The 72,089-nt window shown below is 35.8% G+C and overlaps 1 long non-coding RNA gene across 1 annotated transcript; it reads right to left on the reverse strand.

Annotated features, from left to right (window-relative positions):
- Positions 1 to 4,903: 4,903 nt before the first annotated feature.
- LOC111720433 lies at positions 4,904 to 59,707 on the reverse strand. Its single transcript, XR_004229366.1, has 3 exons — positions 59,620 to 59,707; positions 36,093 to 36,269; positions 4,904 to 6,058 (listed from the first exon to the last, which is right to left on the reverse strand). It is a non-coding gene; the product is annotated as an uncharacterized LOC111720433 (long non-coding RNA).
- Positions 59,708 to 72,089: the final 12,382 nt, after the last annotated feature.

Below are 72,089 nucleotides of genomic sequence, written 5' to 3' on the forward strand. Positions count from 1 at the left end.
GGAGAGGGACCTCTATGATATCCAAGTTAAGGGGAGTATCTCAAGAATCTTTGCTTAGCTTGGTGTTTTTAAGTAACATGACTTTGGAAGCTGCATTGATAGCCAAGTTAACAAATATGCTGATGACATAAAACTAGGGGAGATAGTTAACAATGTTGGATGATAGATTTAAGAAAATCTTGGCTGGGTAGCACAGTGGCCCAAATAAAACAAGATGAAATTTAGTAAGGATAAATATAAGCTCTTATACTTGGATTTAGAAAATCAATTTCCTAAGTATTTTTCATATATCCATGAGGAAGAAATAGCATAATAGCAGTTAGGCTGAGGTTATGTGTGAACACAAATACTATTTCAAAGTATTTTTGATTTATTCATGGGGGAAAAGGCAGCATGATGGCAGTTACACCAAGAAGAGGCATCAATGCAGGTACTAAATTAAAATCTTCTGATGGTGAGATTAGCTACTTATATGATATATAAGATCAAGAGTTTAGTCTACTGGATCACATCAGAGAGTTATCTGCTAAGCAATAATCTAAGGACTGTGGTAGAAAAATAAAATGATATTCTTACTCTCTGGAAGTTGCTCTCTGGGGATATCAGATATATGAAAGAGATCATAGTTTAAAAGCTTCCTATCATCTACAATATGGCAAATGAATTTAAGCTATACATATAAATGCAGAGGAAACACTGGGAGAAAGGAATATTTGGAGAATAAATGAATCACAAAGGAGACCTCAGAGATCATCTAGTTCAACCTGTTCCTGAAAAAGACTGCCTCCCATAACATCTCTGCCAAGTGATCATCTAAACTTAATTTGATCTGTCTACATTAAAGTAGATCTGAAGAAAACTATCTTGGACATGAGAATTTTTTCTTTCTGGAAGGGCATCAAGAAAACAATGCACACAGGATAAAGAATGAATGTTGTCTGCAGTTCTTTATAAATAAAAATATTGCCTCCTTTATTTATTATTTCAGCAAGTATTTAAGTACTAAAGAAGATACCAAGATAAATGTTCCTTGCCAGAGGCAGAGGGTAATGAAAATAAGTACTGGATAGTTAGGACAGTGAGTTCTATGTCCTCCATTTTCCCAGAATGAAAAACATTGCATATGTCAAGTTTTGAAATATCTATTGATTAGTTATTTAAAATAATTCTTCATTTCAAGGGATGACTCTAGAAGGGGATGTTAGGCAATATAAAAAGGGATGACTCTGGGATGGAAAATTAGTCTAGATTATGTAGAAAAAGATATATATATTTTTTAAAGCACAGTAAAAATATATACATATATATGTGGCTCTGTATACACACACATATACACATAATTTGAGTATCAACTCTTTTACTTGCTATGGGACATGAAACAAATCACTTCATTCCTTTGGACAACAGTTTCTTTATCTGAAAATTGATGGAGTTAGATTAGATGATTAGCAAGGTAACTTCAAACTCTAATATTCTGGAATTCTCTTTTCTGCCAGTATACAACTAATTAGTAAACAAACAGAATATATTTGTTTAATTATTCATTTATTCATAGTTTTGATGAGGGAATCAGGAGAAATGTCTGCCTCTTAAGAATTTGCCAACAACAGCCCTTTTTGTAGTGGCTAGAAACTGGAAACTGAATGGATGTCCATCAATTGAAGAATGGCTGAATAAATTGTGGTATATGAATATTATGGAATATTACTGTTCTGTAAGAAATGACCAACAGGATGATTTCAGAAAGGCCTGGAGAGACTTACACGAACTGATGCTGAGTGAAATGAGCAGGACCAGGAGATCATTATATACTTCAACAACAATACTATGATGACCAGTTCTGATGGACCTGCCATCCTCAGCAAGGAGATCAACCAAATCATTTCCAGTGGAGCAGGAATGAACTGAACCAGCTACGCCCAGAGAAAGAACTCTGGGAGATGACTAAAAACCATTACATTGAATTCCCAATCCCTATATTTATGCCCACCTGCATTTTTGATTTCCTTCACAAGCTAATTGTACAATATTTCAGAGTCTGATTCTTTTTATACAGCAAAATAATGTTTTGGTCATGTATACTTATTATGTATCTAATTTATATTTTAATGTATTTAACATCTACTGGTCATCCTGCCATCTAGGGGAGGGGGTGGGGGATAAGAGGTGAAAAATTGGAACAAGAGGTTTGGCAATTGTTAACGCTATAAAGTTATCCATGCATATAACCTGTAAATAAAAGGCTATTAAATAAAAAAAAAAAAAGAATTTGCCAACAAGAAGTGACAGAAGAAAAAGAAAAGGTTGGGGAAGACTTACAGCAAAGAAGGGATTTTAGTTTAGACTTAAAGCTAGGGAAGCCAATAGGTGGAGATGAGAAGGGAGAACTTTCCAATGGTGGGAACAAAGAAAATCTCTAGAGCAGAGAGATAGATTGTCTTGTCCTTAGAATGTCTAGGAAGCCAATATCATTATCTGACTGACCTTGAAGCATATTCAACAATAAAAACTACAGGTGGAAAAGAGCCTCTTTAATTAAATGGTATTCAGCACAAACCCAAAGGGCCAATACAGAACAAATCAGCCCAAGGGCAATGGAAGTATATACTAAGCACACTCTGGAATTGTTTTCCTTTAGAACAAAGGTTCTTAACCTGGGGTCTGTGAAATTATTATGATAACTGTATTTCAATGTAATTAGTTTCCTTTGTAATTCTATGTATTTTATTTTATACATTAAAAATATCATGCTGAGAAGGGGCTTGTACATCCCACCAGATAGACAAAGGGATCTAGGACACATGAAAAAGGTTAAGAATCCATGAATTATAAACAACATATGTTGTACTTTGTTTACTCTAGTGAAACACTCAAGTGAAGTGGGCATCACTTTAGGTTTTGTTTATTTCTACTCTGTTATTTATGGGGTAAATTATTCAGGACATTTGCTTCCTTTTCTTTTTCCTTTGTATTCCTTACCTTTTAGCCATTTATAGACTCATTTTCCATTTTCACAGAGGGTAGGAAGGATATGGAAAAGGAACTAAACTTGTAATAAGTTGAAAGTTCTAATAAAAAATTAATGGTGAAAGAAAATTAATGGTGAAAATGGATTTTATCTATAGCTGGCATTATCCAGATGTTCTCTAACCATAACAAAGAAAATACCACATGAGATGGGAAAAAATGTATTTTCTTTAAATATCTTAACTTTTTTTAAACAAAAGAACTGGCTCCACTCATTAGAAATCTTTAAGAATAGAAATAGACCATTTTCAACTTTTCAATAAACAAAAATGCAAATTTATCTGTTACTTAATGATTTTTTAATGATTCAATGATATCCCTGATCTCATATGTATGGGCATTCCCTCCAAAGGTACAAAGTAGCACCCAAACATATCCCTTTATCCCATACAATTCTTTTCAACATTTTTTCATAAATCTTCTTTAAAAGAAAAATTCAATATACTGAAGACTTCTGGTTTTTCAGAACTATCAATGCAATACTTGTGCATCTCATACCTTATACCTAGATAAGGTCAAAATGGGTACATTATTTATATATGAATATAATATAATATAATTATTATATATAATATTACCCTAAAAACCCTAAAAATTATAATATATATATATATAATATTACAATATAATATAAATAAATAAAGCAAATTAGAAGAGCAAGAAATAATTTATCTGTTTGTCAGATCTTTGGAAAAGGGAGTTTATAATCAAACAAGAAATAGCATTATGAAATGGAAAATGGATAATTTTGATTACATTAAATCAAAAAATTTTTGCACAAACTTCATCTATTAACCTTCATTCTTGATACATAACTGGTCAACCTCCTTTTCCATTGTATATATTCTTCATGCTTTTAAGCTACTTGTCATATACAAGCTAGAAATATGATACAATTCCCTTAATCCACTATCAAGCAAGCAAGCATTTAACAAGATAAATGAAATAATTCCTGCTCTCAAGGAGCTTACATTCTACTGGAAGAAGACACTATGTATATTTATAAATATCTACAAATTGTGATATTATATTATACACATAAATATATGCATATAAATGGAAAGAGGGGAAAAAGAGAGAGAGTAAAGAAAGACTAATTCACATGTCCAATTATCATCTATGCAATATTTTTCTATTTTGGTTTTCTGTGCACGAATCTCTAAGTTGACCTCTTTGGTATAGCCTCGAAGTGGTTCCAGAGCTTAGTGGAATCTACACACTGTCTTCTACAAACAGAAACATCTAAAAAACTTGTAAACAGAAAATCCACCTTCTATTTGGCCTTTGCACAGGACATCCTCTATGATAATGGCCAGAACAACCTTTCTGCTTCATTCTTTGCTTGAGGCTGAAACTCGACAGACTTAATTTAAAAAAGTTATCTCTTTGGTAACATATGAAAAACACTTTGTTTGAGAAGCTGAATTTTGATCTGTTGGAGTCAAATGTCTTTTTTTCCCCCCTTTTCTGATAATTAACAAACAGTAGATTCAGTGAGACCTCACATTGTTCAGTCAATTGTGATTGGGACTATGTGGTCTTTTGTAGAAAACTATCCATGAAAGCCTATCTATTCCTTTTTTATCTTCTCATTAAAGATAATTGTAAAGATCTGAAACTGAGCACTTAAGGCTAATTGCCAATTGGACAATACTCTGTTAGCATATGCTTTAAAAAATGGCCCTTTCCACTATTCTGTGATGGTTCAATTTTTTGGTGTATACAGAGAATTGGAGGAGGGATTAGAGGGTGGAGTAAGAGAAGCCAGAGTCACTTGAGCGTTGGAAGTAGAAAAGGAAGGTCAAGGAGATCCTGTGTCCATTCCCTTCACTTCTACTCCTAAAGGCCAAGAATAAAGACCAAGGACTTTTGCTTATCCTGGCTCCAGCTGATTCTAAAGTATCCAGGGTGATAACTCAATCTTCACAATAACCTTACATATGTATAAGATATTGTCATGAAAATTTTGCAGAGCTGAGAATATTGCACACATTGATAGTTCTCAATGTCTTCAACTTAGAATCTTGAAGTTTTAGATTGTGATGATTTTTTCCACTGAGTTGTGACAAGTTCATAATTTCCTCATATGTAAAATTGGGACAATAAAAGTCATGCTATCTGCTTCATACAATTATTAAAAGCATTAAAATGAGAAAGCATATAAAGCAATTCATAAATGAGTATTATGTAAGCCATTTACACTTATCGTATGTTATTTTTCTGATTTCTATTGACTATAAGTATGTTTTACTAGCAACTCCTTTCCTCCCCCTACTTATCATCCCCTCCCCAAATATTATATGTTAAATAATGCTGGACCCATAAAAACGACCAAGCACCTTTGTGTGATTAGGATCCCATTATCCCTTTATAAATATGCAGTGGTTACTTCTGTCCCAGTGGCATTCAGAACTGCAGTAAAGAGGTAAAGATTAGTTAAACTCCTCTCCAGGAAGGTGTCTAAAGATTTAGTGGCTTATATTCTATCCTACAGAATTTAGGCAGCCTGAGACTATTAATAAATTCATTAGCTTCTGACCCTGAGATCATCTCCCTTTAACTTTCTTTCAGAGGGAAAAAAAAACCCACTGTCTTCTGTTTATCTGTTTAGCAACTCCAGAATTCTCTCATATTTATAGTCTGGGAAAAATATATTTAAATTTAATTTAAATTCTATATCTCCAAGTAAAAATTTTTTAAAAAGACCCTTTCTGGACTTATACCTTTTCTTATGCAAGTAGATACTGCATAGGAATTAATGAGGTCATCAATGGCTATCCCTAAGGTATGGAAAGGCTAATTGTTGCTTTAGCCCCCATCTTTTTCAATGTCATCCCTACATCCCCATTCTCCATTTCTTCCTAGTTAATAATAAGTATTAATAGTAACACAGATATATAATATAAATAGAACATAACATAAATAATGAATAAAAATAATAAATGGCTAATAAAACTGTCAGTAATTTAAATTTTTTTAAAAAATAAGCTCCTTCTTTCTCTTCTCATCCTTCTCCTTCAATCCATTCCTACTGAGAAAGAAAAGAAAACAAAATCCTTATTACAAATATGTATAGTTATACAAAACAAATTCCTGCACTAATTATATCAAAAAAAAAATTTTTTTAAGAGTTGGTAGCCTGTTTCCTCATGAGTCCTCTGGAATTATGGATGGTCATTGTTTTGATTAGAGTTGTTAAGTCTTTCAAAGTTGTTTGGCTTTGCAATATTATTGTTGTATAAATTGTTTTCCTGCTTCTGAATAGCTATTATTAGATAAATATAATAATTGTAGAACTCAAATTTGCTTATTTATCTCTTTGTATCCTCACTACAATCAAGTAAGATAAGAATTATTATCCCCATTTTACAGATGAGGGGAGTGAGGCACTTTAAAAGAGTTAAGTGATTTTCCCAGAGCCATTGTCATAAAGTGTTTGTGTTATGATTCAAATCCAAGTATTGCAGACTTCCAGTCCAGTACTTAATCCATTACCCCAAATTATTTAATTGGCTGGTGCTAAAAACAAAAACAAAACAAAAAAAAAATGTGATTATCATTTGCATAGCTCCAGCCCTTCCTCCTTCCACTAAGGCAAAAAATGAAATGGTTCCCTACAACAACAACAAAGTCTCAGATGTTTTAAAAAATTTTCTAATCTGTTTTTTTCACCTAGATAAAAATGCTAGGCTTGTATAAATAATGGGGGAAGTGAAACACAGGTGATCTTTTCCCATCCTCTCCCATCAAGGGCTATATGTCTGGTACATTCTCTTAAAAACCCACGTCCTTTCACCAGCCAACCAGGGTCAGTTGGTGGTTTCCCCCTGAATTTCCCTCCTATCTTCTGAAAAATAACTCTCAAATCTTACCTCTGCCACAAAAAACCCAAAACAAACCAAAACAAAAAATGCTTGTTCAAAATATAAATAGTTCAATCTGAAAAATTTTGTCCTTTAAAGTTACTGTCTACCGTTAAAAGAAAATGAATCGCTGGTAATGAATAATGAGAAATACTATAATTTCCTTCACCTCCACCCATCCTTTCAAAAGTTATTATCTTATATAGTTCAATTTGGACTTATCTGGAAGAGTTGGAAAGATATTAAATCTTTTTAAATCCATTATAGCTTACTTTAAAAGGCAGATAAACCTGATGAGGTCTAAATTTAGGGTTGTCAAGGAACCAAATGATGAGATTAGATTCAAGGGACCAAATGAGGACATTAGGGTTCCTGTTGGTCAGGGAATTAGATGATAAGGTTAGTAGCAGGTTCAGGATTCAGGGAACCAAATGAAGAGGTTTGGCTCCCCCAAGCCCCTTAGGATTCAGTGCATGGGTAGGGAGTTTTGGGAATCCCCCTTATGACAGCTCAGAGATCCTTTGTAAAGGAATTTAAGAACCTGAAAAGCTAGACTAATTTAAAAAAAGTTTATTATAGGCATTGGGAAGTCAGCCTTTGCTATTCATGAATAGAAAGGCTGAATTCCTCAGTGGCATAGTCCCAGCAGGGAAGTAAAGTTCTAGTAGAGAAAACTCGACAGAGAAATATAAAGTCTCATTAGGAAAATAGGTGAGAATAAAGAGAGGGGAACGCTGGAAGAGAATATCATGCCAGCGGGCAGAGGTTTCCTTGGCATGGCCTGGCATGTTAGGTCCTCTGCAAAGAGATGGTGTAAAATTGGCTTGTTTATAATAGAAACTTTGGCTACAAGCCAGGCCTGCTTCATGGGGGCTGGGTTTTCAGCTTGAACTGGAATTGAATAGAAAATCTTCAATTGAATAGGGTGTTTCTCCATTCAATAGGATTGGTATCTCCAGCTCCAACTCAACCAGCCCCACCCAGACAACAGAATGAAGCTGCTTGTCCTCAGGTGGGCGGGGTCCCCACAGTGGCAGGATTCAAGGAGAATTTGTCCTTTAAGGAGGTTTAGAGTTTCGGGGTCCCTTCAAACATAGTATATATATTTTTTAAGGCTGCTGCAATTTTTAAATCTAGAAAATATGGAGACTTTGAAAAGAAACAAACAAACAAAAAAATCACTGTTACTTTCTCTTCTGAATTAAAAAATACCTTCCTCTCCCTTCCTCCCTTCCCTTCCCTTTCTCAGTCCTTGCCCTTTAAAGGTTTCAGTTACATTTTCAAATACATTCTATATCCTAAAGGCTGACATATGCTAAACTTCAGAAACTGGCCTTGGATTGGGAAAACATTTAAGTTCTCATAAACATGCAATCACTAGTTACTTTTAGGATGATGAATTCTATTGATTGGTTCCAATCAAACTTGTGACCTGATAGTGGTATTAGATATTGGCAATAATACATCTTCTCATTAAATTTTCATTGGATAGAATGATGGAAGAATCGTGCTCCGCCTCTGTACTAGCTGGCTGGCTCACTATCCCCGATGATGCCATTCTGCTGTGGCCCTTTATTGGATCAGGGTGATTAGTTTTCCAGCACTCGCTGCCGTAGTTGAATCAAATTTCTTTTTCAAGCATACTGAGCTTACAAATAGTCATGTGCTTTTGGTTTGATGATGGCATCGAGGAGTTACTAGAAGATGCAGTATAGTGAAGTCATTTCCCATTAGCCACACGCCTTGTAATTCTGAGGCAATGTGCTACAGCTGTGATTACAGCCTCTAAGGCATTTCTCTGGAGAGTCAAAACTCATATAAATCAAGAGAGTCTCATGTGTTTCTATCTACCAATTTGGCAAGGACCATGAGTACATTGGTAAATCAAATCCAAATGCTAAAAAAGACATTCATTTTTAAATCTTACCATATCTATCCACTGGCTAAAATATATTATGGGCCCAGATTTGTAGTGGATAAAAAAGAAATATAAAACTCTTGATTCTTGTGTATGATCATCTCAAAAAAATCTAACTGGGAAGACATGTCCGGAATGAGCAAAGAACAGGTAATGCAATATTGAACACTGTAAGGAAATGTAGAACCACTCTAAGGTAAAGTATGGGCATGCAATGTAGCTGACATTCACATAAAGTTACTTCTGTACAGTGTTAGATAATAATTGAAAAATATAGAAGAGCCTAGATGAAAGACCTCATATTCTGAATTATATGAAAAGTTCAATGACAGAATAGTGAGAAGCAACATTATGGTGAGCACCATGATCTTCATGAAAGATGTTGGATATAGACTGAGCAAGCAAAGAAAGTATCTGAGTGGAGAATTAGGGGGACAGTGTAAAAATTCTGGGCTCTTTTCTAAGGCTTGACTCTATTTCTAAATCTTTGGTTTGCTCTAGACGAGCTTGGCTGTCCCTTATAACATCTTCTGTTAGAAAGGATGGGAAAAAGCCTCACTCAGGACAGATCCATTGACTTTCTCATCTTTGTTGACTTCTGGATATTGCAAGCACATACAGACCAATTGCTGGGCCCAGCAGGGACTGAGATGTTGACTCTCTCTTCACAATGAAAATCATATATAGAACAGCTGTTTATTTTTCTCCACACAAAAGACAAATAAGCAGTTCATAGGACTTAGCAATAACTGAATGAATAAATGAAAAAGCATTTGTTAAGTGCTCACATGTGAAAAACATCAGGCTAAATACTGATGATGCAAATATATATATATACACACACAAAAATACACATGTATATATGTATATATATGACAGCTCCTATTCTCAAAAGCTTCATGTTGCAGTGGGGGAGACAAGATATGTTTTCAGCTGTAAACCAGAAGGAACCAAGACCAAAGGGAAGCCAGTAGTTTGGTGGCTCTGGACCTGCAGGAAACTTTTAACAGGTAAACACTGACTCAATCCAGCCACAGTCTATTGAAACAAACTATACACTAATCAAGAGACTCAAACTTGGGTCAGAAATTTTCAAAGGTCAAACCAGGAGGCAGTGAAGGAACCTGGATCACACCTCTTTGAAAGCACTGAAAATGTGTAGGCTCCAGAGTGAGCTATGAAAGTTGCAAAAGGCCAGGCCAGATATACTCCACCCTAGAAATGAGCAGAGCTCAACACTTAACATAAAATTTAAAATCAAGAAATGGCTAGAAGAATGAGAAGGGAAAAAAAAAAAAAAAAACAACCTTAATTTTCTCAACTAGAAAATGGGGATAATACATCTACCTCACAAAGTTGTTGTAAGGATCAAATGGGTAACAGCTGTAAAATTGTGAATAATGTGAAAGCATTTAGCACAGTGCCTGGGACATAGAAAGCTTTATGGAAATGCTTATCTCTTCCTTCCCTGTGAGGACTCCACACAGTAAAAAGCAGGACTGATAGTGTGGTGGTTGGGGGTGAGTAGGTAGTTGCCACTCTCCAGGACTTTTGTCTGTTGCCATCTGTCTGTTGCCTGCCTGTTGTTCCTTGTAGTGATAAGGAAGGCAGGTCTCTTCTCCATGATTTTTCCTTTCAATGATGTCAATAGGGGCCAGGTTGGAAGTAGGTCTGGTGATTTGAAAGGAAGTTATTTTGAAGCCTCTCCAGGTGAGGGGGAGGATTGTGGTTACCACAATGGTGGGACTTACCTGGCACATTACTACCATATCTCCTAAAAGACTGGGATTTAAAACATCAGAACATGAGACATTTTGTGGAATTGCTAAATCAGCATTAAATCTCTGACATAGCTCTGCACTATACAAACGAATCTCTCCGGGTCCAAATTAGTGGTCTCCCCCGTCAAGTACTAGGCTACTCTCAAAGTGTATTGGAACTAAGAGGGGACCCAGGAATCCTTAGGCTTGTAAACTCATGTGGAGTTGCTAGAAACATCTACTTATAGATTTCTGTTCAGTCATCTATGGTCAGAAAATAAACATAAAGCAAAAGAAATGACTACAGCTTTGTAATACATTCTCCAGCTCACTTAGGGAAAAACATGGGTTGTTGGCTGCCATGTATGAAAAGATTTGTATTTCTGTCAGGATGGGATAAAGAATGACTGCACTTCCCCTTGCTCTTTACTGGAAATTCAGGGAGAGAGAGTTACTTGACACATATTCTAGAAAAAGAGAAGGAGTGCAGGAACTGTGCCCCCTATAAAAGTCTACTAAATGGGTAGCTCTTCCTAGCTTAGTGCTCAATCTTCTCTTGACTGTAGACATCCATTAGACACAGTCACTAGACCAAGAATTGTTTTCTCCTTCCCAAATATCATTACATTTAGCATTGAACCATATGTGCCCAGAAGTTACCAGGACAGCAGAGTTTTGTTCAGTTGTTTTTCAGTATTGTCCAACTCTTCATGATCCTATTTTGGATTTTTTTTTGGGGGAAGAAGAGATGCTGGAATGATTTGTCATTTCTTTCTTCAGATCATTTTACAGAGGAGGAAACTGAGGCAAACAGGATTAAATGACTTGCCCAAAGTCGCAAAACTAGTAAATATCTGAGACCAGATTTGAATTTAAGATGAGTCTTCTTGACTCCAAGCCTGGTGGTCTATCTACTGCACCATCTCAATGCTCAATGAAAGCACAAGTAAAACTCCCTAAAGGTCCATCCCCATACTTATTCCATGGCTGCATACTCCAACACAACTTCCAATGGTTGGAATGCAAAATCCATCCAACTTCTTGGGTTAAGATGGCCAGTCTTTAAATTTTTGCATCTCTAATCACTGGCTTCCCAACTAAAACCAAATCTCCTATAAGAAATCTTTCTCAACTCCTCTTGATTTTGATGCCTTAAGTATTTCCTTTTTAGCATATGTTTTATGTAATATGTAATTTATTTATGTAATATGTATTTATATATCAATATGTAATATAATAGGTATTTAATATATTCTTTATTCATAATATGTATATGTATATATATACATAATTTGCTTCATATATGTTTGTTTGCATATTGTCTCCCCTAGTACATTATGAGCTCCCTGAGGGCAAGGATTATCTTTTGCCTCTTTTCATATCTTTTGTGCTTAGCACAGTGCCTGGCACTTAGGAAGTATTTAAATAAATGTCTATTGAGTAACTGGCAAGTGGATAATATTTTTTTATTCTCATAACCAGAAGCAGGGAGGTTTAGGCCTGGATAAATTATATTGTGTGGACTCATGTTTCCCCAACACTTTTATGGAGGTAGTCTTAGGGCAGGAATGTAGTTATTGTGTGGACTTAATGTTTCCCCAACACTTTTATGGAGGTAGACTTAGGGCAGGAATGCGATGTAATAAGAAGGCAGTATGTAGTGGAATGTCAGAGATGCTGAGTTCAAGCTGAAGCTGTCTGACCTTGGCCAAGTTCTGCCACTTATTGGGTCTAAGTTATTTAGAATCATGAAATGCTAGTACTGGGAAAAGACCATAGAAATTCTTCCATTTTGTATTTGTGTAACCTTTGACCCAAGAGCATCCAAGGAGTTGACTCCATCTTTAAACTTTTAGGTTGTTGCCTTCATCTAGTTTAAATCTGAAAATTTTCCAAGATAAAACTTTTGCTACAGTTATTTCTTAAGTGTCCCTGAATTTTGCAAAGCACTGGATATAATATAAAATTATTGGTTATGGATAGTTCTTATGCCACCTTGCCAAAAATGCATGAGATACTGAAGACTCATAGGAGTACATGGAAAAAAATCTTCCCCAGCAGGGAATTGTATTTGGGTATATCATCAAGGCAACCCTCTGCCATTTTGACAAGTCTCTCTTGCCCACAGATACCTACATTATCTCTCAAGGCTGGTAGTACCACTGCTCTATGACTTTGATCACCTTCCCCTAGTGAAGATGTTTTGAACTTAAGGAACAAACAACCCCCTTCTTATTGGATTGTTCTGTTTAATAACTCTTTGATTCTGATTTCCAAATAGAACACCATAGAGGAACCACATGGACTGTATTCTTTTTTCTCTGAGAAACAGGATACATTAATACAAATTTCTGTAGAAGGTCAAAGCCTTTCAAAGCCAGGAACTCTACAACTTGGAGTTACCCCACAAGGCAACCCTCAAAATGGCAAACTAGACAAGATTCCAGGATTCATGCTGCCTAAGGTATTCAAAATCTCCTCTTCTCTAAGAGGGTGTTAGGATCTAGGAACAGTATGTTTTAAGTACTTGTCTCTCACTACCATGTAATTCTGTTTTAAGTCATCACTACTTGGTAATAGGGTGTAGGAGGTGGGAAGGAGAAAAAAAATCCCTCTCCATTCCTTGCTGTACCTTGGAAAAAAGAAGAGGAAAAAAAGAAATAGTTTCAAGAGCTGAAAACCAGAGTTAAATAGACCCCATGAAAAGGGACAATTGATTTTTCATTTAGTTAATCACCAGGATTTCCTATGTCAATTTAATTTTAATGGGGGAATTCATCTATTTTATAAGACACTTGATTGTAATAATCTGTAATTTCATCAGGTTGATTGGGGGAATACTTCACTTTGAACAAGGGACCCACTGAACCATCCTTCTCACTACAAATGATTAAACTGATATTCAGAAAAGTTAAATGACTTGCCCAAGAATTTTTAAATGATCTTGATGGTTACATAGGTATTGACAAACTCATATCTCCTAACTCCTTGTGTAGGCTCTTTCCAACATACCAAATTTCAGCTTTGTAGAACCCATAAAATTCTTGGCAGCCCAATCTCTCAAATTGGTTGTGATGCCCTGATTTTGGAATTTTAAAAAGTGGATTCAAGTCCTACCTCTATCTTACTAGCTCCTAACTTGGACCTCTATTATTAGGAGGTTGAGTTTGACGGAATGGTTGATTTTTATAGTTCTGAACTGCAGTGTGCTAAGCCAATTGAGTATTAGGTACATGGTGAACCCTCAAGGCAGGGGACAATGGAGAGGGCACCAGGATGTTTAAAAAAGGGCAAAGTGGCTCAGGCAACAGCTCCCATGACGCTCAATAGTGGGATTAGTCAATAAATGATTGAACAAAGTGAAGAAAGGAGAGGAAGGAAGGAGAGGAAGGAAGGAGAGGAAGGAGAGGAAGGAGAGGAAGGAGAAGAAGGAGAAGAAGGAAGGAAGGAAGGAAAGAAGGAAGGAAGGAAGGAAGGAAAGAAGGAAGGAAGGAAGGAAGGAGAGAGGGAGAAAAGGATGGGGGAAGGAAAGGAAGGAGGGGGAAGGAGAAAAGGGATGGGGAAAGGAGGGAGGGAAAGAGGGGGGAGAGAAATAGATAGGGGAAAGAAGGACGGAGAAAAGGAAACAAAGGAGACAGAAAAAGAAAGAAAATTTGTATCCCATCTACCTTGTTAGGATTGAATATGTAAGGTATTACATAAATGCTAGGTATTGTTAATAAAATGAATATCAAGATAAGCTTTAAAAGGAAAAGATCTCAATGGAGGTCTGTCTGAGAGGAAAAGTAGTAAAGTGAACTGACAATCCACCTACTTTATCTTAACATCCCTACGATAGTGATGTATTAAAGAAAGAATATATATGGAAAGAGTTTTGCTATTCCTGGCCTCACACCCACCCACACATACCCTTTTTTCTTTTAGCAACAATTAGCAAAGCCTCTTCTCCATTCCCTTTCCTTTACCCTATTAAGGTGAAGTTTTGAGATTGATAAAGTATTAGTTTTCTAAGAACTTCTCAAAGTAGAGAGTGGGGGAGATGGATAATATATCCTTGAATTTTGGCATCCTCTGGATGGCTCTAAGCAGCCCTCAAATATATTGTTGCACATGCCCAGAAGGTATAAATTTTAGGAAATCTTAATATTCTACATTATGCATTGTAAGGGAGAATTCCTGCTCTACCAGTCTTTGCTATTAAGGGTATGTAGGCCCTACATAAGAGCAGTCCCAAGATGTCATCTCTATATCTAGGTTTTCTCTTTAATCAAGAAGAGTTGATGCAATTCATTCTTGGTGACCCGCATACCAGAGTAATGAGCTTATGACTGACAAAAGCACCTGATGCCAAGAAAGGGAAATCTTTCTAGCTATGTATTCATCTCCATGGTGCTTATCACCATAGTACCCTATTGTATATTCTTGATTCCATGACAGTTAAATTATAAACAAGAGGAAGTGACTTATCACTTGCATGTGCTCTATTATATACTTTAACTCCTTTGGAAGCAAAGGAAAGAACACTGGATTTGAACCTGGATTTGAATCCTCATATTGACATTTAAACCTAGGTGAAAAGTCATTCTGCTCCTTGTTTCTGCTTTCTCACCTATATAGTCATGAGATTTTAAGTCTTTTGACTTTGACCCCATTGAGCCTAAATTTTCTCAGCAAAAAATAGATATGAAAAGACAGATAGCTAGATTCCTCTAGACACATATACATATGTTTCTATCCCAGATGAGAAGAAAAGGGAATAAGTGTTTATTAATTGACTACCATATGCCAGGCACTGTTGAGCTCTTTACAAATATCTCATTTGATTATGTGGTGTGTGTGTGTGTGTGTGTGTGTGTGTGTGTGTGTGTGTATGTATGTATCTGGGGTGGGGCATCATCTACATGCAATTCAGAAGTCCCAAAGAGATTTTTGATCATTGAATATTTATATTTATGTTCATCACTGGGTTTTGCAGAGTTTATCACAAAGACAACTTTAAGAAGCATTAGACTGGAAAACCAAGAAAACTTGCTAATTTTTATAACTTGGCTGTAACTATCATACTTATTGATTATAAATGATGAATAAGATTATAATCCCCGATGGAGATAATTTTCACATTTATAGCTATTAATTCCCACCAATGATGTTTTCCATTTTATAGATAAGGTACAAAACTTTTAAGTTAAAACACTCTTGTTTTAGGGCCATCTCTGCTATGCTTAGGCAAATAACTGATTAATTCCTTAGTTTCCCAAGAGCTCAATTGTTGATTAGAAATGGGACTGTTTGGGTTTGTTAATGTTCTATCAGATTCTTTAAGTGACAGTCACCATAGAATCATATTGATAAAGGGGACTTTGAGGGTAATAGTGCTGGGGATTAAAAAGAACACTGAACATTTATTTCTTCAAAGCATAGCTTAAATAACCAACTAGATACATAAAGCCTTTCCTGATTCCTCTTCTCTCCCACAATTGTTAGTGCCCTCCTTCCTAAGAGATCTTGCAATTTACTTGTATTTATTTTATTCTGTATGTATTTATAAATTTATTTGTTGTCTTCCCCATTAGTAAGTTCCTAGGTAGTAGGAATTTTTTTTCATTCTTTATATTTGTATTTCCTGTGCCAAGCACACTACTTGGTACATGGTAGGCCCTTAATAAGTATTTGTGCCAGTGCTTCTCTAGATCAGTTTCCTCATCTGGATTAAATGAGGTGTGTATATAAAGTGACATGCAAATGTTGAAGCACTATATAAACATCAGCTTTATGATCTATAAAATGAAGGAGTTGAAATAAATGTTATAAAACATAATTCCATCTCTGAATTCTAGGATGGGTCTACTCCATTCTTGTCCCACTGCCTCTATTTCTTCCTTCCCCCTGCCCCCATTCCACCCTGGCCACCCCAATCAATCAACAATAATGTAGGCAGGGACTATTTGTAAATCATAGAAAAGAATCTCTTTAATTTAAAAACTTTTGGAGATGAAGTTCCTCACTACCTCATATTCCAGATTTTAGTAACTTTAATTTTAACTTTCAGAAGCTCTTATTTCCTTATTCTTATCTTCCCTGATTTTATCTTGAACTGGGATAGAAAAACACTAGGTTACCGTCTTCAATATAATAGCTACTCATAGGATTCTATAAAAGGATAGTCTATTCCGTGTCAAGTTTACTTTTCCCTGAAACTCTTCAGGTTTAGCTAACCTTGATCCTTTAGTCTTATAGGGACTAAAAAATTAAAACATTCTCTAAGTAAGTTCATCCATTTACTCAATTCCAATATTTTAAGTTCAAACCTGATTGTCCTTGACAACCTTCTAAGCACAGGAGCATATGTGATATACAAAAACAATGGTCCTTAAGTAAGATGATTACTTGAGCCCACAGTTCAGTAAAACACCATTTTTCTTCTGCAATACTTCAAGTGTAATGATGGAGACTTAATGATAGGAAAGAGTCCTCAAGTCACAGGGAAATTTTGGGTATGCAGACCTGAGTCCTATAATAAAGATAACACAAGATGGTAGTATATCTGAGGAGGTTTTGCATCACTCCTGTACAGCGTAGGCTAAAGGCGATTCAAATGAACACATCAATTTATGTTTTCCATCTTCCAAACCCCAAAAGATTGGTGGAAATAAAATGGTCTTAAAGCAAGTCCTCACATCAGCACCATAAGTAATAGTATCTTTGTTCTGAGTTGGCTTTTTTCAAAAAGAGATTTCCATTTTGATGGAAAGCATTTTTCCTGATTAGTAGTATGACACTGACACATTTAGTAAGTATATTTCACTTCCCTGCTCACTGAAACAGCGTGGGAGGAAACAAACAAAATGTGGGTTTCTGCTAAAGACCTGATTAACAAGTAGTTCAATGACTTCCTATTTCAAATACTATAAGTCTAGGCTTCTGTGCAGACACCCAGGCAGGGAAGTGAAATTGATTTTAAGCCTCTGAAAACTCTGGCCTCACCCTAACATTCTCTCCCATAAGCCATTTCTCCTACACTTATCTGAATGTATCCAATCCCTCAGCACTTCCTCTGCTTTGACTGATCTCCTTTACCTGGAATGCCTCTCTTCTCTACCTATACAAATTCTGCAAGATTCAATTCAAGTTCCACTTTCCCCAGAGTCGTTCTCTGTCATTTTCATTCTTACTACTATTCTATTTCAATGTGGGAGGATTTTGTGTACTGCAACTTACTTGCAAATCATGCCATCACCTTCCTGATGTCATGATCCTCTTCTAGAATAAAGGACAATTTTGAGAGTGGCAGCTACTCCACTGTGGACTCAAAATTGCCAATTCCTCTTAGGCAATGCAATTTCTTCCTCCCTTCTTTCTTCTTCCATCCCTCCCTCCCTTTTTTCGTCCCTTCCTTTCTTCCTTTTTCCCTTTCTTCCTTCCTTCCTCCCTTCTTCTCTTCTTCCCTCTGTCCACAGAGAGTACATTCTTACCTGCAAGTGCTCTGCCCAAAGAAATATAAACTTTGATCACTGAAACTTTGCAAGCTATCTTGGGATTCACAGGCTAGGTTTTTTTCTTAAGGACCATGCCTTAAAAACCCGAATGACTTGGACTTTTCATTGATTGGCCAACAAGCCTCACTTTGCCATTATTTGGGCCCAGTATAAATAGCAATTGTCTCTGTTTTGGCCAGAAACCTGGAAGATCTTCCCTTCCCAAGTTGATTTTTCTTTTTTGACTAGGAAAAAGAGGCTATTCTTTTGCCTGGACTAGAGTAATGTAGCCTCCTGATAAGCCCCCCTCTCCCCCTAATCAAGCCATCTTTTATCCCAAATGCTTTGATAAATTTTCTTAAAGCACAGTTTTCATCTTGTTAGCCTTCAGCTTTCAGTCAATAATGATTTATTAAACACTTCTTATGTGCCCAATAACTCTAATAAGATCTGGGGATACAAAGATTTGTTCCCATGCCCAAATTGCTCATATTATAATGAGGTAACAACATATAAATTCAAGAATAAATGGAAGGCCATTTCATCTTATCAAATAAAAAGGAGTGTGGGGATGAGAAAGTCTTCTTCAGCAAGTGAGATTTAAACTGAATTTTGAAGAAAGTCAGGAAAGCTAAGAAATAGAGGTGAGGAGGGAGAACATTCCAGGTGTGAAGGGTAATCAACAGAAAAGGCCCAGAATTGGGAGATTGAGTGTTGTGGCCAAGGAACAGTAAATAGGACATATAGTTGGTTTATAAAGTTTGGGGTGTGTATGTGTGTATGTGTGTGTGTGTGTGTGTGTGTGGACACATATATGTATGTATATGTATACACACGGATATAATGAAGGCAGAAATGACCAAATTTGACAAAAGGTTGGTATGAGTGAGGAGTCAAGGATAATATCAAGGCTTAATTACTCCAGAGAATAGTAGTGGTCTTGGCAGTAATAGGAGAGTTGAGAAGAGGGAGGAGTTGGGGAAAGGGAGGAATACAATCATTATTCACTCAGTCAATAAGCAATTATATAGTCTCCTATCTGCCAGGCACTTTGGTAGGTGCTAGGGGTACAGAGAAGAAAAAAGGTGGTTCCTGGCTTCAAATTGTTTGCCCTCTGAGGAGACAATATATAAACTATTGTGAACAAACTATATACAAGATAAAAATAAAATAAGAGGGAAGTACTAGAATTGTTTAAAATATTAACATTTTCACTGTTGCTTTCTTCTTCTCCCTCAATTTTTAAACATTTTTATTTCAGTTCCAAATTCTGTCCCTCTCTCCCTCCCTCCTCATACCCTCCCTTAAGTGATAAGAAAACAGATATGTTATATATGTGGAATTATGTAAAATATTTCTATATTAGTCATTTTGTACAAAATTTGAATAAAAGAAAAAATGAAAGAAAATGAAAACTAGCATGCTTCAGTCTGTATTCAATCAATATCAATTCTTTCTTTGAAGGCAGATAGTATGCTTCATCATTATCCCTTGGGATTTTCTTGGACCATTGTATTACTGAGAATAGCTAATTTATTCACAGTTCTTCAACAAACAACATTGCTATTACTGTGTACAACATTCTCCTGGTTCTGTTCACTTCATTATGGATCAGTTCATTTAAGTCTATCCAGGTTTTTCTGAAATCATCCTGTTTGTTATTTCTTATAGCACAATAATATTCCATTACAATTACATGCCACAACTTGTTTAGCCATTCCCAGGTTTATAGGAATCCCTGGGATTTTCATTTCTTAGCCACCACAAAAAAAAAAGAGCTGCTATATAAATATTTTTGTTCAAATAGGTACTTTTCCCTTTTTTGGATGTCTTTGGGATACAGATTTAGCAGTGGTATTGTTGGATCAATGGGTTTGCAGAGTTTTATAACCCTTTGGGCAGTTCCAAATTGCTCTACAGAATGGTTGGATCAGTTCATAATCATCAATAGAAAAGGCACTATGTAATTAAGAGGAACTGGGAAAATCTCTCTGTAGAAGATGGGATTTTAGTTGGGATTTGAAGGAATATAGGGAATCGAGGAGGCTGAGATAAGAGAGCATTCCATATATGGCAGATAGGCAGTGAAAATGCAGAATCAGGAGATGGAGTGTTTTGTTGGATGAATAGCAAAAAAGATCAATGTCACTGGGGAGAAGGGTAGGATATATAATAAGACCAGAAAGATAGGGGCAGGGCTGGGTATGAAGGCTTTGAATGCCTAACAGAGGATTTTGTATTTGATCCTGGAGATAATAGGATGCCACTGAATTTTTCTGAGTAGGAAAGTGACATGCTCAAGACCTACACTTTAGGAAAATCATGTTAGTTACATGGATGACAGATTAGAGTGGGGAAAGACTTGGGGCAGATAGCCCAACTAGCAGGCAAATGCAAAAATACCTCAGCTTGAGGAGATGAGAGTTTGCACCAGAGTAGTGGCCATATCAGAGGAAAAAAGGAAGTATATTTAGAAGATATTGCAAAGGTGATATCTATTGACCTTGGCAGCAAAAAGGACTTGGTCGTGGGCAATAAGTAGTCAAGGATAACATCTAGGTTAGAAGTCTGGGGAACTGGAAAGATGATGGTATCCTCAATAGTGATAAGGAAGTTTGGAGTAGGGAGGGCTTAGGGGAAAAGATAATGAATTCAGTTTGGGATATGCTGAGTTTAAGATGTCTGTCTACAGGCATCTAGTTCTAGATGTCTGTCTACAGGCATCTAGTTCCAGATGTCTGAAAGGTAGTTGAAAATATTAGACCAGATAAATGTTAGGAGAGATGAGGGATAAAAAAATATATTTAAGAATCATCTGATGAGATTACTAAGTGAAGTATAGTAGAGGGAGAAGAGGGCCCAGGATAGAACCATATGGGACCCCCATGGCTAGTGGGTATAACCAGATGAATATTTCATCCAATTCATCAATGGAGACTAAGAGGATCAATTAGATAAAGAGGAGAAGCAGAAGAGAGTAAATTAAAAAAAATAGAGAAAAGAGACTATTAAAACAATGATGAAGAGTGTCAAAAGTTATAGAGAAGTCAAAAAGGATAAGAATTAAGGAAAAACTGGGAGTTGTTTTGGGACAAACTAAGTTTGAGATGCTTAAAGGATAGCCAATTCAAGATTTCCAAAAAGGCAAATGGCAACATGGGACTATGGTTCAAGAGAGAGGCTAATTATATAAATCTGTGAATTATCTACATAGCTATGATAATTGAGCCCATGGGAATTGTGAAATCACCAAAGGACAGAATAGAGGCAGAAGAGGAAAGAACCTAAGATAGGATAAGCAAAATCAGCAGGTGGCCTGGATAAAGATACCACTCAAAGGGACAATTTTCTACTGTCAAAGCCCAAACTTTTCATCTTATAATTCAAGGCCCTCCATATTGTAGCCCCAACTTGTTTTCAAATGCTGCTTCATGCTTTTTTTTTCTTCCTACTTTCATTTATATTATATCCTTTATCTCTTATCTAAAAGCCATGCATCCTTTACAATCCTGTTCAAATAACAGCTCTTTAATGAAACTTCCCTGATATCATCATGAGATCTTGCTCCTTCTCTTTTTCTTTCCCTTTCTTCCCCCTTCTTTCCCTCCTCTCCATTCTTTAAAAGGAACAGTTTATACATATATTACAGTACTTATCATATTCTGTCTTGCATTATAAGTTACCTGTGCCCTAGAAACCCAAACTCCAAAAGCTTATGTGAAGGAGGTTCTCCAAACCATAGTCCCTGGTTCATTTTTGCCTTATACAAGTTTTCTTTGGGACATCTTGGAATATAGCCTCAAAGGTAGCTCAAGTCTAGGTTTTTAAAGATGGGGGTAAAAGTGTTCTCAGCTCTCATATAAGGGCTCAAGGTAATAATAAATATCCAATGTAGGACAACCTTATTTTATCTACGAGATGGAACAAACACATAAAGGACTCATATTGTGCAATTGGCTCAGTGACATCTGACTCTTCATGACCCCCTTTGGAGTTTTCTTGCAAAGATACTAAAGTGATTTGCCATTTCCTTCTCCAGTTCATTTTACAGATTAGGAAACTGAGGAAATCTGGGAGTTGCCCAGGATCACACAGCTAGAAGGAAGATGAGTGCTCCCTACTCCAGTCCTAGTATTGTTTACTGTGCCATCTAGATGTTTAAAAATACTCATCATAGTCTACTAAAAATTGATATACCAGCTCTCAAAAGCCAATTGTTAAAATTTCATTGTAAGCATTTACACTCACTAGCTGTATGACCCTGAGCAAGTCCTTTAACCCTGTTTGCCTCCTTTTCCTTGTCTGTAAAAATAGGTAGAGAAGGAAATGGCCAACCACTTTGGTAGCTGTGTCAAGAAAATCCCAAATAGGGCCTTGAAGAGTAAGACACAATAATCTCACCAAACTGATGAGATAACTCCCCTGACCAACGTCTTTCTTTATTGTATAATCTAATTAGATTCAAGTGCTTTAGTCAGTCTCTCTTCCTTTCTTCAACCAGATTTTAAAGCAAATCTATGGCACAGATTTGTGGAATACTGAGCTAATTCCTTTGCTTTTCTCCAATGGTTTTAGTAAAGTGCTATTACGGCATTTTATGAGGCCATTGTTGTTCAGTCATTCCAGTAGTGTCTGATGCTCTGTGATCCATTTGGGGCTTTCTTGGCATAGATACTGAAATGGTTGGCCATTTCCTTCTCCAGTTTACTTACAAACAAGGAAAAGGAGATAAACAGGGTTAAGGGACTTGCACAGGATCAAAGAATTAGAAAATGGCTGAGGCTAGATTTAAACTCAGGAAAATGAGTCTTTCCAATTCCAGGCTTGACGCTTTATCTACTATCTTGTCTAGCTGTTTTCATTCATGAGGATAGTAAGCAATAAATTCTTTTATTTGAGTTTTTGGTTGATGTTATGTTTAGATATCAGAGAAATAGTGGTAGCAGCTGATATATTAGCTCCAATAAAACTCTTGTAGTTTCTTTTTTGTTCTTACATCAATAGATGAAGTCTGATGAGGGCAGAGAATAGTGTGTCTATCACCTCCCTATTCCTGAAAGTTATGCCTCTCCTAATATTTCTATACCTTTGCAGCTTTTTATCTTGGTCAGCAAGCTGCCTTTTTAGACTAAATAGTCATATCACTCAAATGAAATGGAAATCTGGGAAGATTCCAGTTAAAGTAATCGAGACATATGGCCAAGTCAGATAATTTGAACCTCCAAAGAAATTCCTTTAAATCTAAATTACAATTTGATTTGGTAGTCTTTACTGATCAAATGATCAAAACAGTAGGTATATTTTTACAATATCCTGGTCAATACAAACATAGACTGCTAACGATGAAAAACTGGGCAAAAATGCTGATTTTTATTTATAGAGGCTCATGTAGAAATAATTTTTGTTAAAAGGAAATTACCACGTAATTAAATAAATATTTTTGCTGATAAAATTATGATATAGATTGCACTTTTTTTTTAAAAATAACTTAAATGGATAGAGAATCAATTTGAGAAAGACAACAAAGATTTCTACTTTTGTTATGAAATGTACTATTTCCTTTCTGCATTCTTCTTCCTACCAAAATTCTCATTCTTGTATCTTATTACTGTGAAATGGAAACAAAGATTTCAGAATGATAAATGGATCCTTAAGTGAAATTTATGCAATAAACTGTTAGTCAACAGCTTTCTATCAGGTTAGGCAATTCAGAAATACAAGTCATCCTCACCAATCAACTATGGACTTTCCAGAGTTGACAGATCACATCATCCATAATGCTTATAATAATGTTCATGGTACATTGAAGGAAATCACATGCTTCAGTTCCTTTCCTTATAGTGTTACTCAGAGAGAAGGATCTGTAAATGAAGTATTTAACTAAGGCTTACTAAAACCAGCTAAAAATAAAGTACGTGGGAACTGGACTTATGAAAGATTAGTGGTCACCCACATCTTTCTTAGTTTAGCCTATGGGACTATTTTTGCTCTGTTGTAACTAGTTGACTATTGTAGTTTTAGGAGCCAGCAGAGTTCTCTAGTCAAAGCAATACTTTATAGTAGCAAAAAGCTGGTCAGAAGCTAGGACTGCTTTCCTTTATGAAAGGATAATAGTGCCATAGTATGTGGTTGAATCTTGCTAATAATAACTATAAGAGACTGCATTTTCCATGTCTTTTGTTATAAAGGTATTGAATATTATTATTGCAATATGCAATAATATTGCAGTATTGAATGTTGCTTAAAATAAGTATCATTTAATTAGACTTGGGAAATGTTTACCAATAACTGTGATCGCAACTGTATTTGTTATAAGGGGATTTGGCCTTTGGATTGAGGGCAATAAGGTGCACATTTCTAAATATTTCTAGGATTGGAGATTGTTTATTTTATTTTTTGTTTTATTCTATTTTGTTTAATTTTTCCCCAGTTCCATTCAAAACAAAAATAATTTTACATTTGTTTTAAAAATTGTTGAGTTCTCGAGTCTCTCCCTTATCCACACCCACATTTAAGAAACCACTAGTGAAGCTCTGCAGAACATTTACATAAAAGTCAAGTAGTAGGGGGGAAACATAGATTTCCCACTTTAAGGAAAATAAAACCCCTCAAGAAAAATTAAGTTTAAAAAAGAAAGAGAGAGAGAAAGTGAATGCTTCAATCTGTATTCAGACACAGTCATTTCCTTCTCTGGGTATGGATAGGATTTTTCATCATAAGTCTTTCAGAGTAGTCATGAATGATTGTACTATTGAGAATAGTAATGTCATTCACAACTAGTCATCCCAGAATATTGCTATTACTTTGTATATAGTACACTTCACTTTGCTTGAGTTCATGGAGGATTTTCCAAGTTTGTTTGTTTTTTTTTTTCTGAGAGACCCGCTCATCATTTTCCATAGAACAATAATATTCCATCATAAACACATACCATAGTTTAATTAAACCATTCTTCAACTGATAGGAAAAATTGCTATAAATATTTTTTGTACCAATAGGTCATTTTCCTTTTATCCCCCAAATCCCTTTTGGTATTCATGACAATAGTGTTGTTATAATGAATTTATAGCCCTTTGGGCTTAAATCATATCTTTTGATCATTTGTCAATTGGGGCCTGGCTCTTATTTTTTTATTTTATAAGTTTGACTCAGTTCCCTCTATGTTTGAGAAATAAGGCCTTATCAGACAAACTTGCATTGTAATTCTTTTTACAATTACTACTGCTATTTGTATTTGCTTCCATTTATTCTCTCTCTCTCCTTTCACCCTGTACCTCCTCAAAAATATTTTGGTACTGACCACTCCCACTCTAATGAGATTGTTTATTTTAAAAAGGATAGTGAAAAGGAGATAATCACTGGTTATGGATCAAAGAAATTGATTTAACCTGGTTGCTGTAGATGGATGAAAATCTCTTGGCCTATTTACATTATTTCCTCTTGCTAGCTTACTTTGCTATCTAGAGAACTCAAATCCAGAAATTCATGACTAGAACAGTAAATCTGCTAAGTGCCAGTATTTTTCAGAATAACTGTTATTTAACCATACCATCTCCATTGCATATTTGTGAATACTATGTAGTAATGAATCAGCCCAGCACAGGAATTACTTGAATATTTTAATAGATCTGAAATCTCCTCAGGATGGGTACCTACCAGTGTAGATCACAACAAATAGTCACCCTTTTTCAACAGGTGATTTTTATCTATATCTTTCAGTAAAAAGTCCAAGGAAGATCCATCCAATGGGCTGGAAGTGTTTTAATACTTTGTAAGTGGAACACTCAGGTTTATCCATTTGTCGTGCCATATTTTTGCTACATAACAAAAGGACCATCTCCTTTGCAGATGGCACATGTCTAGCATTTCTCACATTCAAGTTATTATTCTGCTTCAAGTCTATTTTTCACCCAAATTAGCTTATTTGCTGCTTTCTAAACTCAGTATCCTATCACAGAAACTATCTCCCATTCTTGGAATGTACCTTGTCCTCACAGCCCCCTCTCAGAATCTGAGCTTCTTTCAGTGTGAAGCTTAGAAGTTATCTGTTATGTTTTCTTAATTCCCTAAACTGTTGTCCATGCTCTTTCTCTTCAAAGTCACTTGCATTTGCTGATCTATATATGTATTCTATTCCCCAGTTCCTTGAATTCAGGAATTACTTCTCATGAGGGCTTAGAATTTATCAGGTGCTATTAATTAAATAGGAATATGCTGCAGCATACTTCAATCCACCATGTATTTTTCTACTGCCTTTTGTTTACCTGTAATTTGGATTGTGGTATTCTATAATTTATAGTTATATAATTTTACGAGGAGAAAAGGAATTTCTGCTTTTCTTGCATTAGCCCTTCTAGTACAGGCTGATGTACGAAATCCAACAATAAAGAAAAAAGTTGAGATGCCATCACCACAACTGAGATTAAGTAAGGCAGTTTAAAATTATAAATAAATATCCTAATACATGAAAATCTTATTTTGATGCCTCATCATGGCACAAAGATGACCCTGGCTGGGTTACCAAAAACGAAGCCAGCAGAGTGTGATCTTTAGCAAGTTGTTCCACACTAGAAAGACTATGAGGATGGTAAGAATTGGAGAGGAACTCAGAGGTCATTCAGTAATACACAAGAGAAATCTCAGTTGGAACAAACCCAGCAAGTGGTCAGCTTCAGGTCAAACAAACCCAAGAAGGGGGAACCCATCACCTCTCAGAGCTGTTCATTCCACTTTTGAACAGCACTAATTGTTGGGAAATTTTTCCTGATATCAGGTCTACAATTACGTCTTTATAATTTCTACTCCTATTGATACTACTTCTTCTTGTGGGACAAAACAGAGAAATATAATCCTCCTTCACAAATACCTGAAGGTAACTATCCTATCTTCCTTGAGTCTTCTGTAAGATAAATGTCCCCAGTTTTCCTTCATTGCATCCTATTAAGACATAGACTCAAGAACCTTTACCTTAATTCCAAAATCATTCCTTTGTAGATTATCTCAAATTTATCCTGTACATAGCTTGTCTGCACATAGTTGTTTACATGTTGTCCCCTTCACTGGAGTATGTACACTTATTTGACAATATTTGACTGTCATATCAAAAACAGAAAATTAAACTTTTAAAGTATTGTTACATTTATTCTCATTAATTTCCCTCTGAAGGTAATGCTATGATATATTACTATCCCAAATTTATTAAAAAAGAGTAACTGAGAGGCAGATAAAGGAACTTAAAACTATGAAAAAAATTAGCAGCAAAATATACAAAAGCATTCAATGACTTCAACATAAACATATTATATTTTTAAATAAAAGCCTGGAATAGATATTATCTGGAAGTTCCCTACAACAATGAAATTAGAAGTCTAGTCTCTATTCCTATTTATTCTTTAATTGTGCAGTCAGCATGAGAAGCAATATTAGCATGATGAGTCATCTAGGTTGCATAATGGATGTAGTGCCTGGCCTAGAATCAGGAAGAGACTTTAAATATAATCTCAGAAAATAATTGTATGATCCTGAGCAAGTCACTTAACTTCTGCTTGTTTCCCCACCTATAAGAGGGCATGATAATAGCATCTACCTCCCAGGGTTGGGGATCAAATAAGATAATAATTGCGAAGTACTTAGCAGTTACTGGCACCATAGTAAGCACTATGTAAATATTAGTTATTATTGTTATTATAATTATTACAAAGACTGATGAAGTAAGAGTCAGCAAGGACTAGGGTCAAGTATGGGCTTTGTCACAGAACCTTTCTGAGCCCCAGGCAATTTTCTAAGACATAATTCTAGTAAGATACAGAGTAATTAGGACCTGCAATCTCACACCCACAAAATCAAAGATTATTAATATATTAATGTATCATGAAATATAATGTAAGTTCTTAATTTGGATTTCATCATGCTTATATTAGGTTTCAAATCATCACACAGTATTAAATACTTGAGTAATATCTTTTATATTAACTAGTACCTTTTAAGCCTAAGGACTATGGTTGCTTCCTTCACTGCTTTATATTAGATTCTAAAAAAGTTATAAGTACAATAAAAATCATTCCAAGGCTGTTTAGTTTTCTCTTAACTTACATTTATTTTAATCTCCCGTTAAATCCTAGCCTCTTTGTGGTTCTGTCAAAATTTAGTTTGCTAGAAATGTTTGGATAAAGAACTACAGTGTCTACTAGTGAATTGATAATAGAAATGTGAGGAAGAGCAGTCTCTCAGAATGACTCCTGGTCTTTGAGTAGGTGAGTACAGCTGGTGGCAGTGTTTCTGAGGCTGGTGGGTCTCAATTCAACTTTCTTTTTCCTTTGCTGCTAGTCCCTGACTAGCTCTGGATGTATCTGCTGGTTATTTTCCAGAGCCAGATCTTCAAAGTCTCTCTTCCAACAATGTTCAGTTCTCATGGGTTCAGAATTATTTTTTTTATTGTTCATGGACCTATAAGGCATGACCAATTTTCTTTAGCCACTGGAACACTCTTCCAGTTAAGTCATTCTCATTCATCCAAAGATTATTCAGCCCTTAATCTAAAGTCTTTAATTGAAAGTTTTTCTCTATTTGAAACTAAGCTCATCAACATTCCTTAAAACTGGCTTCTCTTCCTAATAAATGTCTTTTAAGAGCACAATCATTCTCCCAATCTTGTTCAATAGTTCGTGACTCCATAGACTATGGTCACCAGATCCTTCTGTTCTCTCAAAATCTGTCCAAACTCATATTCACTGTTTCCATCTCTATGGAAACAATCTATACATAACATCCTTTGCTGTCCTTTTCCTTTCAATCTTTTCCAACATTAGGATCTTTTCCAACAAACTCCATTTTCTCATTATGTGGTCAAAGTATTTAAGCTTCTCCCAGTTACTCAGACTCAAAACTTTGAAGTCATCTTTGACTTAACTACCACATCCAAAGAGTTACCACATCTTTTAAATTTTACCTGTGAAATATTAGCTCCTACAGCTCTCCATTTATAATTCTACACCCTAGTTAAGGCCTTCGTATCTAGCTTGAAACATTGAAATTTTTCAACTTGATCTCTCTGCTTCTAATCTCTTTTCACCAATCCATCCTTCATATAACTGATAAAACAATCCAATATCATGGCTGAAATATAACCATGAGATCTAACCAATCTAACTATACCTGTGCATCAAAACCTTTAGCAGCCCCTTACTATCTATAGGATATATAAACCTTTTAGTCTAATAATTGAAAAACTCTCCAAAATCTGGCTCCAATTTGTCATTCCAACCTTAGTACCATTTGTCTACCATACAGTCAAATTTTCCTACATCTCTCTCCAAATTAATCCTTCCCTCCCTCTACTTCTATAAAGATTCTCCTTTATGCCTACAATGAAACTTCCTTCTCATCTTTCTTGAATGAAATTATTCTTTTTTCATTTCCTCTAGGAGTAATCACTTCTCTGGGACTTCACCTCAACCCTCTCAATAGGAAGTGGAGATTATTCCACTAGTAGACTGGTTTACAGGTTAACTGATTCACAAATTTAGCTAACTGCTATTTTTATTCATATGGCTAAGATCATAATTGATTTTATTCTGCCATTCACAAGATATTTCCTACACTTGTCTTCATACAAAGTCAAAGGTTGGTAATCCTTCCAAACTGAGTTAAAGCATCTAGTTTACACTTTTGATTGTGTGATCTAATGTATGTGTTGGGGCCTTCTGTGAATACATTGTGTGAACAAAGATGGAATTTGAACCCTAAGTACAGAATATAACAAAAAAGTTACTGGAGGTCTTTTAATTGTTAGCAGTACTGAATTTAAATCATCAATGATACCATAGAAGGAATGCCTATATTGTGTAGGAGGTTCATAAGATTATAGAAAAATAGATTTACGACAGAAAGGGACCAGGATTGAAAGAGATCATTTAGTAGGTGACCTTTAAGTAGGATGATCATTTCCAGCTCTTAGACTATGAATCTGTGTTTGTCTTTAGATTAGAAAGGCAATGTCATTGGCATTGTGGAAAGAGTGCTAAGACTCAGCTAGAGTTCTAGTCCTGGTTTTACCACTCACTACATATATTAACAACTTTTAGCAAATTATAAGCTCTATCTAAACTTGTTTTCTCAAATACAAAATAAGGATTATATTCACTCTATATATCTCTATAGAATTTCTGTCAGAAACAAAGTGAGAAAACGACAAACATGGAAATATGTTAAAAAATATATCAGATTACATGCTATATTGGGGAGAGGGGAAAAGATTTGGAATTCAAAATCTTACAAAAATGAATGTTGAAAACTATCTTTGCATACAATTGAAAAAATAATATGTTAGTTAGGAAAAAAAATTGACAAAATACCTGAGAAAGTACTGATAAATTATCAAGTATTGCTTAAATGTAAAATATACCTATTCATCTTTTATCAGAATATTCAATATTTTATTATTGTTCTTATCTGAACAATTAATTGATCCAGGACAAATTAAAAAAAACTGGACAAATAGAAAATAATTTTGCTTTCTATACACGTTTCCTCCTTTAGACCATAAGCTTCATGAAGACAAGGATTGCTTTCATCTTTGTATCTCTAACAATTAGCACAATGTCCTGAAAATAATGAATGCTTAATAAATATCATATGATTACACACATACACATACACACACACATACACACACACACACACACACACACACACACACACACATACTACCTTGATAGATAACTAACCAAAAAGTCAAATCTACACTAAGTCCTTTCTCATTTGGAAGCCTAATTTTTCCCCTCCTCCTAGCAGTATGATTCTAATCTTTGGGTATTTTGTATTTCCAGGTTAAAAAAAATTAATTTTTAGCAAAGATTGAAGTTAAACAACAAAAAGAAGTTTGGTACCATTAACTATCAATTTTCCTTTACTACCTAAAAAGGCAAAAGTTTTTATTTCTTATATAAAGGTTCCTCACTGTTGTCCTGTTTCGCCAACGTCCCTCTCTCCCCCCCCCCAAAAAAAAAATTGTCTTTTGTCACTTGACTCATTTCCTGTTTTGGCTTTTCTGATCTTATCCCTTCCCTATAAGCTCTCATTATCATGCTAACTTTATTCTCTTTTTAAGGGATCTGACCTAAGTTCCAATTGTGGTGTGGTATTTTTCTAGTTGTTTCAGTTCCTTCTAAAATCTGTTTTAAAAGTTGTTATCCCCTACAATTCCCATTTCTTATGTCCTTAGAATTGTTTTTACTAAAGAATAGACATTCTCCTGGTCTGTTCTATTTGGAGACAGAAGACATGGTTGACATGGTTTTAGAGCAAATTTTGTTAGCTAGTTAGCTAGGATTTATATAGTACTTTAAGATTTTCATAGCATTTAAAAAACATTATTTCGATTCTCACAATGATCCTGAAAGCTAGATGTCGTTATTATCCAAGTTTTATGATGAGGAATCTGAGGCAGAAGGAGGCTAAGTGATTTGTTTTGATTTAAATTTGGTCTTCCTAACTATAGATCCAGCTCTGTATTCTACTATCTCACCAGTTGACTTTTGTTTCTCATTTTCCTCATCATAGGATTATAGACTTTAAAAATGGAAGGGCCTTTACAGATCATTAGGTCCAACTCCCTCATTTTACACATGAGGAAATTGAGGCCCCAAAACATGAAATAACCTCCAAAGGTGACACCACTATGAAACAGCAGGGCTCTTGACTATAAATCCATGTGGATAATAATACCTGGACTAATCTACTTCACGGAGATGTTTTGCAACTCAAGTAAACAAATATACACAAAGTACTCTTAAAATTATAAAGTGCTATATAAATGTCAGCTATCAATAAATCCAATGAATTTGGGGTAGACATTAGGAAAAAACCTGACTGCAATGACTGTGAAAGGGCTATGTTTTCAAGAATATATTGGTTCAAAAAATGGTTTTTAAAAGAGAGATTGGGGAGAAAGTTATAAATATTGCCTTGCCTCAAGACAAAAGGATAACTCAAATCAATAAACAAATATTTATTAGTATACTTACTAATATATTTATTTACAAGTATACTTTCTCTATGGGGGACACAATAAGAACACAAGTAAGCATATAAAGACTACACAAAGAATATATACAAATAAGTATAAAGTAATTAGGGAGAGTCCTAGCAATTGTGAGGATCAGAAAATACTACATGCAGGTCCCAGTGCTTGGATTGAACTTTGAATAGGATTCTGGAATGGGGTAGGGGTGGGGGTGTCAAGGAACATTGCAGACATGGGGGCATGGTCAGTGGGCAGGGACTGAGACAAGCTATGGAGTGTCATGTGTGAAGAACAGAGGAAATGATCACAAGCCTGGAAAAAGAGATGGGGATAAGCTATGAAGGGCTTTAAAAGCTAAATGAAGGAATGTATATTTTATGTTAGAAGCATCTGCATTTATGGGAAATCCCATTGTCAGTACTGTGTGTGTTAAGATTATGGGAACTGATTTGAGGTAGAGAAGAACAATGTGGAAGCCTTTGCCATAATCTAGGCCAGAAGTGATGAGGGTCTAAACTAGGGGGATTGCTATAGTAGAAAGAAAAGGTCAGGTATCTGTGATGGTGTGGAGGTAGAAATAAACGGCAAGATTTGGCAAATATTTAGATAAGAAGTTGAGGATAACACCAAGTTTAGGAAGCTGAGAGACAAGAAAAACCATATCTTCAACAGAAAGCAAAACATTTGGAAGAATAGTGGGTTTGAAGGAGAAAGAAAATGATTTCTGCTTTGGACATGTTGAATTTTGAGGTGTCTTTAGGGAATCCAGATTGAAATATCCAATAGGCAATTGGTGATGCAGCTCAAAAGAGACTGGGAGTGGATATGCAGATCTATGAGTTAACTGCATAGATCATAATTAAAGCCATGAAAGGTGCTGAGGTCACTAAGAGTGACAGGGTAGAGCAGGGGATTTTAACCTAAGGTCCATGAATTTGGGAGTTGGGTGAATTGAATAGGAAAAATTATTTTAATATACTTGGCTTCCTTTGTAATCCTATGTATTTCATTTTATGCATGTAAAAACATTCTGAAAAGAGGTCCAAAGTTGTCAAACGGTCTATGACATGAAAAAGATTAAGAACCTAGCATAAAAGAAAAAAAGAGTCCAGGGCAGAGTCTGGGAAGTACTTACAGTTGAGAAGCACAATATTTCACAAGCCAGCAAAGGAGATAGAAGAGTAGTAGTTAGGTTGGAAAAGAACCAGGAAGGTAGAAGGACCACCCCTAATTGATCAACAATTAAAATGAAGCGGAGAAGCTGGAACGCATGAAGACTGGGAAAGAACATCAACTCTTAATTAAATTTAATTAAAATTAGTTAAAGATTTTAACTCTGGAAAAAGCAACTTCAGCTGGGGGAAAAGTTAGAAGTCCAACTGCAGAAAGCTGAAAGGACAGGAAATAAAATCAATGAATATAGCATTTTTTAGGAGTTTGGTTAAGAAAGGTAGGAGACATAGAGAACAGCTTGAGGTGATAACACTGTGTAACAAAAGTTTTAAGGATGGAGGTTAACTTAGGTCCTGTGTGAAGTTGGTAGGAAAGAAACCAATAGATAGGGAGAGTTTGAGGATTATGGAAGAACAAAAATATAATTAAGTTTGTATTCTGCTAGAGAAGATAGGAGAGGACTGAATCAAGGTCATATAGGGGAAGGAAAGAAAAAGAATTTTAAGCCCCGGAAAGAAAAAGAATTTTAAGCCCCTATTATGTATTAGGCAGTATGATAAGAATTTACAACTATTTCGTTTGATCTTCACATAACTTTAGAAGGTAGGTGTAAGACCTGAGTAAATGAGGATCACATATCTAATAAATATCTGAGGTTGGATTTGACCTTGAGTCTATGCTCCAGATTCAGTACTCTGCCACATCTTCTGCAGGACTGGCCTTAGCAAGAAGGGGAAAGATAAGATGATCTTTGGTACTTTTAAGAAATTATGAACTAAAATACTCAAAGTGATTTTATAATAGATCAGCATTTTTATCTGGATTGCTATTATGTATATTCTTATTATGTACTTTTTATATAAAAAAGAAGAGAGTAGCCTAGATGATTTCTAAAGCTTCCTTTCCTTCTGAAATTCTGATTTCATAAAATTAAAAACTTAACTAGCATTGATTTTCTCAAGACAAGACATTAAAATAAACCTTTCACACATATAAAAACTGAAAAATTCTCTTTAAACTACAGGTAAGGAAGGCACCTTCAAGGTCCCTATCTACAACTCCTGCCTTACTGTTTGAATTCCAATGATTGAATTTCAGTGACTAATACATTTCAAGCTCTCTCTCTCTCACAAAGAACATTTAAGATATTGTCATAAGGTTTGTTCCTAGCTATGAAATCTTTATTACAGTTTGCCAAGGGCTAGAAATATATACCAGCAATGTAAACTATTTAAAGTGTCAGGCCCCCCAAAGACCTTGAAATAAATAATGTCAATAATGTCTGACTTTTCATATGAAAAGATGCTCCAAATTACTATTGATCAGAGAAATGAAAATTAAGACAACTCTGAGATACCACTACATACCTGTCAGATTGGCTAGAATGACAGGGAAAGATAATGCGGAATGCTGGAGGGCATGTGGGAAAAGTGGGACATTGATACATTATTGGTGGAGTTGTGAATGAATCCAACCATTGTGGAGAGCAATTTGGAACTATGCTCAAAAGTTATCAAAACATCCCCTTTGATCCAGCAATGTTACTACTGGACTTATAGCCCAAAGAGATCTTAAAGAAGGGAAAGGGGGTAAAAATAACCTGGGAAGAAAAATCCAATTTTTCTTGTGTAGCAAGACAACTGTATAAATATGTATACATATATTGTATTTAACATATTTAACATGTATGGGACTACCTGCCATCTAGGGAAGGGGGTGGATGGAAGGAGGGGAAAAGTTGGAACAGAAGTTTTTGCAAAGATTAGTGTTGAAAAATTATCCATGTATATGTTTTGTAAATAAAAAGCTATAATAATTTTTTAAAATGTCTGACTCTCATGGTGAAGGGGGTTGTGGTCCCTTTAAGAAACTACATTTGTGATTCCTTTCAGATTAATTTATTCCTTTCTGATTCCCAACCCCTCCTAGCTGATGCATTATCAGTTCAGGAATCCTACACCTTTGATTTACAAATCCTGGTCAAAAGCATCCCTTTGAATTCCAATAGAAGATCCGGGCTTGTCCAAGCCCCCACTGGATCTGAACTAACTTGGGCTCACAGCTTCCACCAGTTCTGATCTGCTCCAGCTCTCCCAGCCCCCATTCTGATGACATGGGCTTCCCAACCCCCACCAAGACAAACAATATAATGAGCTTCCATCAACTAAGGCTTTTGCAGATGGACCTTGGCAGTGCCCTTTAAGCCAGGATCTTTTTGTCCACTGAAATACTGTTTCCAGTGCTATCTTCTCTCTACCCTCACCTATTTCCTTAATCAGACTTTAACTTTACTTCCAATCCCCATAATAAACCTATTTTATCAATCTAGGTTTTCGGGTCTGTAAATTCCTTTACAGAGGACCTCTGCACTGTCAGAAGGGAATCCCCAGAACTCCCTACCCTTGTGCCAAATCCAAAGGGGTTGCAGGGGAGCTCCATTTGATTCTCTGAACCCCGAACCTGCCACTAGACCTTGTTTAACTCCCTGATCACCAGAAACCCTAATTTCATTTGGGTTCCCCAAATCTAAACCTCATCAATGGCAAGGATATTCAGTACTCAGAAGGGAATGGAACAGGAATTTATTGAGTACCTACTAAGTGCCAGGCACTATGCTAATCACTTTACAAATATTTCATTTGAGATAATAGCTTAGTACAATAGGTATATAGTAGACATTAAATAAATTCCAGCTGACTTTCAGAAGATTATGCTTCTGTAATTGTAAATTTTATAAATGAGGGCCCAGCTTTCACAATGACCTTCATATAATATTCAGAAGAACTTAATGCACTTAAAAAAAAAAAAAAGGTTATAGACATTTCTTCCCGTTAAGCAATTTTAAAAACTTACTTTAAGTTGAAGATATCATGCTGATAACAGGGAACTACCTGACCCACAAGTTTCTTGGATCCCTGAAATTACAGGTCCAGTTTCTTTATCCATATTATCACTGGTATTTTTTTAGATCAATATCTTTTCCTTATCATATCCTCCAAGGACCATACCCAGTGAGCGTCCTCCTGTTAACTAAGATTGAAAAAGAAAAAGCATTTCAGCAAAAGCAACCAACACATCAACCACACTTGCCAATATATGCCACAGTCTATACTCCCTACCCCCAACTTTTGCTTTTCTCAACTCTTCTTCAGGGCCAAGCTTGATCATTACAATTAGCATTTGGTTTCTTGGGGAGGGGCATAAAGAGGGGAAGGCCTTTCCAATTACAATACTGTGGAAACTGAGCTGTCTTTCTTGTTCTTCTTACTCTACTCTGGAACAACTTATCTGTTTTCTCATTCTTTTCTGAATTTTTAATATTCACCATTCAATACAGTAAGATTCCACTACATCCATGTATTTCAATTTTAGCCATTTGCCTACTAATGGACATAGACTTTGCTTATAATTCTGTAACCATAAAAGGTATTAAGCATTTATAGAGGTAGTTAGAGAGCCTAATTGGCTTCTAATGACCAAATATTCAACTTTTTACTTAAGTGTGGATCACAACATAGCATTCTCACTCTTTCTGTTATTGTTTGCTTGCATTTTGTTTTCTTTCCCAGTTTTTTTTTCCCTTCTTGATCCAATTTTTCTTGTGTAGCAAGATATCTATAAATATGTATACATATATTAGATTTAACATATATATTTAACATGTACTAGACAGACTACCTGCCATCTAGGAGAGGGGAAGGAGGGGATAAAAAATTTGGAACACAAGACTTTATGAGAACTTTAATGTTGTTTAATGTTGTTTTCAATGTTGTAAAATTACACATGCATGTTTTGTAAATAAAAAGCTTTAAAAAAATCAATGATGGGGGGAAGGTAAGCTATCCAATTTCTTAATAGAATTGCTAATTTTTTAGAAAGTACTTTCGAAATTATTGCTTTGACCTGGTCCCATACAAAAGTATCACTTATTTCTGTTTACACAATGACTACAATATTGTTTCCACTCAATACTCATTTTATATGATACCTCTTAGAATCACTGTTTTTTGATATTTTGTTCCTTTGTTAACTTTCTAACTTAGTAGTTTCAGGATAGCAGGTTAGATCCTGAAAAGAGTGATGATTTTCACAAGTTCCAAACAAGTCCCAACCAGTGAATTTACTTTTGTTACACAATTAGCACAACTGCAAACCAAAACTATATAATATTAACAGCAGCTAAAACACAGTATTTTCCTCATAAATTGAAATTTTTCTTTCCATAAATATATAGTATCAGTGTAATAAGTGAACACAAGCTTAGAGTACACTAATAGAAGGTATGCATGTAGGGCATACTCATGGCCAAACCTCTAATTCTTTAGAGTCCCGATATCCTTTTTATTCTCTGTGTCCTCATGCTGCTTGCCCCTGAGCACATCTTTGCTGGACAGATACACAACTGGAATCCCTAAGTCTGGTCCTCTGTGAAGCTTGACTCATGATTACTAGAACTAACTCTCTGATGTTCCAGTGGCTCTGTTCTCTATTACAATAAATCATGGTCATCGAGTCTGCTTGCTGCTTGATTGCTGCCTTTCTCGAGGCATGCTAGAAGAGTATACATGTCATAGTGGTTTATTGGTCTTCCCAAAGCATCAAAGCTCAGACAATGAGAGGATGTGAAGAGGGGAAGAGAAAAACATCTCTTTTTTCAACCCCCACCCCACCCCACCCCACTCCCACATTCTAGCAGAGGTACCAGGATTATACTACATGAAATTACTTCTTGCCTCTAACACCTTCATTATTCTACCATTTCCAAGGATTGGTGGGCTATTGCCATGCTGCCCTTCCAATGCAATCAGAGGAGGGTTTCTGTCTTTCTTTTTTTTTTTTTTTTTTTTTTAATATTTCTTAAAGGGATAATGAGGAATATGTAGCGACATCTTTGCACTTCACTAAAATGTTAATTTCCATGACTTGTATTTTCTCTCTCCTTGCAATTATGTCAGCTGAGTTGGAAGGAGGAGGGCAAAGTACTCCCACATCCACATAACTTTGTAAAACTTTAAACACTGTCACTTATATACTTATAATAACTGTCAAGCCAACTTAATTTGGCAAATTTAAAATTTAAAAAAATCTGGGCATATTTTCACTTTCAAAAGATTATTTCTAAATATGAATGGGAGTTTTATTTAAGGGAGTATATTATTCATTGATTCATAGATGTAAATGTTTATATATTATATTAAGATGTATTTTTAAATGCAAGCAATGTTTTCCTACCCCCAAAAAGCTTTTAAAACTAATCACAGTCAGGGAAAATAAGTCCTATTCCTAGTCCCATTTTTACAGAGATATTTCTGATTTGAAAGCAAGTGTCTGGCATTTTATCTTTAAAATAAACACTGGTATCATTTTTTTCTGAATCCTCATTTTATGTATTTTTCATACTACATTGAAAATTTAATTCAAAAATTTTCAGGGCTAATAAGGTATTTTATTGTTTGCAATTTGAACATTTTATAAAGTTTGCTCTACAAAGAAGTAAAATACTGCCAGTTTTACGTGATTAGTGAAAGGCATTTTAGTTCATTAAACAAAAAAAATCATTAATATATTACTAGGAACAGTACAAACAAAATTCACTTTAAGAACTATTTTTAATATATGACAGAGTGACTTGCTTCTATGTGTGCAAATGACCATGTTCTACTAGACCAAAAATTGCTATTGGCACAAAATTTATCTTCCAAAAGGTTAGCTCAATAGATACTTCTAAAACATATTCCTCTCCCATTACTTATCCAATTATCAATGAACTACAGGTTAACTTCAGCCACATACAAATAATGGCTTAGAAAGATTGTATCAGATTGATTTTCCATTACCCATTCTGTTATTAACAACACTTAACTTAAAACTAAAAGGGTTAGGGATTGATCATACATAGATTTAATGTTGGGAAGGCCATTGAGTTATCTAATATTAGCAAAAGCCTCATTTAATAGATAAGAAAAATAAAGCTCTTGGAGATTAAGTGGTTTATCCAAAATCATATAGATGCTAAGTAGTAGAGATGAAATTTGAACCCAGATTCAACGGCTCCACATCCAGCAAATTTTCCATTATACTCCATTGACTCCAGTGATAAATTTGCCTTTTCCATATCAAATTAGTAGAAAAACTGGGACTTGACTCAAAATCTCAAGTCCTAGTCCAGTGTCTTTTCCATTGTACAATGTTATTTTCCATTTGAAAAATAAATTGCCTGAGATCCAATTTGCTGAACTATAAAAGAAAGAAAAAGAAGAGTTCATGATAAATATACAATCTTCTAATAGGGAGGAGGTAGTAGAGAAGACATTGATTCAAAGAGTTCTCAATGTTGGCCATTAGGTGATGCTTAAAGACCCAAGATAACTTGGCTCAAGGAAGAAGAGAAACCAGGAGTTATGAGAGTCTAATAATCATATTTAAATATTTGGATAAAGAAAAAGTTATCTAAGGTAGTATTTTTAGAGAAAAAACAATTTATTATTTCTGTCTGAAATGTAAACGAAGCAATAATCTGGGGTTTCAGTCTGAAATATAAATATATAAGTATAACTCTTAGAATTCCATGTGCCCATTACTAATGCCTATATAAACATAACCCTGTCTAAATGTGAGAAAAGTTTTGAAAGAAGAATAGATTTTACTTTTGCAAAGAGACATATCCCAAGATCAATAACCCTGGGAAAAGAAAGATACTTCTACCAAGATGGAGTACCAGGTCAAGAAATCAAAATATAAATCTGCACAAGAGAGAAAGATCAATGAAAGATCCAATCTAGTTCCACTTATATTTCCATAAAGGCCAAGACTCTGTATACTGTTGTAGATTTTTTAAAAGTCTACTGATTTGGTCAGTAAAATTTCTTTCTCTTTCTATAGTAAAAAATCATTAGAATAGTTATTCTAGTGTTGTAGATGGTGGGGGAAGGTAAAAATTTGTATCCTATTCTTCACAAAGGTATGGATAAGAAAAATTAATGTTAAAAAAACAGAAAGGTATCATACAAACAAATGTGTGGGAAAGAGTAAGGGATGATGGGAAGCCAACCCAGAAACTGTTAAGTCTTCTAGGCTTTAAACATTAGCAAAAAGGCACTGAAACTGAGGTTTCAGTGATTAAAGAGACAAGACAATAAACTACCACAAATAATTGTGAAATGAAGAGTCCCAATGAAGTAACTATACAAAAGTAATACTGATTTTCAAAGAATTAGGTGATAATACATATATTTAACATTAACTATCTTAAATATGACATTTTCTTTAACGATCCACAAAGAAATAAATGATTTGAAATACCTCAAATATTAGTAATTGTTAAACAATACTTTAAGTCAAAGATATAGAAGTGAAGTGAAGCTTTATTATATGATATTCTTAAAGTTTTTTTTTTTTACTATACCTCTACCAATTTATTTTCTACTTTTCCCATTAAAAAGGGGCAAAGAATGTCAAAAATACAATGTCACAAAATTATCTGCCATAAAAGAGGCAAGAAACAGCTTTTACAGTGGAGAGGACAAAGAAAGAGTGAGTGAACTTTATTCTCATCAGAATTGGCTCAAAGAGGAAATAACATACACAGCCAACATGGCTTTAGAAATCTATCTTACATTACAGGAAAATAGCAGGAGAAAGGGGAATGAGAAAAAGGGAGGACGATAGAAGAGAGAGCATACTGGGAGAGGTGGTAGAAATAAAACACTTTTGAGGAGGGACAGGGTGAGAGCAGTAGAATATATGGGGGGGAAATAGCAACAGTAATTATGAAAAGAATTTTGAAGCTAGTTTCTCTGAGGAAGACCTAATTTCTCAAATGTACAGGGAAACAAATGATATTTATAAACAATAAAAGATATTCCCTAATTGATAAATGATCAAAAGATAAGGATTATACCCAAAGGGATATAAAATCATTAATATCCTTTGACCTAATTATACTACTACTAGGCATGAATCCCAAAAGAGATTTTTAAAAAAGGAAAAGGAACTATACAGACAGAAATATTTATAGCAGCTCTTTTCTCAGAGGAAAGAACTAAAAATTGAGAGAATGCCTATCAATTGGGAAATAGAAAAATAAATTGTGGTATTTGGTTATTTTTTTTTTATTTTTTTATTTTTTTTGGTATTTGGTTATGATGAAATGTTACGATTCTTACAAGGTGCTAAGTCACTGGAATTTATAGAGACAATAATTATCTAATTTAGCATGGTTCAATATGATTGATCTGATCTTACAAGGAGATATTATAGGTCAGAACTTGAAACAAAGCCCTAAGTGGAATTGAGGAGACAGTGATTAAATCTAGTTTAGCATTGATTTAATCCTATAACAAATAATGGTTTCCTAGTGATATATTGATTGGTGTATACTCAGTGTACAGCATATAAGCAAGAAGCTCTCAGGGCCAGACACACAAGCCCACTAAAAGCTCTCAGAGGAGGAGGAGACAGATTCATTCCATCTTCCACCTTTGGGCTGGCTGGAGGCTGAAGCTGGCAGAGGCAAAGGATTAGCGGCAGGAGCTCTCGGAACCAAGGAGAGAGATAAGCCTCTAAGAAAGCTAACTGGGCCCCAGGAAAAGAGACAAGACTTTGAAGGAAACAATAAAGGATTTGGACTTTAATCCCTGGCTGCACTTGTGATTATTGAATTGAAAGGAAGACTGCCTCCAGAAGCCCCGCAAGAAACCTGCTCCAAGAGAACATTACATTTTACAGAAGAATATTACAATGAAATATTACTGTTCTATAGAAATGATGAACAAGATGCTCTCAGAAAAATATGGAAAATCCTTCATGAATTCAAGTAAAATTAAATGTATTTTAAGTACAAAGTAATAGCAATGTTGTTGGATGATCACCTTTGAGTGACTTTGCTGTTTTCATCAATACAATACAATACAATCAATACTATCCAGAACTGTGAATAATAGACTGAAGCATACTTTTTTTTAAATTTTATTTTTCTTGAAGGTTTTTTTTTTGGGGGGGAGGAGGGAGGAACAAGAGCGCTAAGCTTTTTGACTTTTATGAAAATAATTTCACATGTACTTTCTTAATGGGGGGAGGGTGGGGGAAAAAGGGACAGAATCTGAAATTCAAAGTTTTAAAAAAAAATGTAAAAAAATTTATATTGAGGAAAAATAAACTGAGGAAAATAAAAATATTAAGTAAAATTTTGAAAATGGATTTTTCAATTCTTTTAACATAAAAATATACCACAAAACTCTGGGGGAAGAGGTTGAAACTTTAAAGATTATTTAGTTGAATTCTCTCATTTTACAGATGAGGAAACTGAGACCAAGTAGCTCTTTAACCTGGATTTAAAATCAAGATGAATGATTGTGAGCCATTACCCAATTGATAAATGATCAAAGGATGTGAATAAGCAGTTTTCAAAGGAAGAAATCAAAGCTATCAATAGTAATATTAAAAAATTTTCTAAATCACTAATAGATAAATGCAAGTTAAAACATCTCCCAGGGACATCACACCCATCAGATTGGCTAAAATGACAGAAAAGGAAAATTATAAATGTGTGAAGGATTATGGAAAAAGTTATGCTAATGTATTTTTGTCACACTTGTGAACTAGTTTAACTATTTGGGAAAGTAATGTGGAACTTTACCCCAAAAGTTACTAAAACTGCTTTATCTTTGACCCAGCTATATCACTATTAGATCTATATTCTAAAGAAGTCAAAGAAAGGGGGAAAGGACTCATATGTACAAAAATACAGCACTTTTTTTGTGATAGAAAAGAACTGGAAATTGAAGAATGCCTATCCAATGGGGAAATGCTGTTCAATATTATTTAAAATATTGAAGGGAATAGTTTTAGAAAAACCTGGGGAAACTTATATGAATTGATACAATGAAGTAAGCAAAACCAGAACAATTTACACAGTAATAGCAATATTGTAAAGATAATCAACTACAAAAAAACTCTGATCCATACAATGATCCACTACAATTTCAAAGTACCCATGATGAAAAATGCTATCAACCTCCAGATAGTGAACTAACTTCAGACTAAAGCTTTTCTTCCCCTTTCATTTTTGGAGGAATATGGCTAATGTGTGAGTTTGTTTTGCATGACTTTGGATCTGTAATGAATTTTGTGTTTTTTGATTTCTCAATGTGTGGGGAATTTGGAAAAAAATAAAGTTGAAATTAAAAAAATTTCTGGCTCTGCTACTACCTGTGACGAGTCACTTTAACTCTTTGGCCCTTAAGTTTCCTCATCTATAAAATGATGGGGTTGGACGAGATGACCCGGATTTGAGGTCCCTTTCAGCTCTAAAAGCATAGTTCTATAAAGTATTTCTTTAAATAACTGCTATTAACTGACAACCTGCTATAATAGTTCAAGACAGTGCGAGGTGATTTATGGTAGTAACTGTAAGAAAATTAAACAGTCTATAATCTACTTGATAAGATAAACATATACACATACAATGAACGTGCTACACATATTGCAAACTTTGCTACACATATTGCCAATGATTATAATTTACTATGAGTAATATCATAGTTTCTTTCACCCTCCTTGTCAATTTCAACATAATATTTGGATTTGTACTAAATTCCTGATGACAAAGGTACAACATAGACACAAGTGCCTTCAATGTGGTGTCTGACATTTATTGCATATATAAATGTGGGGTTGATTGAAAGTCAATCCTTTCCCTCTCCATTTAATAATCATTCAATATATTTCAAACTATGAAGTTTTTGAAAGCCACTGAATGAAATGAAACATTACCAGAGAGTCAATCTGGGAAGGAGAGATTTTTAATTCAGTCCTGGCCAGGCCTCAAGTCCCCTCTTTTTAGTTATGGCAGGAGGATTTTGAGAGCTTTAAAGGTCTGGAGAATTTTGGAATTCCTATAGTTCCACTGGAACTGCAGTGACCAGCATTAGTGTCCCCTAGTAATAGGAACATATAGACTGAATATAAATTCATAATTTAAGGGAAACGTCTGGAAAACCCTCTCCAAATGGGAGGAAAAAAAATTCTTCCAGCAAGCAGGAGTTGTAAAGCCAACCTTTTGCCACATGTATTTTACAAAAAATTTTTCTTTAGACTCTATATGGACACATGTACTCTTTCCTGGACTCTGTACATGCAAATGTACTTGCAAAAGATCATCACATACTTTTTGGAGGAAGTTTTTACCAACTGTTCTTACCATACCACCTTGTAAATATCACAATGAGAGCACCATGTCCGGTACATAGTAAGCATTTAATATGCTTATTTGACTAAACACCAGAAAATTTTATATTTCATTCTTAGTGCATTAGAGAATCAGGGAAGACTTTTGAGTCCTAGAGTAACATGGTCATATCTGTTTTTAAAAACTGACTTGGGGGATATCTGGGAGGCACAGAGGATAGAGGACTAGCTCTGGAGTCAGGGAAGACCTGAGTTCAAATTCAGCCTAAGACATTTACTAGTTGGGTGACATTGGATCAGTAATTTAATGCCGATTGCATTATTCCCTCCCCCCCCCCAAAAAAAAAAATCAACTTTGGTATGTAGAGGGTAGAATCAGGGAAACCAAATAGAAGGCTTTTGCAAAAATGAGAAAATAAGTAGAATCTCTAAGGAGAACTGATAAGACTTAGCAACTTAATGGATATGGCAAATGAAGATGATGTGTGATGATTATGACAATGATTGACATGTTGAATCTGGGGGTCTCAAAAATGGTGGTAAGCTCCAAAGAAGTAGGGAAGTCTAAGAGAAGAAAGGGTTTTGGGGAAAATATAAGTTGTTTAGTACTTGTAGAACATAGATGGGGAACATACTGCCCATAAAACTTAACATTTGCTAAAGCAACTGGAGGCAATGATGAGCTGAAAACCAGGAGCAACAACTTCTCACTGCTTGAGTCCTATAAGTTGATAATTTTGTATGGCCCACGAATGATGTTAGAAATATCCAAATGGCCCTTGGCAAGAAAAAAAAAGTTCTCCACTCCCAATGTAGAATATGAGGTTCTTATCCAGATGATGTCTAGCAGTCAGGTGGCAATATAGGCCTGGAGTTCAGTATTTCTGTTCAAATATTACTTGAACATAAATTCTGAAAATTTTAATATAAATGCTATCGGGCATCCAATCTACAATCCAAACTGTACTGGTAAACAGGACATTTTAACAACTGGGTTGAGCATGGTATTAATGAAGCTATAGTCAGCTTCAGTATATATTTAGCCAATTAGACTTAAAAGAACATTAGGTTATTACAAATCCAAGACCGAAATATGACATCTTAAGACTCATGTTTTGGATAACACACATACATGTTCTGAGGGGCTGTTTTTACTTTGAGGGTAATGAAGTCCATCCTTAACAGTGCAAAGTTAGGATTGAATTGTCCAATGCTGGTTCAGACTTTAGAGCTAGACTGCTCAAATAATATAATAGATAAGAAGTCTCTTGTAATCTATGATTAAAAAGCTGGTAAGTGACAAGGAAAACATCTGACTCAAATTTATAACAATGGGTTATATCTCTTTCCTTTTACTTACATTTCATATCCAAACAGTCATTGAGTCAGTTAATCAATAAATATTTATTAAGTGCCTACTTTGTCCCAGACATTGCTCTAAGTGCTAGGGATACAAAAAGATGTAAATACAGTCCCTAGCCTTGAGAAGCTTACAATATAATAGTGGAGTTGTTTGAATTCTACCTTTGTAACATCTACTTATGTGTGTTTTCTACTTCCAGCTGTCACCTTCAGTTAGAACTAGAATTGAAGCTGGAGTGCAGTGAATAGGGAAGAAGACTCCTAAGATATGAAGGAAAGAATCCTGACAAACCACCTCTTTGGGGAGAAGACAAAAAAAAATCCCAGAAACCTTGGCCTTTGTGGGTAGAGCCCACAGACCACTGAAAATAACTGCTGGAAAGGCCAAAACCAGAGAGGGAATAGGATAGAACTAAGACAAATATACTCTTCCATCTAGTAGGTTCTTTACTCCAGTATCATGAAACATTTGAGATTTTATCAACCTGGATATGCTCTCTAATTACAAAGACTATAACTAACTAATGTGTACATGACCATCCTGGGTGCCACTTATCTAAATTAATTATAAATTCACCAATTGTACAATATCTTCTAGACTTTAAGTGTATGGATACTAAAGCAATATCCGGGGATGTCCATTTGTTACAGTCTAAAAACTGTAATCCTAAACTCCTTCTTGACCCTTTTACAATATTTAGCCATTGTTACCATAGAAACTGAAGGGACCTCAAGGGACCAAGGACCATTTTATATTTTAATTTCATGGGTTATCATGGCCAAAGAATTCACTCCTAAATAAACAGCCAGTCTATCTGTGATGAGCTTTTCAATACTCAGCTAAGCCAGTCTTTGGAAATAGACATGGTTTAATGCAGGGTCCATTTCCAAAGCTTTTGCAAAATGGAGGAATGATACAAAGAATATGGATTTTCAGAAGAATAAGTCCCATTTTAACATTAATTCAGTTAAATGTTCAACTCGGTTGCTTCTACATTAGACACATGTGTATTGTCATTTAATCTCCAAGAATTCTAGACAGCCAAAATTATTAATTGTAGAAAAGGTGCCAATCTGAATTGGCAGGATTTCCTCCCTCACCTAGGTGTTTCCAATACTAAGAAAATCATAGATCTAGTACTTGTATCTATAAAATTTAATGTAAAAAAACCCCAGCATTTAAAGTAATTTAAATAACCAAATAACTTAATACTACAATTTAAAAGAGCTATAAAATTACATATAAAATGGTGAAAAATAGGAATTCAGAACATTTTCTCTAAACACCGATAAAGGAATATTAGAATTACAAATATCTACAAGAGAAAAATTCAAAAAGTAAAGATAGTACATGTGATTCAAATGGGTAGTATGCTAATGCTAATAATAATGACTAATGCTCTTAGAATATTGCAGAGGTACACAAAATTCTTGTTTAAAAATATTAAGAATAAAGAAATATTCAACTAGTTCCATATGAAAAGATGTTTACTTCATAAAAATGTGTTTATGGCAACTCAGCTTATAAAAAGGTTAAAGAAAAAAATGATTATTTTCAACAGACCTAAACTAAAAGAAAATTCAGGCTTTATTAAGGACACAGAGAGGGGTAAGTAAATGATGGCCTTTCTTTATTAAAAACACAGAGAGGGGTAATTAAATGATGTTGTTTCTTTATTAACTTTCAGTAGAAATAAATACACTGAAGAAACAATTTACAAAGGATTCTATTTCATAATCGCTTCCCCTGGAGTTTGATTTGCATAAACAGAATTGGATGTGAACCTTTACAATTTAATTCTCAATCATCTCTATTTTATTACCTGGTAATAAGTTTTGTTTACTAGCTTATCTAGACAGTTGAGTCAACTGAAATACAAATGACAAGCATTGTGATTTCTAAGTACTAGCAGAAATAGAGGAAATTAAAAAAAAATGTATAATTGGAAATCTTTTAACTACATGTAACTAAAAAATTTTTCATGATTTAAAAAATTATCAAAAAAATAAACTGTTCAAAGCACAAAACTTTCACATAGGACAACTATAACAAATGCTACAATCAGTATTAAAAAATTATGCGTTTCGGACAGCTAGCTGGCACAGTGGATAAAGTACTTGCTTGGGAGTCAGGGGAACCTCAGTTCAAATCTGGCCTCAGATATTTAATACTTAGTAAGTGGGTGAACCTGGGCAAGTCACTTAACCCCAATTGCCTTTCAGAAAGACAGGAAGACATGAGTTTATTTCCTTATAAATGAACAAATTGTTAAAAGAATAAATTTTATGAAAAAGGTTAATAACTGTGCTTGTATTCTTAACAACTATGTTTATCTTTCAAACTAAGGAATACACATTGAAATTTAATTCTATAGAGGGCAGAAACTAGCGTTTTAAAGTGTGACAAAAATTATCTTTAATTTCCTATTAAATTAAGCCTATTTCCTAAAAATAATTTTAAGATTTTTTAAACATGAGAAAAGTATTAATTTCTGAATACCAACAAAATCTTGTGCTTTTTAAATACATTCTTTGATTTCCTTAGGTTTATTCAATCTTTACTTTTGTAATAAACATCTAGTTATAGAATTCAAAGGGAGAGAATTTTTTTTAAACTTTATGAATAAACCATTTTCCTCCCCAATGGAAACAAATAATTTTTGTTCCTAAAAGACTACTAAAGTACTAATTTAAAAAAAGATGAAGAACTTCATAAAGTAATACTTATGTTATATAGCAGGATTAACAATTTAAAAGTTTTCCTGGGGAAGCGAGTCTTCCAAGTTGCAAAAGTTCTTATATTTGACACTTGAGAAAAAAACAAGAGTGAACAGGGCCAATTTGATAACAATGGCTGTCAGAATTTTTGGTCTCTTTCCAGAACTGTAATCAGGTAAACTCAATAAATTACATTACTGATGATTCATAAAGTACATAAGCCACTAGTATCATTCCATACTTCTCCCTCCCTTATTCCCCAAAGGAATTCACTCTCATTTTTGAGCACAGTAATCTAAAGTAAAGGAGAATATGTCCTTTGGAGTAGCAGCTTCTTTAAGGGGTTTTTGAAAAGATGAAGTCAGAGGAAAAGGAAAGAAATGCTTTGTCCCAAGAGAGGAAGTTATCCTAAAGGAAAACTATATTGCCCATCTGAGCAGGTAGGTCAATGAATCAATAAGTATTTATTAAGGACTTATGTTGTGCCAAGCACTATGCTAAGTCCTGAGGAGACAAAGGTGGCTAGGTGGTACAGTGGAATTGTTGGATAGTAGAGTTAAGGGTCAGTGAAACATGTATTCAAATTCTGATGGAGACACTGTGTGATCCTGAGCAAGTCACTTAATCTCTCGTGGCCTCAGTAAAGTTAACAAGAGTGGCTACATCACAGACTGTGGTGACCATTCTATGTAATAATATGTACAACACTAAGGGAACCTCGAAGTGACTATTATCAAAGGCAAAATTAGTTCTAACCCTCAAGTAATTTACATACAAAGGAGGTAGATGAAACATATATAATAAGTAAACACAAGACACCAACAGACAGAAGGAAAGCTCAAGAGGGGAAATCTGACAGCTGGCAGAGATTGGGAAAAGGCTCCAGCAGTAGGCAGGTAGGTGGTACTGTGGATAAGAGCACCAGCCCTGAAGTCAGGAGAACCTGAGTTCAAATTTGACCTCCTGACTTACTAGATGTGCGATCCTGGGCAGGTCACTTAACCCCAATTGTCTCAGAAAAAAAAAAAAAAAAGGAGGCAGAAGAGGAGGAGGAGGAGCAAGAGGAGAAAGAAAAGGCTCTAGCAGATGATCTAAGTGCCCTGAAAAAAAAATCTAGGTAGTGTAAGAGGTAAAGGTGAACAGAGAGAGCATTCCAGGCATGGAGTACAAGCCAGTGCAGAGGCACAAAGATAGCAGACAAAGTCAACAAGGAGGCTAGTAGGACTGAACTGCAAAACATATATAGGACAGTATAGCATAAAAGAATTGGAAAGGTAGGAAGGACCCAGATTATAAAGAGTTTCATATGTCAAAGGACTATGTTTTATCTTAGGGATAAAAGGATGCCATTGGACTTTAGTGAAAAGGGAAGTAATAAGGCCAGTATAACACTTCGGGAAAATCACTTTGGCAACAATGTGGAGAATGTACTGGAATAGGGAGAGACTTTGTGGCAGGGAAAACATCCAGCCTGTGATGGAAATAGTTTAGGGGAGGGGACTAGGGTTTTGCACAAGGGTGGTGGCAGTATCAAAGAAGAGGACATATTGGAGAGATGTGGCAACGATGAAATCAACAGGGTTTGTCAACTGCTTGGAGGTGTGTGGTAAGAGATATAAGGGGCATCAAACATGAAACCTAGGTTGAGAGCCTCAGAGCCTAGAGAGGAAGGTAGTGCCTTTAACAGTAAAAGGGCAGAGGAGTGCAGGATGTTATCGAGCACCTATTATTGGCAAGTCATTTTGTTAAGACTCCAAGGATCCAAAGACAAAACATTCCCTGCTTTTGAGAAGCTTGTTTCCCACGTGGAAGATACAATTTGTGTATACATAAATAAATGCAAGATAATTTGAAGACGAGGGCATCAACAACTTGGAAAATCAGAAAGGCTTCACAAAGCAGTAGCATATAAACTGAAAAGGAATAAAATTAAACAAGACTGTAAAAGTAGGTTGGAGCCATATTATGAAGAGCCAGAAGTGTCAGGGTAAGAAGTTTGCATTCTTTTCCTAGACACAAATAGGCAGTTACTAATTTTTTTAAAATAGCAGAGAAACGTCTTAGTAAGGCTTTAAAAAATGATTTTGGTACCTTGAAAAGGTTGAATTGGAGAGACAAGACTGGAAACATGGATTACTATTGTCTGGGTACATAATAAAGTGCCATCAGGGTGAGTGTAGCTGTCTAAGATGAATATGAAAGATATTATGGAGGCAAAACTGAAGGACCTGGACAAATGATGTATGAAATAGGGAGGGGAAAGAGTCTAGGGATTTTCAGTCACTTAGGTGAGTAGGAGAACAATAATACCTTCAATTACAAAAGTTAAGGGGCAATTATCAGTTTTGGATTTGCTAAATTTTAATGTTAACAGAATATTCAGGTGAATTTGCCCAACCAGCAGCTGGTGATAAGAGGATGACAGTCCTGGTGAGAGGAGACCTGAATATACAGATGTAGAGCTCATCTGCACAGCTAAGTGAACCCATGGGAGCTGATAAGATCACTAAGCATAGCAAATAGGTTGAGGATAAAATAAAGGCAGAAGAATGAAAAGCATATTCTGGGATTAGTGTAATTCAGTTCAGAGTAAATGGAAAATACTGTAACAAAGAGGATCAATACAATGAAAAACACACTAGATTTGGAGTGAAAGGAACCAGAAACCAAAGCCTAACTCTGCTCCTTGAAACTTTTTTGACTTCAGACAAGTCACTTCATCTCTCAGAGCCCTTGTTTCATCATCTGAAAAACAGCTGCACTAGATAATCTCTGAGATCCCTTTCAATTCTAAATCTTCAATTCCATAAAGACCATGGATGTGTCAGCTTCAGATACCCTTAAATGCAAAGCAAAATGCTTGAGCTCTAAAAAGTTCAGACAGAGAAAAAGACATTAGGGAACCATCGAAGGTTTCTGAGGAGCAACATGACAAAATGCCTGCCATTAAGGATAGATTAGTGGACACGAGGGTGAATAAGTGGACAAGACTGTGACAGTGAGGATTAATATTTTAGACTGGTGACACCACAAGTAGAGGATGAAACATGTTTCTAAGGTAGAATCCACAGGCCTCTCATGATTGGACATAAGACAGAGAAAAATATTCACAAGGCTATATACAAACATGGTAATGCCATAAGAAAAATAAAATAACATAAAAGAATAAATTTAGAGTAAAAGACAATGGACTTTTTTTTTTTAAGAGTCTGAGGTTCTAGTGGAATAATATAAATGTATTCTGAGTAGCTGGAAGTACATAAAGCTAAGAGATACCAGGAATAGAAGAGACAGATTTCAGAGCTTCTTTTACAGAAGTGACAATATGAAACACAGTGATTGGAATTAATGGAAAAAATGCAAATGAAGGTAGCCTAGCTGTACCAGATCTAAAACTGTATTACAAAACAGCGGTCATCAAAACCATTTGGTACCGGCTAAGAAATAGAACAGTCTTTCAATGGTTCACAAAACAAAATAGTCAATAACTAGAGCAATCTAATATTTGACAAACCCAAAGACTCCAGCTTTTGGGATAAAACCTCACTATGTGACAAAAACTGCTGGGAAAATTGGAAACTAGTATGGCAGAAACCAGGCATCATTGATCCATACCTACCAAGATAAGGTCAAAATGGGTTTATGATCTAGACATAAAGAATGATATTATAAACAAATTAGAAGAACATAAGATAGTTTACTTCTCAGATCTATGGAGGAGGAAGGAATCTGTGATCAAAAAACTAGAGATCATTACTGATCACAAAATAGATAATTTTGATTATATTAAGTTAAAAAGTTTTTGTACAAACAAAACTAATGCAAAGTTCTGATAAAGGCCTCATTTCCAAACTATATAGAGAATTGACTCAAATTTATAAGAATTCAAGCCATCCTCCAACTAATAAATGGTCAAAGGATATGAACAATTTTCAGATAAAGAAATTGAAACCATTTCTAGTCATATGAAAAGATACTCCAAATCACTATTGATCAAAGAAATGCAAATTAAGACAACTCTGAGGTACCACCACACACCTCTCAGATAGGCTAAGATGACAGGAAAAATAATGATTAGTGTTTGAGGGGATGTGGGAAAACTGGGACACTAATTGTTGGTGGAACTGATCCAACCATTCTGGAGAGCAATCTGGAACTATGCTCAAAAAGTTATCAAACTGTGCATACCCTTTGTCCCAGTGGTGTTTCTACTGGGCTTATATCCCAAAGAGATCTTAAAGGAGGGAAAGGCACCCACATGTGCAAGAGTGTTTGTGGCAACCTTTTTGTAGTGGCAAGAAACTGGAAACTGAATGGATGCTCATCAATTAGAGAATGGCTGAATAAATGATGGTATATGAATGTTATGGAATATTATTGTTCTGTAAGAAACAATCAACAGGATGATTTCAGAGAGACCTAGAGAGACTTATGTGAACTGATGCTAAGTGAAATGAGCCAGAACCAGGAGATTATTATACACTTCAACAACAATACTATATGATGATCAATTCTGATGGACATGGTTCTCTTCAACAGTGAAATAATTTAAATCAGTTCCAATTGTTCAGTGATGAAGAGAGCCATCTACACCCAGAGAGAACTGTGGGAACTGAAGTGTGGTTCACAACATAGCATTTTCACTCTTTTTGTTGTTTGCTTGCATATTATTTTGCTTCTCTTTTTATTTTTCGTGTGGCTTAATTGTATAAATATGTATGCATATATTGGGTTTAACATAAGTTTCTACCATGTTTGACATATATTGGACTACTTGCCATCTAGGGGAGGGTGTGGGGGGAGGCAAGGAAAACTGGAACACAGGGTTTTCCAAGGGCTAATGTTGAAGAATTATCCACGCATACATTTTGAAAATTAAAAAGTTTTAATAAAAAAAGAAAGAAAGAAAGAACATGGTGATTAAATGAAACTGTCAGTAATAGCAAGTCAATTTCTGTAGTCCTTTGTGATTTACTAAGTACTTCTCCCAAAAAACCAAGTGAGGCAGGCTGTGCAAATGTATTTATTCTCATTTCATACATGAGGAAAATTAGATACAAAGTAGTTAGAGACCTAACCATATTCACACAGCTAATAAAAGTTGGAGCCAGATTTTCAAGCTTCAAATCCAGTGTTCTTTCCACCATAACAAGGTTAAAAGGGAAAGCCCATAAAGAGAATGATTCAAAGAGACCTTTCAGTAACTTAACACATTAAAGAAGAGGCTGAGGAGATAAAGAAGTCAGATAAGTAGGAAGAATGTAAAGTCCTTAAAGATTAAAGTAGATAGGAACAATCCATAGCTACAAGAAGGTAAAAGAAGTTGGGGGGACAGGGGATAAGGGAAGGACACTGGATTTGGCATTTAGGAGATCATCAAAGATGTTAAAAGAAATTTCAGTGGACTGCTAGGAGCAAAAGCCAGGTTCCAGGTTGCAAGGGATTTTTTTTTTTAAAGTTAGTAGTCAAGATAGAAATTGGACAGTATAGCTAAAAGGGATAGAAGGAATAAAAGAACACCTTTTTTTTTTTTTTTTTTTTTTTTTTTTTTTTTTTTTTTTTTTTTAACGAATTAGGAAGACCAATAGGCAGATAAGAAGAGGCTAAGGGAGAGAAACTAGAGGGAGACTGAAGATGCATGTAAAAGAAAGATTTCAGAGGAGGAAGAAGGAATGAAAACAAGAAAATAGGGAAGAAAAGAGTAGGTCATTCATTCAACAAACATTTTGTTAATTTATCAAGAGCAGAACACTGTTCAGAGTAGTGATACAAATTTTAGGTAAGACATGGAGAAGGGAGAAAAAGATATAGATAACTATGAATATAAAATATTACATAAGTGAATTAGAAAAGTACAGAAGAACTATCTGTATTTTAAGAGGAAAGAAAAGCTTCAGGAAGTAGGTACAGTGGAATTTGGGCTTTAGAGTAGGTAAGATTCAGCAGGTAAAGATATGGGAGGGTAGGGCATTTTAAGAATAGGGAATGGAGTGTACATAGGCACAAGTGCCAGGAAACAAAGGAAAATGTTTGAGAAACAAAACCCAATCCTATATTCCAGTTTAAACAGTCTTTGTGGGTAGGCTGTTTCAGGTAGGGACTGATATAGGACATGCAATTGGGAAAACACCTTAAAGGCCATGAGTCCATTCCCTTCATTTTACAGACAAAGAGAAGTGACTTGCCCAGGGTCACAAAGTATCTGAAGCTGGATATGAATCTAGCTAGATCTCTCTGACTGCAAGTACAGGGGTGAGATACACCAGAAAATATATAGAAGCAGATAATAAAGTATTTTAAAGCTTACAAGAAGTTGTATATTTTTATCCCATTTGAGTCTCACAATTCATATTGGTATTAATGCCCCACTAAAAAAAAAAAACTGAATAAAAAAAATTCCTGTTAATCAAGGCTTCTACATAATCTTTCCTCTCCTTCCTTCCTCCCCAACCATTCCCAAAGGCCACTTCTTAGGAAGGGAAGAAACAATCTCTTCTTTTTTTTTTCTTTTTTTTTTAAATAGGGTAAGAAATGAAAGCACTTTTACATTTCTTAGCTCAGAAGCTAAAATACTTAAAGCAGTAGCAGTTTTTCCCCTTTTTCACATGAATACAGCGATTACTCCTTTTATGTACAATTCCTGGATTTAAACAGGGGAAGTAGGGGTTCCAAAATTCCCCTTCTTCTAAAAATGAAAAGTCTAAGGAAACTTAATTTAACCACAGAATCTGCCAAAACTAATGTGTTTAAGTTGTATAGTGAGTAACGTGACCACAGATTTAAAGCACAGATTCCAGACTCCAAATGCAGGAATGCACTAGAGAACTTGGCTCCAGAGGCAATTTACATGATTTCATTTTTTAAAGACTCTAAACCTTGACAAAAATTACAGTTAGTGTCTATAGCACAAGACAGTGCAATACTGTCATATCATGTCTGTCTAAATGAAAACCAGATCAGGCTTAGGAATCTCATTTTCTCATATTTTGAGATATTATACTTACTACCAACAAGGACTTAAATCACCACAACTGAAGATGGACACTAAATCTCCCAAAATGTATAAAGGTTCAAATAATTCTCAAAGACACAATTAGCTCAATGAATTTATTGGAGGAGGATTTTTAGGAAGTTGGATTCAACTATCATCTCAATGCAGATGACTTCCAGATTTATATATTCAGCCTTAGTCTACTCCTATGCCACCAATTGTTATTAGACATTTCAAGTTGGAGGTCCTGGGAATAACTGGAATTCATTATGTCTAAAAGAGAACTTATTATCTCCCCTCCCAAATCTACTTCTTTTCCAATCTTCCCTATTACTGTCAAGAGGCCCATTATTCATCCAGCCATTCAGGCTTAAAATTTGGTATCATCTTCAATTTCTCAACTTAGATCACCCTCCCCTCTAATCAAATGTCAAGGATTGTCTTATCACCACCACATCTCTCCCATCTATTCACAAAGCCACCACCTTAAATCAGGCTCTCCTCATTTCTGGAATAGTCTTTTTGATCTCCTTGCCTCAAGCCTTTTCCCAATACAATCCATCTTCCACCCAACCACCAAAATAATTTTCCTGAAGCAGGTCTGGTTATCAGCCCTTTATGTGCCCTTTACAAACTCCAGTTGCTCTCTATTGCCTCAAGGATCAAATAAAAACTCCTGTTAGACACTTAAAAGTTCTTCACAATCTGGCCCTTTTAACCCATCCTGTCTTATGATTATTCTTCTTCCATCAAGATCTAACCACACTAGCCTAGACCTACTTTCTGTTCCACACACAAACCATTCATTTCCCACCTCTGTGCCTTTATACAGGCTGGCTTCCAACCTTAAAATGCAATCCACTCCCTCCTCATTTCTGCTTCTTGGAATTCTTCAAGACTAGTAAGCACTTTCATGTACCATTTTCTTTATGAAGGCTTTCTTGGTCCCTTAAACTGCTATAGAGTACTTTATCCAAAAACAACCTTCCATGTGCCATATGTTTTATATATATACTTATGTGTATATATATTGCCTCCCTCGTTACAAAGTAAGGGAGAAACTTTTTTTTGGTCTTTGAATCCCCAGTGCTTAGCTCTCCAGATGGCAAATATTAAGTAAATGCTTATTAATTTAATATAATGGTTTTTATGATTATCTATATTCTTTATACTAAATAGATAATATCCTCTATTAATGCCTGGCTCTAATGAAAGTGACCCTGGGGTTCTTAAAGTTTATGTCAATAAAACAAAAGCTCTGGAAGGCCCAACTGAGATGGAATGGTTTAAAGTATAGCCTATGTCTTTGTTTCAGAACCAAACTAGCTAAATTTAGAGAGGCTCATTATTGAGTCAGTGGCAGGGAAATGGATAAATTTTTCTATCAAAGTGACTTTCAAAGACATTTTCCTAAGTGATAAAGAGGTTGTAACCCCTATTGGAAGTTCCAACAACCAACATCACAAGTAGTATCTTTGAAGTCATATGCAAATTTAACAATAATATGCAAACTAAAATTTAAGTTTTATTAAAACAGGTTAATTTTAAAATGTTTTTCAAAACGAAAATTAATTCTTAAGGACAACAAACTTAAATGATCAATTCAAGATTACTAACCTAACAAATTTTAGGTTAAGGTCCCAAAGTGCAACATACAATTTAAAAAAAAAAAAAAACACACATACTCACTTTAAGAACATGATTTACCATTCACATCTGATCAACATAGGGTCCTCTCCAACTAAACATTAGACCAGCAGTAATGGTTGGATTTTTAATATGAGACAAGACAATTTCTTTTCTTATCTTTTTTTTTTTTAACAGTAAAGAAAATCCTGATTATAAGTTTTTAAAATATTGAGACTTCTAATTTACAAACATCATTAAGCTATTTGAAATTTTAAAATAAAAATTTTTTTTTAAAACTTGAATCATCCTATTAGCGTCTATGCTGGACAAATTAAGCTTTCAACAATTTAAGACTTTCATTTCTAACCTTTTTTGTACATTCAATGAATTAAGAACAAGTTATCTTACTTCAATTCAACTAATATTTATGTCTAGACTCTGTTCAAGGCATTCTACTACATGTAAAGAAACCAATACAAAAATCTCTCATTTATAATAACCATTATATTTTGAAAAAAAGTTTTCAGTATAGATTTATAGACCTTCATTAGTCATCAATATTAACCACAGAAGGACCCTCCATTCCACAGTAAATATTTTTCCCTCATTGATTTTTTTTTGGAACTTTGAGGAAAAATACCAAAGTCAGATTTCAAAAACTAGAAATATGGATTGTTCCCGGAACATAAGAAAAAAGAACACTAGAATGAACAAAATATTTCATTATATTTCTTGATATTTCCTGTCATTTTAATTTATATCAATAACTTTTATTGTTTATCATTTTGAAGTAAGAGGCTTTTGAGTACATACATATTTTGAGTACAGGCAGTCACTATGAAATCTGAGGAGACCATATCAACGACAGAATGCAGGTCACTGTGACATGGCAGACAACAGAGCAAAGTCAAAATTGAAATTCATCATATGCTGACTGAGCATCTTGATAGAAAAAAAATTTTTAAGTGGAAGTATCAGTTTTCCAAGGTGTCTCAGCCCAGCATTCTTCAAAGAATTATGTCTTTACCTCATTCCTGGAAGGTCAGAGAAGGGCAATCAACTGTTAATTCATTTTGATTTTTGGTTTTATTCCTAACCATTTTGGATACTCTAAATACAATCATTTTTATTTTAAAGCCAACCAAAATAATAACTAAGGCTTGGTCATATCATCAACTAAATCTGATTCTGCCCTCAGAGAACTTACAACTCCAGGTTTCCTTGCTGTGTCACCACTTTCCACTGCCTGGCACTGTGGAGTTCATCTCAGTACTGGCTGTCTGACTTTTCTATTTGCATTCTAGGGCACGGCACGTAGTAGGTACTTTCTCCCCCGACGGGCAGTATTTATCTTCCTTATCAATAATTTTGTGGTTTGTAATTTTTATATGGTGACATATATAATTTTTTTGTATGGAAAACGGTTATGCGGGAAGGCGTCCCTAAGTACTGGCTGTCTGACTTTTCTATTTGCATTCTAGGGCAGGACACATAGTAGGTACTTTCTCCCCCGACGGGCAGTATTTATCTTCCTTATCAATAATTTTGTGGTTTGTAATTTTTATATGGTGACATATATAATTTTTTTGTATGGAAAACGGTTATGCGGGAAGGCGTCCCTAAGTACTGGCTGTCTGACTTTTCTATTTGCATTCTAGGGCAGGGCACATAGTAGGTACTTTCTCCCCCGACAGGCAGTTGAAATTTTCCTAGGATGCTGAAATGATCCCTCATTTATCTTCCTCATCAATAATATTTGTGGTTTATAATTTTTATATGGTGGTATATATAATTTTTTTGTATGGAAAACGGTTATACGGGAAGGAATCCCTGTCTGACTTTTCTATTTGCGTTCTAGGGCACATGGCACACAGTAGGTACTTAATGTTTCATGTATTCATTCTGAAATCCACATATTCATTCCAGAGTCTCTCCCCGACAACACGCCCGAACTTTCTCTCCCTCCAAACTAGGGGTTCTTGGTCTTTATGGGAACCCCTCCCCCCAACACACACACGGTTTGGTGACCTCTACGGGCCCCTTCTCAGAACATTGTTTTTTAGGCGCTAAATTTTAGCGGTCCGTAAATAAAGTTGTAGCTATTTTAGAAGCCAAGGTCAAAGGCCCCTGTTCTAAATCCTTCGCCCCGCTTTTAAATTGAGAATTTTCCCTCCCCAGCATGACCAACATCCCCTCCCCCCTCCAGCCCGCTCCTCCACCTCGAGTCTCCTCCACCGGAAGTCAATTTCTCCCACACTCCCAGAAGCCCCCAGGGAAAAGCACCCCAGGCCTCACTGGGCCCTTCCCTCACCGCCCCTCCCCCACCTGCCCTGGAGTCAACTAGGCCGGGACTCCCTGCACCCCTTCCTGCCTCACAACCTCGGTCTCCTCGACCCCAGGAGGCAGGAAAGGAAACAAGGTGGCCAGGAGGAATGGGGGAAGAGGGGGATTACCTTCAGAAGTCCTCCCCCTTCTCCAACCCGCCCCCATTACCTCAGCCGACCTAAGTTCTGCAGCCCCAGCTGCGGCTAAAATTAGAAACATAGGCGCGCGCGCCCGGACGCGCTGACCTCACGCCGCACGCTCGCACGCCTGCGCGCGCGCTCACGACAGAAAAAAAAGCGGCGGGGGAGCGGGTGAGTCACGGCTCACGCCCCACCTCCTCTCCAACCCCACCCTCTGGCCTAGTCTTTTCTCTCGAGCCCTATTCCCCGCCCTCGCCAAGAACGGGCTGACGTCAGCCGCTTCCCGGAAGGATGACGTGAGCACGCCGTAGGGAATAGAGAGAGAGAGAGAGAGAGAGAGAGAGAGAGAGCACGAGACAGAGAAGCTCTTGGAGTGTTCATGGAGCTTCCATGCCTTAAAGGGATAGGGCTCAGGCTAAAGAAAGGGTGTTTTATTTTAAGGAGATGATCAGATAAAAGTCCCGTCAGTGAAATAAGTTACGATGCCAAGAAAGATTCTGTCTGAGGACCAGCTTCTCTCATATTCAAAGAGAAAAAGGAACTGGAGATGATAAAGATGGGGATGATGGAGCAGGTGGAGATGATAGAGACGATAGGGGATGATGGAGAAGGAATTGAAGCTTGTGGAAATGATAGAAGCAATGGATCATGGAGGTGATGAAGGAGATGATGAAATAGATAGACATGATGAAGAAGATGGGGATGATGGAGATGGGGATGATGGAGCAGGTGGAGATGATAGAGATGATAGGGGATGATGGAGAAGGAATTGAAGCTTGTGGAAATGATAGAAGCGATGGATCATGGAGGTGATGAAGGAGATGATGAAATAGATAGACATGATGAAGAAGATGGGGATGATGGAGCAGGTGGAGATGATGGAGATGATAGGGATGATGGAGAAGAAATTGAAGCTTGTGGAAATGATAGAAGCAATGGATCATGGAGGTGATGAAGGAGATGATGAAATAGACATGATGAAGAAGATGGGGATGATGGAGCAGGTGGAGATGATGGAGATGATAGGGATGATGGAGAAGAAATTGAAGCTTGTGGAAATGATAGAAGCAATGGATCATGGAGATGATGAAATAGACATGATGAAGAAGATGGGGATGATGGAGTTGGAGGACATGGAGAAGGAAGAGATAGTGAGGATTAGAATAGAGAGAAAGAAGGAAGGAATTATTTCTTGAAATTGAAATGAAAAATAAAGTCCCAAAAGACGGGGGAAGTCTGGGAAGTTAGGAAAGTCAGGGAACCAATCTGGCCCTAGACCTCTGTGAGTCTGGTTATCACATCTGTAAGAATGGAAGCCAAAAATAGCACATATCTCATAGGGTTGTTCTAAAGATCAAATGAGGCATAAAACAAGACTGCTGAATCTGGCTCCATTTCATCCAAATAGTTTTCCATGACACTTTTCTCACCCCCTTCACTCACCACCTCTTCTGTGCAGTTTGTTTCTCTGCTGCTAAGTGGTAATCCTTGGTTGTATCATGTTGATTTAAAAATATAAGTAGAGATTGTTCGGACTGGAAAGGATCTTAAAGGAAAATCTAGTTCAAACCCTAATTTTACAAATAATGAAACTGAGGCTTGCCCCAGTCCAGTTAACAAACATTTATTTACTGCCTAGGTGACACAGTGGTTAAGAGTGCTAGGACTGGAATCAGAAAGACTCATCTTTCTTTGTTCAAATCCAGCCTCAGACACTTATTAGCTGTCACTTAGTCCTATTTGCCTTAGTTTCTTTATCTGTAAAATATGATGGAGAAGGAAATGGCAAATTACTCCACTATCTCTGCCAAGAAAACCTCAAGTGGGGTCACTACTAGTGTCAGACACAATTGAGATAATTGAACGGCAACATGTGGAGGGCATACTGTGCCAAATCCTAAGATTAAAAAAAAAAAAAAAAAAAAAAAAAAAAAAGCAAAATAATCACTGCTTTCAAGGAGTCCTTAGTCTAATGGAAGAACTCAGCCTAATGGAAGAGCTTATAGTACAATGCAGGTGTCAAATTAAAGTAGCTGTGGCATGAGCGCAAGCCTGCAAAACTCCCCAATGACTTTAAAATGTAATTGGAAAATGTGTAACAAAATAAATAAAAATATAATACAACATAGACAATGTCACTTTGTAGTTTTTAAAGTTAATATGTCATCCACAGATACACATTTCTACTTGATATTAACAGTATTGGTCCATTAAGGAGCAAAGTGAGAATTCAAATTCAGGACTCCAAATTCAATGAGCTTTCCAATAGTTTTATTATTAGCATGAATTAGTTGTTCACACTAAATAACAGTCACCAATTTGCTGACTTCAAATATAGCGTCCATTATTACACTATGCTATGAGGGCTTCAAAAGGTCAAGGATTGGTCTATTTGGATTCCATTCCCAAACCCCCATTAGATTGTAAATTTGATTGATAAGATTGAAAGCAGGAACCCTTCTTTGTAACTCCAGAGCTTGGTATAGTGCCTGATACATAGTAGTTTCTTAATGTTTATTGAGCATTCTTTGTTTAGCACTAGTTTCATTCATAGTCACATTAAAAATGCTTGTGTTGTTTCATGCTTTTTTAAGCAAAAGAGAATTGTAAGGTACATGGAAGTCTTATCTGCCTGCCTCCAGGCAGAATTGTAACCTGAAGTCTCAACTATTCTTAAAGACCTCCACTGTTGCCTTGCTTCCAGGTTCTAACAGTTCTAAATTTAGATGAAGAGGGGATAGGGGAGGTATAACTTAGTGTTATAAGAGAGACTTCTTCACCCAAAATTATAATACAGAAGTTCTAGATATCATAACCTCTAATTTTATTCAAAAGAGGGGCAAAAGATGAACTTTCACCTCTTTTAGCACAATGTACTCATTTACTTGAATAGCCAAAAGTTCCCTGTTAAAACTTTCTGTCTGTGCCAAATAGAAAGATGAAAAAACAATAAAAGGACAAAGTTTGGGCCAAAGTAATGGTACCTGTACAATCAAGACTGAAATAACTGGACCATCTTTTGCCATTGAACAAATCTGACAATCTTTTGTCATTATATATCTTTGGAGAATTAGAATTAATCAAATGAATATTTTACAACTCTATCTCCTACTCTTTATAGATTTCAGTCCTACTAATGAGTACTCTCTCTTTCACCGTACTTCTCCTTGGACTCTATTCATAAATGTTTCTTTTTTCTATTACCCATCTTGTAATAATGTGAATTGGAATCCTTTCTTTTTATGTTTTGTCATTAAGCCTATTCCTCCTACCTAATGCCCTCCCCAAATCCAGGATTTCTTTTCTCTACCAAGTCTTTTTCTCTGCCTTATTGATATCATGACCATTGACTTCACTCTGTTAGCTGTGAGGACTATTCAGCATCTTTTTTTTTTTCTTTTTCTGGAAGGCAAAAAGAAAGAAATTAGGATATGCAAATCAATATTCTTTTACCTGAGACTGGCTTTTGGCTATCACATTGACTGTACAGCTTTATTATTTCAGTTTGAGGAAAATATAAGAACACAATGGAGAGGCAAAATACCCTTATGAGCAAGATATTTTCTCAAGGGAAGAATTAAGGTAAAGGATGGGAGGATGACAGTGTCTATGGGGAAAAGGGGGAGGGAAAAGAAGCAAATCAATCATAGAGAATAATAAAGAAATTGAAAACAATTATCTGAAAGATGTCAAAAATTTTCTCTAGCTTCTATTTTCTGTCCTTTTGATAGTGGGAAGGGAGGGAAAAAATGGGAGAGAATCTTCTGACATGTGCCACCTCAACAAAATTTCCCAGATCCCAACTATCTGCTCTCAATTAGTAACAACATCCCTTCTTAGGCTTCACAAAATACTTTGTTTCTTAACTCTTTAATATTCTTATCATATTATTTGTATATTATAGCTATCTGTGTTTTTGTCTAATCTCTTGTCCTACATTATAAAGTCCATAAGGTATTGATTTTTAGCTAACTTTTGTATTTCCCCATATTGCTTAGCAAAGTGCTCTGCATACACTAAGCATCGAACAAATGTAATCTTAAGATGTAGGGGCTAGTACTATGATGATACATCACAGTATGGTCTGGCCATCATTTTAAACTCTCATTATTAAGGATCAAGTGTTCCACATTTTCCGCATGTACCTTCCTGCCTTTCCCCTCCATCATTTCTCGTGTCCCAGAAGCCCAATTAAATGTTAATAGCCTCTACTATAGGAGGGCAGTAATCTAGGGCAAATAGCACTAGACAAGACAAGCTGGAATCTTGGGAGCATTCCCAACTGTGCCGGTGACTCACTGGATGACACAGGGTAAGTGTTACTTTCACGGTGCTCTGATTCTCCATCTGTGACTGAGTGGGGTGGGAGGGGGTGTGTCAGGGAAGAATAGAGTAACAAATGTAGCCTTTCTAACCTTACAGAAATGTAAGGGAGGCCAGGCAGGATGAGGATGAGGGGGGAAAAAAGGGTCACTGAGTCAGTTAGTTGGTTCCCTATATAGGATAAAAGCTAAAAAGGTCTTACTATTATGTCATAAAAGCCTCCGAAATGTCACACTGAGTCAGCTCCATGGTCCATACAGTCCAGTGGTCTATTTCTGATTGTGGCTAGAAGGAATGATTTATTAGGGATGTTTTTCCCCTCAAGTTCATAACCCCCTGAAATCTATCCATAGATCTTCAGGTGAATCCTAGATTAACCCCGCAAAAACCTCTTCACTAAATGATCTATAAAGCTTTTTCCACTTCTGTTATTGTTATCCTTATGAGTTATAATGTATCCTTAGTATAGCTTTAATAACCCATTATGGAACTGTTTTCTATTAACCAATACAGGCCCTTTTTAAAACTATATATTTTGGCCTATATAACCTCTCAGATTCAATGTTAATTTAGTACAGCAAGTATTTATTAAGTACTTATTATTAAGTATCTACCTCCTCTGGACACTGTGGTAGATCTCAGGAGAGTAAAAGATAAAAAATGAAGTTTCTGCCCTCTAAGGGCTTATATTTTACTAAGAAACAAGTAAGGAAATACCAGTTATAAAGTAAATGCAAAGTAATTTGGGAAGGGGAGAAACACTAATAGCTAGGGTGAGGAAGGGGGATCAGGAAGGGCTTTTTGTAAGGATTGATTTGAGCCTTGGATGAGCAAGAGGTACCAAGGGGACTTTTGATCAGTGTGTTTTATAAGAATGTTCATTTGACAGCTATGTGCTGCCAAGAAGAACCATGTGGAGAAGGGAGAGCCATGGCTGATACTGTAGCTTAGCACTCTGTGCCTGCCTTAGTTCTGGCAGAGTTTCCATTGGTGCTCATGGTATCCCACATTGATATGGGAGGGATTATTAGGTAAGTTATATAAGGACATTCAGCAATAAGAGCTATAACTAGCAACTAAAATCTCATCTTCTGCAAGAGTCTTCCTCAGTCCTCCTTAATCTTAGTGCCTTCCTTCTCAAACTACCCCTAATTTATCCTGTGTCTTGTTTGTACGTTGTTTGGATGTTATCTCTCCTAGTCTGTGTTTTTGAGAGCAGTAACTGTCTTTTGCTTTTGTATGCCCAACATTCAATATAGCATCAGATATCTTAGAGGAGGATAATAAAGCTAATTGACAGACTGATTAGAGATAGATATGAATATTCTGTGTCTTTAAGTACCTTGCTGCAAATATGATAAATATAATAAGCTGTCATTTGTTGTATTAAGGGGAGATAGTGATTTCAAGCCTGGTACCTTCCTAAATACTGGAATTTTAAGATTGGTGAAGAATTCCCTCCACAGATTTTATAATATTATTTCTCTTTTCTTCCTTTCTTTCTTCCTTCCTTCCTTCCTTCCTTCCTTCCTTTTCTTTTGGAGAGGTTAAGTGTCTTGCCCAGAATCACACAGCTAGGAAGTGTTAAATGTCTGAGGCTGAATTTGAATTCAGGTCCTCCTGACTCCAAACTAATGCTTTATCCTCTGTGCCATCTAACTGCCCCTATTAAAGACTTTAATGCAAGGCACTGGAAGAGGCACTTAAAACAAATATTGCTTAAGTTTCTGTAATCCTAGACAATTTTCTGGTTGGGAGATATGAATAAATGTGCCAAATGTACCTGTTTTGATTTATTGGGGGTGAGGCAGGATCTAACTCTATTTTTAAAAAAAATCAACTTTCATTCTTGTTCCACAACAGTAATTCTCCTTCTCACTGGGACTTCTAATGAAAGGTTAGTTGAGAGACACCTTCACAGTAGTTCCCAGTAGGCCCTGCTTGAGCACTGGAAAGAGTAGAAACTCCATATCCTAATCTGTTGTACAGCTCTTTGCCTGAGCACAGTTATAACTAACTCTCAGACCCTGTTACAGAGGGTGGACAGCAATATCCTTGTTTCCCAGCTGAGTGGAAAATTTGGTAGCTCCTGCAGTAGTGCTTAACCCTGGCACAAAAGAAGCAACGGTAATGCTCATGTGTTCCAACATCAGTGGGCAGTGTTGCAAACTCCATTGGCAAGAGGCAGTGGCTTAGTCCCCAGCAGTGGCAAAGGTCCTAACAGCAGCAGAATAAGTCCTTGTAGGAGTCTTAGTGGCAAAGAGATGAATGGGCAATGTCAAAAGCCATGATGGCAATGGATATGAAATTGTCTACTTCTGTAGAAGAAGGAAAGGAACAAGCATTAAGCACTTACTATGTGCTGGGAGTTATATGAAGTACTTTAGAAATATTGATAGGGAAAAAAGAAGGTGCATAATCCTTCAGTGGAGGATTCTTAAGGGACACAATTCGATATCATGGGATTTCTAGGGACAGAAAGGTTCTTTTCTGGTAGGTGAAAGAATATCAGTTAAAGAGAGTCTTAGGAAAGTATTGACCAAACTAGAACAGATTTTTTTTTATAAAGGAGGATATGGCTTCTTAGCTACATTACTTTCAAATGACTTGACATATGATAAGGATTAGTAACTACGATGAAAGTAGCATCATCTACACTGTGATCTTCCTTTTCCTGATGCTAAGGACATTTAAATGATAGATCCTCTAAAACAGTGATATCAAACTTTGATAGAAAAGGGGACCACTAAATAGTACATAAAAATCCATGCAGCCCAAATACTGACTTAGAAAATCACATTAACATTATCTGTAACCTATTGTGTTTTAAAAAATTTTTCCCAATTAAATTTTAATCTGGCCCTCAATAGTGAATGGACTTCATGTTTGGCACTTCCCCTCTCTCTTCTACTCAAGGACCTTTAGGATCTTTCCACTAAGAGATGGTTTATTTTAAGAATAGGTATTATATCAGAACTTGGGGGAGATAGGAGGGAAGGAAAAAATTTGAAACTCAAACTCTTATTTTAAAAAATGAACATTGAGTCAGGAAGACCTGAGTTCAAATCTAATCTCAGACACTTAACACATCCTAGCTATGTGACCCTGGGCAAGTCATTTAACCCCAATTGTCTCAAGGGAAAAAAAAGTTGAAAAGTATCTTTACATGTAATTGGAAAAAATAAAATACTATTTACCATAAAAAATTACTAAGCCCCTTTCCCCCCCAAAAAAAGAACAATAGGCAGGAACTGAAGTTCAGAAGAAGGATAAGAGCTAGCATAAGAGTATCATTTAACTTATGAAGGCTAAATTTTTTTTTCTTTAAAAAGGTAATGAAATAGTCCTTGAGATTTAGCTGGTCCAGAGGACTCAAACTCAAATTATTGATAAAACTTCTTAGTCATCTAAATAGAAAAGTCAACATAAGAGAAGTTACTAACTACTTAGGTTGACAAACATCAAATGGCTCTTCCCTCTTTTTCCCCTCCAATTTCCTACCCCTTCTAGGCTAACATACATTGTTGCCTTAAGGCATCATTCCCCTCTTCATATTTTCTATAATTGCCAAAGTCATCTTCCTAAGGCATATATCTGGCCACATCACTTTCTTGTTCAATGTTCAATGGCTCCCTGTTGCCTGTAAAATAAACTACACAATTTCTTAGCCTAACATTTAAGGTCCTTGATAGGACTTTAATATGCTGTCTGTTCCAGTTAAATCAGACTACTAGTTGTTCCCAAAACTCAGCTTACTCACTTCTTTCAAGGTTCTATCCACTAAGGTACTATAGTCTCCACATATTCTTCCTTACTGTTCCTGGTCTAAAGTGTAAAAACAAAAATTAAAAAAAAAAAACCAACAACAATAACAACAAAAAAAATCTTTACCTGATAGCCTATCTTTTAATAATTAACTTCTCCAAAATTAGCTAGACTGGTCCTTGGATGACAGCTTCTGAGTCCTTCATTGGGCCTGTAGTCAGAAACTTTCCGTAGCATCTGCCAGAGCTTGTGCTTTGCTGGCCAAGCCTTAAAGAGCTCAGGGTCACCTCCACACCACGATGAGTCATCAGAGTAAGAATTGAGGGGAGTCTTATACTTTGCCGAGTTTGGCTATTGAAGAAAGAAACCTTCAGAAGCACAATTCCTGTCCTTCAAGGCCTTGAATTCTAAGACAAACTCCCCTTAAACCCAAAAAGAATGAGCAGCCAAGGAAATAGACATTCCAGGAACAAATTTTTTGTAATAGAAGACAAGGATAAGTTTGTAAGGGGTATAGATAAAAGGCAAAGTGGCTTCAGAGAAGTATAAAATCTAGTCTGATTCTTCAAATTCATCCTAGAAATTTTCATAGAGGAAGAAGGATTTCAAAAACTAAAGGAATAATTATAGAAAGATAGCATCAACATGGAGACACTAGAAACATGAGTTCAAATCCTGCTGCTGATAATGACTTTGGGTCTTTGAACAATTAAATCACTTTATCTTTCTGGGCCTCAATTTCCTCATCCGTAAAATGGGAATAATAGTGCCTGTAAACCTACCTCAAAAAATATAAGAGGTTCAACTGAAATAAGCAAAAAAAAAATTTTTTTTGAGAGCATCATGGCACAATGGATAGGGATTTGGTTTTATAATCAGGAAGACTAAATTCAAGTCTGGCCTCTGACAAATGCCAGCTGTATGAGCATAAATGGAAGTCTTTATCTTCCCAGTGTCTCCAGACAATTATCTAGGGCCATAATCAATCAACAAGCATTTATTTAATGCTAACTATGTATCACTCACAGAGGCAGCTAGCACAGAGGTAGTTCAGTGGGTAGAGAGTACTGGGTCAGGAAGACCTGAATTTAAATCTGGCTTCCGATACTCACTAACAGTGTGATCCTGAGAAAGTCACAACTTTGTTTGTTTTAATATACTGGAGAAAGAAATAGCAAACCACTCTAGTATCAGGGCCAAGAATATCTCATATAGGGTGAGAAAGAGTCAGACTGAACTGAACTATCTGAACAACAATGTGCCAGGTACCTTGCAAAGTGTTGGGGGATACAAAAGAATCATAAAAATAAATGAGTTGCTTGTCTACATTCCTAGAGAGAGTTTCCACATTGAGAATTCATGACATTCTTGAAATTACAACTCTTAACTTATATGTGTATGTTTATGTTATGTTATGTTATGTACACTGGAATTTCCCTAAAGGAAAACCGAGCACAAACTTTATGTTTGGGTCTTTATATAGTTAGCTATTATTAGAATCTTGTGTTAAGTTCTCTATGGGGATAGAGAAGGAAAAGAATAAACATTTTCTATCAAATAAGTGAAAAATAATTTGAATCAGGCTATGTTATAAATAGAATATTTAAATCTGTTTAGAGACCACATCATATTATTACTGGCCATGATTATGAACATTAACATTCTAATTCCTTTTAATTTAAATGCTTCAGGAACATTTCATACTATTCAGCAAGCTATCTCATCTGAATTTTTTAAAAAACATAGTAGGAGTAGGTATAATATATAGTATGCATACAAATTTATATAGAAACACATATGTATATACATATATGTACATATACCATATACATAAATGTATATGTATATGTAAATATGTTCTGAGAGTTTATTTATCCATCTACCTACCTATTATCTATCTATCTATCTATCTATCTACCTATCTTCCTGTCTATTATTCACATAACTTCTTAGACTCTCAGGCTTAGATATTGGTCATAGAAGGTTATCTGTGAATTGAGGCACTGAACTTTATAATTAAGCCCCTCATGCAGCTCACTCACACTGAAACGTTAAGGTCAAGATGATGGAGAGATGTCATATTTAGATCATGGCTCTCTGAGAAACCTTAGTTTGTTTAGTCACCTATGACATGACATCATATTGCCACTTAATATAGTAACAGCAGTTGGTTGCTTTGAGGGGTGGGAAGGAGGGGAGGCGGGGTGAGATTTAGGTGATCAACAGTACTTCGAGGATAAATTTAAAGGGAGCAGTTGGGCATCTGTGACCAGAGGGAAAATACTCCTCTGGGTGGGCTGTGCTACAGTTTCCTAAGGATTAACTGTTACCACTCTTGGAAATGTGAGTCCTGTCTATTGAGATGTCTCTGGGATGGTGTGGGGAAATATTAAATTACAGAGGTATTTTACCAAGAAACCCTTCTCAGGGAAACAGTGAATATTTAGGCTGTGCCTGCATATTTTACCAACACAATGACTTCCAAGTAAACGTTTCAATAGGTCAGCTGTTTAGCTTTGTCTATAGGAAAACAGTTTAATTTTTAAAAAATGAATTGATTAGGGTGTTAAATGGCTAGAGCCACAGTAGTTTGACTTGGAAAAGTCCAAGGAGATAAACTTTAGTGGGATTTCTGTGTTATTCTGGCTTTGGGGGATAGACTAAAACCCAATGGGTTATCTGTAATATGGCAGCTTGTACTATATTGAAATTATAGTTTCAGTAGTCATATACAAGCCTGTGTTATTATGAACCATGTTATAATGGAGTTGTAATGTATTTTGTTAGCATTTTCCTTATGATCATTTGAATGAAGACTGGCCTACTTCTTTGGGGGAATCAGGGGTTTGGCGACAGAATAATTTGGATTATTTATATACATTGATTAGGTAATTACAAGATTCCTTAGAGACAGCAAGAGTGGTATAATAGAATGTTTGATTTGGGATTAGAGCACCTTGGTTTAAATTCTTGTGACATTTGTGATCTTTAACAAGTAGTTTGACTTTTCTGGGTCTCAGTTTTCTAATCTGTAAAATGGGGGAATTAGACTAGATGATCTCCAAGGTCACTTTTAGCTTTGAAGTTATGATCCATAGATCATGTGAGATTTTTTGGTTACCTTTCTGAGATTGTTAGTGCCCAGTGATTTGGGAAGAACAAAGCAAGTAGGATGGAAGAGTAAAAAGAACATTGAAATGAGTCAGGATGCCTGAGTTCCAATCTTGGCTCTTCCACTAAGTAGCTGTGTGATTTTAGGCAAATCACTGAAACTATCTTCATTTCAGTTTCCTCATTTTTAAAAGGAAGGGGTTATTGTACATCAAAATTCTTTGATTCTCTAAAGATGGGCAGCACTATACTGTAGTCTCAGTTCTCTTAGAAGGGAGCAGGGGAATGGGAAGTATGTTAAATGGTATCTAGGGGTTAGGAAGAGCAAGGTTAAGTAATACATTCTGTCATGGTACCAGAAAATTTTAAGGGACCTTTTGCTTACTTCCCAGCAGTAAGGAAAGAATTAAAGCTATTGAGTTGTTGTAAATGACTCTTAAAACAGAAAAATAGGTCCCCTGCTTTTCTCCTTACTATGCTTTGCTGCCAGAAGGGGATAAGATGTGACTAGGAAGGAGAACTCGGCAAGGAAAGTAATGTTTATATGCCAAACTCCTGCTAACTTTGTAATCTCAATGCTATTAGAAAAACTTTCTCAAATTATTTCAACCATAACAGAGGCAGTATAGCCTCTCAGAATGGGACTCTCTCCTCATTGGTGGAGATCAATAGCCTATGCCTGTATGAGAACTGGGACAGAGTTGTGGAGATTCGAATAGAGAACAGTTTCAGTCTCTTCACTCTCTTGAGGTTTGGCAACTCCTTCAGGCTCCAGTTATGAGAGAAAATATGGGAGGCTGCTCTCCCATATAGCATGAGGGGGTATCATTGTGTGGCTCAAAGGGAAGCAGAATAGACCCCTCTAGATCCTTATTACTTCACCTTTTTTTCCAAAGAAAATTTTACCCTACTGCCAGGAGAAACTACTAAATTTCTAGTATAGCAAGCTGGAAGGGGGCATGATGCAGACTGCTAGCTCCTCTCAGGTCTACTTCTTACCAGAGTTTTATTCTCTCTTCAGCATCCTGAAGTGGGATTAATATTGTCCATTTTCTCCCTGAAAGCTGGAATCCAGAAGTGTCTAAAGTGATTTCTGAGCCTGATGAAACTGGGAACTCTCTTCTCTTCTGCTCTCACCAATTCTGCCCCAGTTTGCCCCTCACCCAGCAATGAGGTATTGCCCTCCACCAATAAAGATAGTCCCTTGTCAATAGGCTATGAGGCTTAAGTTACATTGTAATCAGAAGAGCACCAACCTTTGAGTAAAACAAAACAAAATATAAACTTTGAGTCTAAAAT

This window comes from Sarcophilus harrisii, chromosome 4, assembly GCF_902635505.1.
Source record: "Sarcophilus harrisii chromosome 4, mSarHar1.11, whole genome shotgun sequence".
NCBI classification, from domain to species: domain Eukaryota; kingdom Metazoa; phylum Chordata; class Mammalia; order Dasyuromorphia; family Dasyuridae; genus Sarcophilus; species Sarcophilus harrisii.